Source organism: Nicotiana tomentosiformis, unplaced genomic scaffold (assembly GCF_000390325.3).
Source record: "Nicotiana tomentosiformis unplaced genomic scaffold, ASM39032v3 Un00209, whole genome shotgun sequence".
NCBI classification, from domain to species: Eukaryota; Viridiplantae; Streptophyta; class Magnoliopsida; order Solanales; family Solanaceae; genus Nicotiana; species Nicotiana tomentosiformis.
Window position 1 is genome coordinate 1 of NW_027174768.1, and position 72,089 is coordinate 72,089.

The following is a 72,089-nucleotide window of genomic DNA, read 5'->3' on the forward strand; positions in this document are numbered from 1 at the left end:
AAATCTAGTATCTTTATAGCATGGGTTGAGGATAACCTAAGAGATCAAATGGTACAGATGACTGGGTTCTCACTTGGTACTTTGCCAATCAGATACCTGGGTTTGCCTCTCTTTTAAAAAGAGTGGAGCAAAGTGGAGTGTTATCAGCTGGTAGAGAGAATAACTTCCAAAATAACAAGTGCATACTCTAAATGCAATGCAGTCCTATTCTTAGTGTACAATTTTTGGGGGGTTGTTTTTATATTGCCACAAAGCATTTTGAAAGAAATGGATAGGAAATGTCGGTATTACGTATGGGGAAGCATAGATGAGAAGAGGAAAGTTGCACTAGTCTCCTGGGAAAAGATATGCAAGCCAAAGAAGAATGGGGCGTTGAATATCAAAAGTTGTAAATTGTGGAATATTGCTTCTGTTAGAAAACGGATTTGGCAATTGGCAACCAAAGCAGATTCACTATGGATTAGATGGGTATATGGAGTATATATGAGAGGGAATCAAGATATCTGGATTCACACTCCACCTGTTGACAACATCTGGTACTGGAGGAAGCTTAATTCCATTAAATCAGTTATGACAAATTGGTACAATAATGGCACCTACTGTTTAACAATAAATGGTGCATATTCTGTCAGTAGAAGCTATATTAGCTTACTAGGAAGCATGGAGAAAATGTTAGAAGCTGATTTAGTATGGAACAACATTATGCTACCTAGACATAGGTTTATAGTATGGTTGGCTAATCAAGAGAAGTTGTTAACAAAAGAGAGGTTGATTCGAGTCCATATACCAGTAGATGATGGAATGTGTTGCTTATGTGATGAGAACAAGGTTGAAAGCCAGTTACACCTCTTTATTGAGTGTAGTTGGACAGTGAAATTGCAAGATGAACTAGAAATGTAATCGGGTATCAGAATACAGAGGAAAGGGACAACTCAATGCATGAAATGGATCAAAACCAGACATTAAAAGCAGTTCAAGAAGGAATTAGCAGCAGCAATATGGGGTGCAAAACTCTACCACACATGGAAAGCTCGAAATTAGAAGCGTTTTAGAGGGATAAATGTAAAATACTGAGGTTGTGTTTATGCAGATAAAGAAAGAGATTGTAGAGAGGGTAGAACACTTGAAATACTCTAGGAAAGCAAGTAGATGTAGTTATTTGAGGCAGCAGCTATGTAATTAGTTGAGTGATGTTTTTCTTTGTTCGAGGCTTTGGAAATCTCTCTAAAGTGCTCATTAGGTGTATAAATTTGGTTGTCAATGGTAATACTTCACTGTTTTATCAAAAACTAAAAGTGAAAATATGGGATAAAGCGCTTTTAGCTAAGTGTCAAACGATCGAAACAATCGCCAGAGTTTTAGAGATATATTGGATATCGATGAACCATTTGGTGGAAAAGTAATAGTTTGGGAGGTGATTTGTGTCAAGTACGATCAGTAGTTCCAAAATTGACTAAAGCAGAAATTGTAAAAGCTAGCTTGCCAAAATTATACTTATGACCTCAAATGAAAAATATTCAAATGACAAAAAATATAAAAGTAAGAACAAATCCAACATTCAGTGGCTTCTTGCTTCGTGTCGGAAACGAAGAAGAGCATCCAGTAAACGATGATTTGGTTCTTCTAGAACACTTGGTTATCAACCCCAATAGTAATAGTAGTGTATTTAATAAGGAAAATATTTGTGCAAATTACATGATAGAAATTAAAGAGCTATCTTAGCTAGCATAAATGAATATGTTGATCAACTAAATAAAAGGTTGATTGCTAAGTTTTATGGTAAAAACAAAATATTTTTTAGTTTTGACTCAGCAGAAGATGATACCAACAATTACTACTAAGAAGAATAGTTAAATATTTTAATACCAAATGACTTTCTACCGTAAATGTTTATTGTCAAGTTCATTATTTCTTACATATATTAGTGTCACCATATATATAATAGACTAAGTTAAAATTGATCTTCCATTGCATATAGGTTGATTTTGAAGAAAAATATGCCCTGTCATGCTACTGAAATCTAAGATCCGCTGAATAGCTTATGTAATAGTACACATATGGTATATAGAAGTTTTTACTATAACGTCATACATGCAGAACTTATGATACCGGTCAATGTGCTTCTAAGTATGTGTTAATACCCGAATTCAACTTTCACCTTCCGAAACTAAAGAATATCCTTTCAAATTTGTGTGAAAATAATTTTCAGTATGTTTATGTTTTGTAGTTATAATAAATAAAGCACAAGGACAAACATCATAAATATTGAACTATATTTACCACAATATGTTTTCTTACACGAATAACTATGTGTTGCACTTTCACGAGAGATATCAATATCGACAACAAGAGTTTTAGTTATGGCAGAGTAACCAAAGCATTATAAGGAAATATATACAAAAATAATACTGTCTATAAAGAAGTGTTCCATAAGATACCATCACATTAGATACCTTTAAACTACAATACATAATTATCTACTTAACATGACTGAAATTGATCCTTTATGTAAGTTCTGATGATGTCCTTTCATTCGAATTCATGTATTATGTTAATATAACAATATTTTTCAGCATTTAGATGATTGTTGCAGTATTATATATAAAAGTTTTCTCATTAATTACTCCATCCATTCACTTTTACTTGTCCACTATTGACTTTGTACACCCCTTAAGAAACAATAAATAAAGTGCATAATTTACCATGATACCCATATTAATTGGTGTATAGTCTTAATGAATTTAGAAAATGATTTGAAATGAGTAATTAATGCTAAGGGCAAAGCAGGAAAAATAAATTATTTTTCTCTCGATATGCGAAAAGTGACAAGTAAAAATAAAAATTTATTTTTAGAATACTTGACAACTAAAAGTAAACGGTGGGAGTAAATTTTATTGTTCATTCATATAAATAAATATTTAAACCACCATATGTCATTATTAACGTGCAACACACGTTTATAGATAGCAGTAGTTTACAATTTAGTTATATATATTGACCGTATAAAGATTTTCTTACACTACTTTTACATATTATAGAAGATTGTTTTCCATTTTTCAAAGCTTACCCATTAATGTTTCTATAGAGCACCATATGTAGTTGCATTAAATTTAAGTAAAACTTTCCTTACACTTAGAATATTTCGACCTTCTATAAAAGATTGTTTTCCATTCTTTTTCCTGCAAGCCCTAATGGGGTCTTATAAGACACGAAATTAAATAATTATAAGACACGAAATTAAATAGTTGGACCCAATAGGGTTCTAATTTCGAATGATTAAATAAAAAAGAAGTGCATTCGAAAAAAGAAGAAGGAAACTAGGTAAAAAAGAAGTGTCAACTTAAGGTTAATTGAGCTTCTTCGCTAATTAATGATGTTCCTTGTGATATTATTAATTAAGGAGTTTGACTCGCCCATGCGGGAACTACTAGTATTTTACAATATATTTTGACCTATTATAGAAGATTGTTTTCCATTTTTTAGTATTACCAATTAAAGTTTGTATATAGCATCAATAAGAATTTGTTTATATATAGTATCAGTAGATCAGAAGATTTTGACCTATTAAATTATTTTTCAATTTTATAATATTACCAATTAATGTTTGGTGAGTGCATAGACACTATAAATATTCCCAATGCTCTTACAGTTTCGTACCCTCAAACCTAAGGTTTTTTCTTTCTTCTTATTTACAGTTTTACATTGAAAAATATGTTAGCGAGTGACATCTGAAAATAATATTAACAACAAAACTAAATAGTCGTTGGGCCCGGGCATAGCCCTTAAGAAACAATAAATAAAGTGCATAATTTATCATGATACCCATATTAATTGGTGTATAGTCTTAATGAATTTAGAAAATAATTTGAAATGAGTAATTAATGCTAAGGGCAAAGCAGGAAAAATAAATTATTTTTCTCTCGATATGCGAAAAGTGACAAGTAAAAATAAAAATTTAATTTTAGAATATTTGACAACTAAAAGTAAACGGTGGGAGTAAATTTTATTGTTCATTCATATAAATAAATATTTCAATCACCATGTGTCATTATTAACGTGCAACGCACGTTTATAGATACTAGTGATTTAAAATTTAGTTATGTATGTTTACCGTATAAAGATTTTCTTACACTAGTTTTACATATTATAGAAGATTGTTTTCCATTTTTCAAAGCTTACCCATTAATGTTTCTATAGAGCACCATATGTAGTTGCATTAAAATTTTCCTCACACTAAGAATATTTCGACCTTCTATATATAAAAGATTGTTTTCCATTCTTTTTCCTGCAAGCCCTAATGGGGTCTTACAAGACACGAAACTAAATAGTTGGACCCAATAGGGTTCTAATTTCGAATGATTAAATAAAAAAGAAGTGCATTCGAAAAAAGAAGAAGGAAACTAGGTAAAAAAGAAGTGCCAACTTAAGGTTAATTGAGCTTCTTCGCTAATTAATGATGTTCCTTGTGATATTATTAATTAAGGAGTTTGACTTGCCCATGCGTGAACTACTAGTATTTTACAATATATTTTGACCTTTTATAGAAGATTGTTTTCCATTTTAATATTACCAATTAAAGTTTGTACGCATTAATAAGAATTTGCTTATATATAGTATCAGTAGATTTTGACCTATTAAAATAATTTCCAATTTTATAATGTTACCAATTAATGTTGGTCCGTGCATAGACACTATAAATATCCCCAATGCTCTAATAGTTTCATACCCTCAAACCTAAGGTTTTTTCTTTCTTCTTATTTGCAGTTTCACTTTGAAGAATTCAACTAAATGACAATGAGGAGCATTAATGTTGAACAATGCCTTTTCATGATTTTTTCTTTCTTGCTTGTTTCATTCTCGGGTATATATATCACCTCTCTTCTTTCCCTTCTCCTTTACTTTTTCTTGTTTAATTTATTTTTGTATTATTTGCCAGAAAAAAAAACTGAAGTTGAAAACTCTAAACGTTTATGCATGTACTATATATATTATATACATATACCTCTTCACTATAACAACCAAGTTTTTTTTGAAATTATTTTTAATATTATGTTACTATAATATTAGAACTAACGATACTGTTATAAAACGGTTTGACTGTACGTATATATCCTAGCCTCTAGCATGATCTCTTTTGGTTAACTTTTTATGAATTTTTCCCTTAAAAAAGGATTGACTTGAATGTTCAATGTCAACTTGAATTCCGTCTGTTCAAAGTTCAAACCCCGCCAAAAACCCCATTTGACCAAAAACGAACTTCACTTCACTTCATTACACACAGTTCCTTTCCAAAGCTCTCTTCAATGGCGTCACCCGAATCCGCAAAAAAACTATTCGGCTCCGACCCGTACCCAATGATCAACCTTCTATTACATCTCCATTGCAACGACGATCATCTTTATCAACCAGCAAAAACTCGGTTCAATTACACCAAAAACCATTACCCAACTGCTCTAATTCTCAAACTCTTCGAAATGATTCAACGTAACCCTTTTTCGATCACAGGTATTCGCTGTTATAATCTTCTTCGCGATCTTCTGCCTTCTCTTTGGCTCCGTCTTCCTCCATTTACGCGTAAAGACTTAAAAAATGGCTTAAACTATCGTTTATGGCTTGAAAAGGATTATGAAACGCTTAAAGCTTGTGTTTCTTGCGTATCAAGTTTAGCCGGTTTGTTATTTCCTAAAAATGAATGGGATAATCTGTTTTACTTCATGTTTCGATACTTGGGTTCAAGTTCTTTGTATAGAAAATTGGGTGCTTTGTTATAATGGAATGATTTGATTCCTATTTGTCCTGAGGTTTTTATGCCTTATATTGATTTCTTGATTGAGGGTTTTAAAGATCTTATGCCTACTGTAACAGAAGATCAACGGTGTGGTATTGCTGCTGTTAAGGCATCTGTAAAATTGGTTTTGTATTTGGGAAACACCGCGAATTATAGCAAGTTTTATGATATTATGGGGTATGTAATGATGAGTTTGTTTATGGCATTAGGTGAGGAAGTTCTTGTGTGTAGTCTTCTTGAGGATTTGATAATTTTGGCCGGGGCGGACACTGAGTTTTTTAAGGCTCAGATTGATGTTGTAATAGATTCTATGGTGAAAGTAGTAGAGAATTTGGAGTCAAAAGAGAGGACAAGGCAACTTGCTATAGAGTTTGTTTTAACAGTTGCTGAGGATGTTGTTTCTAAGTTGCTTAGTCAGCTAATTGTGATGTTAGTACATATTGAAGATGATCCTAATTGGGGAAATGCAATTGGTCTGATTTCTGAGGGTTGCTCGAAGGTAATACTCTCTTCGTTCCATTATATGTAGCGCTTTTTCCTTTTTAGCAAGTATGTTCTGAAAAGAATGTTATATTTCTGCATTAGGAAACCCTTTAACTTTCAACTTTCCGTCTTACCCTTAGTAGCATGTTCTTATTGTCGTTGAAATGTTATACTAGCATGTTTAGACTACAAGGTCTAAGGGTACTTTTCGGTATGTGTCAAAACTAAAACACTATCAAATAAGATCTCCTTAACTTTGAAATTTTTATTTTAACCTTAATGACATGTTCATATAGCCATAGTAAATTTGTTGCATGTTTAGATTACAAGTGCTAAATCTGCTAAGGGTACTTTTAGCATGTGTCAGAAGTAAAACGCCGTCAGACAAGATCTCTTTAACTTCGAACTTTTCATTTTACCCGTAATTACATGTTCATATAGCCATAGAAATGTTATAGCGTATTTAGACTACAAGGTCTAAGGATACTTTTCAGTATGTGTCAAAAGTAAAACACTGTCAAATAAGATCTTCTTAACTTTGAACTTTTCATTTTAACCTTAATGACATTGTTCACATATTGCCGTAGTAAATTTGTTGCATGTTTAGATTACAAGTGCTAAGGGTACTTTGAGTATGTGTCAGAAGTAAAACACCGTAAAATAAACTTTCCATTTCACTCTCAATGACATGTTCATATTGCGATAGAGATGTCATAGCATGTTTAGACTACAAGGTCTAAGGGTATTTTTTGGTATGTGTCAAAAGTAAAATACCGTCAAATAAGATAAAGCAGAGGGAGTAGTTCAACGTTAATTTTTAGAAGGCTATTGAGAGGCGAAAAATGGGCTTAATATAGTTTTTGTATGTGATTTATGGTGTGGAAATTCCAGGCATTGTTGCAGGAGATGAGGCAGCTTGTAGAGACTGTTGTGATGCTAATTCATGATATGCATCCCCGAGTGCGCTGGGCAACAATTCATGCAATCGGTCAGCTTTCAAAGTGTTTGATGACTGTGTTGCCACATTCATCTGGCAGCGGTGTACGTGTATGTAAGAGTAATGACATAAGTTTTTAACAGTCATATCTCTGATGTGATTTGGACTAACAAGTGACTTGCTGAATTGCAGAGAGGAATGACGATGATGAAGGAAGCGGCTCTGGCAACTTTAGCTTTTTTAGCTATTTCATCACAGGTACTTTTGTTTTCATAGGTTCAAAAAGAACTTCCCTTTCGATGTTCTGGTGTTCTAAACTTCTTTTGCCTGGGATATTGTAGGAGGACTCTGCGTACATATATGATTCCTTTATATCTGTCCATTCCTTTATAGCAGGCATATTATAAAAGTTGACTGTGTTTCTTGGAACTGTAAAATAAACTAATATAATGAACTTTTTAGACTTAAATTAGAACCACATAGCGGTAAGCGATATTTAAACCATTAGATTCAGGGCAACTTCATTCCTACAGCAACATCTTGTAGATACAGTTCTTATAGAGAAAACTGAAAAAAAAAAAAAAAACTACCAACATCAGTTAAGATCCAAAACTGCATTTACTAATGATGTGTCATTTTAGGTCATTTTTGTGCTCATTTCACTGCAAGAAACTCACATGGAGGTAGAAGATCCAATGAGGAGCCTTTTGTTATTATGGAATGATTTGATTCTTGTTTGTCCTGAGGTTTTTATGCCTTATATTGATTTCTTGATTGAGGGTTTTAAAGATTTTATGCCTACTGTATCACAAGATCATCGGTGTGGTGTTGCTGCTGCTAAGGCATCTGTAAAATTGGTTTTGTATTTGGGAAACACCGCAAATTATAGCAAGTTTTATGATCTTATGGGGTATGTAATGATGACTTTGTTTATGGCATTAGGTGAGGAAGTTCTTGTGTGTAGTCTTCTTGAGGATTTGATAATTTTGGCCGGGGCAGAAACTGAGTTTTTTACGGTTCAGATTGATGTTATAATAGCTTCAATGGTGAAAGTAGTAGAGAATTTGGAGTTAAAAGAGAGGACATGGCAACTTGCTATAGAGTTTGTTTTAATAGTTGCTGAGGATGTTGCTTCTAAGTTGCTTAGTCAGCTAATTGTGATGTTAGTACATATTGAAGATGATCCTAATTGGGGAAATGCAATTAGTGATGATGAAAATGCAGGGGAGTTGAGTATGTGTAGTTATGCTATGGAAAGTTTGGGTAGGTTAGCAATTGCATTGGGAGGAAATGTGATTTTGCCTAGTTGCCTTGAGTATTTGTTCAGCTTCTTGTATGATGAAAACTGGAGAATTCGTCATGCTGGTGTTACTGCAATTGGTCTGATTTCCGAGGGTTGCTCAAAGGTATTACTCTCTCCGTTTCATTTTGTGTAGCACTCTTTCCTTTTTAGTGAGTATGTTCTGAAAAATGGGCTTAATTAGTTTTTGTATGTGATTTATGGTGTGGAAATTCCAGGCATTGTTGCAGGAGATGGGGCAGCTTGTAGAGACTGTTGTGATGCTAATCCATGACACGCATCCCCGAGTGCACTGGGCAACAATTCATGCAATTGGTCAGCTTTCAAAGTATCTGAGCCCACATTTTCAAGAGCAATATCATCAACAGATCCTCCCTGCTTTGCGAGAAGTTTTAGATGATTTTGACAATCCTAGGTTGCAGGTACTTCACATCTTTTTCTCTGTATCCTTTACCTTATGCAGAAAGCTATGCTAGTTGAGAATTTACAAGACTTACCTTAAAACTGCTTCAGGATAAAATGTTTACTGTCATCTGGCCAATGTACTAACTCTTTGTTATCTAATAGAGAAATTATTTAGCTACCACCTTTTCAGGTTGGCCTAATTTTACAGATAGTATAATTTACATTCAGCCTTTTGAGCACCTGAACTCTTAACTTTTCACACTTGTCCATTGCAAATACATACCATTGCATACTAATACTATCTCATTTGTACAGATATTAGTGTACAAATGAGATATATAGTGTTTACGTCTGTAAGAGTAATGATGTAATATTAGTGTCTGATGACTGTGTGTTGCCACATTCATCTGGCAGCGGGATACATGTATTTAAGAGTAACGACATAGGTTTTTAACAGTCATATCTCTGATATGATTTGGACTAACAAGTGACTCGCTGAATTCCAGAGAGGAATGACGATGATGAAGGAAGCCGCTCTGGCAACTTTAGCTTCTTTAGCTATTTCATCACAGGTACTTTTGTTTTCAGGGTTCCAACTGTTGTTTTCTTTCAATGTTCCGGTTTTCTAAACTTAGTTTGCCTGGGATATTTTAGGAGGACGCTGCATGCATATATGATTCTATAATGCCTTATCTGAAAGTTATCTTGCTAACTGCTACTAAAGATACAAGTCGCATGCACCTTACCAAATCCTTGGAATGCTTGACTATGATCGCAATGGCTGTTGGAAATCTAGCAATCCTTGATTATGTTGAAAAGGTGAATATAGTTTATATCTGTCCATTCCTTTGTAGCAGGCATATTTTAAAAGTTGAATGTGTTTCCTGGAACTGTCAAATAAACCAATACAATGAACATTTTAGATTTAAAGTTAGAACCACATAGCGGTAAAGCAATATTTAATCCATTAGATTCAGGGCAATGAAGTCATATTTGATTAGGAAATGTGGAAAGTAGTAATAAGTATTTGAATTTACCAGAGGAATAGGTGTGCGCTGTTGTAAACTCGAGCATGGACCAACTTCATTCCTTCAGCAACATCTTGTAGATTCAGTTCTTATAGAGAAAACTGGAAAAAAAAAACATTTATACTAATTGAAACTATCAACATCAGTTAAGTTCGGAATCTGCTTTACCAACAACGTGTCATTTTAGGTCACTTCTGCGCTCATTTCACTGCAAGAAACTCACATGGAGGTAGAAGATCCAATGAGGAGCCTTTTGTTACAAGTATGTTGATACACTTAGAATTTTCTGCAACTTCTCTTTCCTATTTTTGGCTAATTTACACCATAAACATTATGGTTTTCATATACTTGATTCGGTTACAGGCACGGGGTAGACTATGCAAATGCTTCGGGACAGATTTCCTTCCTTATCTGAGTGTTTCCATGCTCGTTGTACTAAAATCTGCTCAGCTAAAGAATTATTTGAGTGTTTCCAACAATTCAGACACAGAGGATTCTGATGATGAAAGGTTGGATCTTCCTAAAACACTCGGACGAAATTTCACTTATAATGCATGGAAAATGTATTAGTACTAGCTGTGCATGTAGATGGTTGTGCATTTCACTTAAGTTGCTTATTTTAGTGACTGAGACAATGGTCCGAACAATGTGTCACAAAGATAGTTTGAGAAATGTCGATTTCAGCAAGTAATAAAGAGAAACAAAGTCACTAAAATAAGCAACTTATTTGGCATAAATCTATTGAGGATGTCTTCATCTGACATATAAATATGTTCTGTAGCATGATTAAAGTCACTTCTGGGAATAAAAAGATCGGGATAAGAAGCGCACTTCTGGAAGGAAAAGCCTTGGCCTGTCATATACTATGCTGCTTTGCAGCTGAGTTAAAGGAAGGGCAGCATTTATGGGTTAATGAGGTATGTCTTGAATAATTACAATTTACAAGGATTAAACTTGTGGTTTCTATCACATGAAGATGAAGATTTCTATCTAACTTGTGGTTTATACAGGTTGTTAGTGGTTTAGTTCCAAATCTTACCTTTAAATTCAGCCAAGAAGTAAGAATGGGCGCCATTTCTGGTAAGTTTCTACATATTCCTTTCGGGCATTCTGAACTTTATCTGATGTTTTGCTAAATTGGATTTACACCTTTTGTAGTAATGGCATTACTGTTGCATTCAGCTGATTTTGCTGTGAGGAAAGGGCTTCCTGTAACAGGATGCGGCAAGCCCCCAGTTCAAAAGCTATTTGACAGCATAATCCCTGCTTTGCTTGATGCATTACAGAAGGTAATTAACCTAGAGTTGCAGCAAAAGTTTAATCAAATATCATATTGATACGATCTTTTAACGCTACTTTCCCTTTAGGAGTCAAAGGTACAAATTCAAGCAAGACTATTGGACGCATTCAACGAAAGCATTCAGGTCAGCATACTATTTTCTCTTCTGTATACTATTCTTCACATGTTTTGCCCTTGAGCTTTATTTGACTGTGCACTAAAAAGTACTTCAAATCTGACATTCTATATTTTTCAGCTAGTGGCAACTGCAGTTGGTATTTGTGCTAAATTCGGAGGCGATATCCTCAAGCCTCATACTATAGGTAATTTGTGCATTATAATATGCTTAAGATATTTATTTTCTCCACTAGCAGGACTGACTTAAATTTCAAATGTTGTTTCAGTAATATTCAATCATTTAAAATCTGTAATGGAGCATCCTAATGCAAAACGACCAGATAACATCATGGCTTATGAGGCTGCCATTTCTACCTGTGGGAAGTTAAGCCAGTTTGTCTGGGAAGGCATTTACACCTATAAGGTTTCTCTCTTACTACTACTTCCCTATATCATTATTATAAATAACACACATTCAGTTTGTACTAAAAGAAAACTTCATACACTAGAACACACAAACACTCAACACAAATTTACGACTTCTCTTGATAAATTTGTGGTTTATTGGATGACATATTATAAACTTTCTTGATTTATGAAACTATTTTACGTGGCAGTTTATCTTGCTTTGGCTAAGCCACTTACCAATAAGGTGTAACTTGGATGAGGCTAAAGTCAGTCACGAACTGCTTTGTTCGATGATGGAAACGTAAGTTTTTTCAGTTGAGCAACAAGCAATAAATGATTAAAAACCTTCAACATTTCTTATGTGTTTCTGGCGTTGTGCCTTGTTCTTTCAGGTCAGAGAAGAAAATTATTGGCCCTCAAGGATCTTATATACCGAAAATAATAGCAGATTTTGCTGAGGTAGTATTTCCTTTTCCTGTACCCTTTATCCTAAATATTGCCACACTATTAGTTAACATACCCGGTCAATATAGGCTTTATGAAAGGCGGTTACAGTTAACTTAACCTATTACAAAGAATGTACAGTTCCAAATATCTACTAAGGTATCCTCCATTTCATATATTCTCTTTTTTAGGTTTTATGGGCAGGGAAAAATTTAGCAACAGAAGAAACTATCAGGCGAATGATCAATCTATTGAACAAGTTCCAAAGGGAACATCAGCCTTCTGTCCTGTCCAACATATATGCAACATTACCTTTACCACATCAAAGCATGTTGCGCACTGTCTTGTCAACCATATAATTTGTTTGTGTATTCGTTTAGTAGATACATGTATAGAACACAGAAGTAGCTAACAGGAAAAGTAGCAGACTCAAAACTTGTATAGACAGAGGAAGGTTCCTCCTATTACTGTAAAGAGCGCGATTGTATACAACGGATGAAGTAGGAGATTTTTGTATTTGAAAGGAATTTACAATTCTTTCTGCTCTATCTTGTGTTATATTTGAGGTGATTTTCTGTCATGTATTAACTTTGGATTGCAATTTAGATTGACCTCCTTTATTTAATCATTCATGGTAAGAAGCCAAGTTGACCCTATAAGTCCTTTGTTTTTAGTTTCCATTCTTAGTTTCACTATCCATTAATTTTGGCAAAAGCTAGAAAAATTCTAAAGTGAAAAGGAACAAAAGATGTGATCTGTGAAGTGCATAAGAGGTGGATTTCTGTGGATTTGGGGACATTAGACATTGCTATTTATTATCATGTCAAATTTGAAACACACACACACACTAGGTTTTCTTCTCCATGAGACAAAAAAATGGAAAAAGTCGTCCCATGGGAGACTTTCGATAAAATTGGAACGAAAAAAGAAAAAGCAAATGTTAAGACAGAAATGTGAAATTGCATAAATCCAACTTCAATGAGCTTATTTTTCTTCAAATTACCTGTTGATCATGTGGCACTGAGGTCGCGTCCACCGTTGTAGCTTGTGTGTACTTGTTTGGAAAGAGAGCATCTCTTGTTTCAGAAGAACAAGAAACTTCCAGTTTCTGCTTCAGTTCTTTTCCTTTCCGCATAAGGCATTCATCTCCCAATTCTCAATTCATTGTGAGGTACATAGAAAAATCACTCTCATATCAACCAACTAAAGAATAGAAATTCAGTTGCCCAACTGCATCAAATACGGCTGTAACCATAGTAGAAGCATACGATATCAAATCATCTCAAGTATTTTTTGGGTCTTTATTCCTCAACTTTGTTGGCACATATGGAGTATGAACTGTCATACTGAACAAGGTATGAGAAAACACTCCCAAAATTCAATACTGAGGCTATTGTTTCCTCGGATTTGGTTTTTAAGAGAATTGGTCTATAAAATTGGAGTAACCATAATTTGTTCGCATAATATAATACAGCTAAATCACATGAAGCCAACTGAAATAAAACAGGCATTTAGAGGTAGTGAGGCTCCATAACAGACACGAACATTAGTAAGGCAACGTTCAGAGGGAACAAACAAATGGCGTAAGATAGAAATAGCCATCAGATCATCATTATATTGAAATAACAAGAACTAGTTGTCCTAGTACTAGAACCCAAAATTTATGAAGCCACTGACTTGCACGACGTAAATAAGACGAGCTTCAGGATCAAACTTCAAGTTCCGCTTCCAATTCACGAGTCTGCATTTCACTCCAGTATGCAATCTTCTTCAACATCAATATCACTCAGATCAAGATTGTTACCAATTGTTGCGGAAGCCAAATGTATATAGTGTGAATGAGTCACAACTACTATACCAAAAATTATGACAACCACTAAATAATAAACAAGACAATAAGACAACAATAAAAGAACACCAGAATTTACGAGGTTCGGCCAATTTTGCCTACTTCCTCGGACACAATCAATATTTTATTCCACTCCAAAATTACAAGTGAAATAATACTAAAGAGAGAAGATACAAATGCCTTAAGAAGATAAAAGGCAAATGAGAGGTGTATTTAAATCCTAAACATTAGGCCTCCTTTTATAGGGTGAAATTCTCATTCAAAATTGTCATCCACCGATGTGGTACTTTTGCCAATTTCAACAAATCTCCACCTTGGCAAAATTCCACATCTTCAATTTTCTCTCAATAACAAATTTTGGTTGTGTCTTCATCTTCAATCTTTAGTGTTCAACAATGTTGATCAAATCCAAACAATGTTGAAACTTGACCGCAGTCACCACTTTTGTCAGCATATCAGCAGGGTTCTCCGTAGTATGAATTTTCTTCACCGTGACTCCACCTTCTTCTATGATTTCTCGTACGAAATGATACCGAACATCAATGTGCTTCGTCCTTGCATGATAAACTTGGTTCTTCGCTAATTGAATAGCACTTTGACTATCACAAAAAATTGTAATATTTTTTTGTTCAATACCAAGCTCCTTTAGCAACCCCTGAAGCCAAATTGCCTCCTTCACAGCCTCCGTAATAGCCATGTACTCTGCCTCTGTTGTAGACAAAGCAACTGTTGACTGCAAAGTAGACTTCCAACTAACTGGTGCCTTTGCAAAAGTAAACACATAACCAGTAGTTGACCTTCGTTTGTCCAGATCACCCGCAAAATCTGAGTCACAATATCCAACTACAGACCGATTGCCTTCCTGCTCAAAAACTAACCCAACATCTACAGTACTATGAATATACCGTAGAATCCATTTCACAGCTTGCCAATGCTCCTTTCCTGGATTATGCATATATCTGCTAATAACTCCAACGGCTTGTGAAATGTCAGGTCTCGTACAAACCATTGCATACATCAAGCTACCAACAACATTTGCGTATGGTACCCTTGACATATACTCCTGTTCAGTTTCATCCTTTGGCGACATAGTAGTACTTAGCTTAAAATGGGGAGCAAGTGGCGTACTAATTGGCTTAGTCTTCTTATCTATGCCAAAACGCTTTAGTACTCTCTTCAAATATTCTTTCTGAGATAAACAGAGTTTCTTTGTACGTCTATCTCTTATTATCTCCATGCCAAGAATTTTCTTTGCCTCACCCAGATCCTTCATCTCGAACTCCTCCTTCAGTTGAATCTTCAACTTATCAATTTCTTCCGAATTCTTGGAAGTTATCAACATATCATCAACATATAGGAGAAGATATACAAAGGAACCATCATTAAGTTTGCGCAAATACACACAATGATCGTATTTGCTTCTCTTGTACCCTTGCCGCAACATAAACTTGTCAAATCGCTTGTACCATTGTCTAGAAGATTGTTTCAATCCGTACAACGATTTTTCAAGTTTGCATACTATATTTTCTTTTCCAGCAACTTTGAATCCTTCTGGCTGAGTCATGTAGATTTCCTCCTCCAAGTTTCCATGTAAAAACGCAGTTTTTACATCCATCTGAACTAGTTCCAAATCCAACTGTGCTACCAAAGCCAACATAATTCTAATGGAGGAATGTTTTACAACTGGAGAAAATACTTCATTGTAATCAATTCCCTCCTTTTGAGCATATCCTTTGGCCACCAATCTTGCTTTGTAGCGAACATCTTCTTGGTTAGGAAATCCTTCTTTCTTTGCAAATACCCATTTGCACCCAATTGCTTTCTTTCCCTTCGGGAGATTGGCCAATTTCCATGTATGATTCTGATGAAGGGACTGCATTTCTTCATTCATGGCAATCCTCCACTTATCTTCTTCTGAACTTTGGATTGCGTCTTTATAAGTGGTAGGAACACCATCAGCTACAATTGAGGTTGCACAAGCAACCGTCTCTATAAGACGAACAGGTTTCGTTATTGTCCTTTTTGGCCTGCTGGTTGCTATTGATTCAAGTTGTTGTCGAGGTTCCTGAGTTGGAATCTCCCTTTCTACTGGCTCTTCTTCCAGAGGGTAATCTTCATGAGTTTCCTCCTCTGCTTCTTGTGTAGGAAAAATAAATTTTCCCTCAAACTCCACCTGCTTTGATGCACCACCAGTTTGTTTGACATCTTCAACTGTCATCTTATTTGTTATGGTAGATTCATCAAAGGTAACATCTCTGCTGAATATAATATTCCTTGTCTCTGGACACCATAAGCGGTATCCTTTGACTCCAGAAGTAATCCCCATAAATATAGCCTTCTTTGCTCTCGGATCCAATTTTGACTCTTTCACATGATAGTATGCAATTGAGCCAAACACGTGCAAAGAATCATAATCTACAGCAGGTTTTCCATACCATTTTTCAAATGGTGTCTTGCCATCAATAGCAGCAGATGGTAGACGATTAATGAGGTGGCATGCATATGTAATTGCCTCAGCCCAAAATTCTTTGCCCAAGCCAGCATTGGACAACATACACCGTACCTTCTCCAGTAAAGTCCGGTTCATACGTTCTGCCACTCCATTCTGTTGTGGTGTATTTCTGACAGTGAAGTGTCGGACGATGCCATCATTTTCACAGACCTTATTGAAATGATCATTTTTGTATTCACCTCCATTGTCTGTGCGAATACACTTGATCCTCCTGCCTGTTTGATTCTCCACCATCGTTTTCCATTTGAGAAAAATTCCCAACACTTCATCTTTCCTCTTCATTGTATACACCCACACTCTTCGGGAAAAATCATCAACAAAGGTTACAAAATAGTGCTTCCCACCCAATGAAGGTGTTTTGGAAGCACCCCAAACATCAGAGTGTACATAATCCAAAATGCCTTTAGTATTATGGATCGCTATACCAAATTTAACCCTTGTCTGTTTCCCTTTGACACAATGCTCGCAAAACTCCAAGTTGCAAGTCTTTACGCCTTTTAACAATCCTTGATTAGATAAAGCTTTCAAGGATTTTCCTCCAGCATGTCCCAAGCGCATGTGCCATAGCCTGGTTGCTTCTGCCTCTTTGTCATCACTGGATGTCACTGTTGCTGTCCCAATAACTGTGCTACCACGATAGCAGTACATGTTATTGTTCTTCCGATTGGCCTTCATTACCACTAGTGCACCGGAGCATATTCTCATCACTCCATTTTCTGCAATGATTTTGAACCCTTTTGATTCTAGGGCTCCCACAGAGATGAGATTCTTCTTCAAACCCGGTACATATCGAACATCTGTTAATGTTCTGATCATTCCATCATGGCTCCTTAATCTTATTGAACCAATGCCATATGAGGTAAGAGGGCTGTTATCCGCTGTGTGGATGACTCCATATTCTCCTTCTTGAAAATTCACGAACCAGTCCTTGTTGGGACACATATGGTAGCTACAAGCCGAGTCCATCAACCATATGTCTGATGATGTTGATAACTCTGTTGTAACTAATGAGAAGTCTGAATCATCACAATCAGCTACATTTGAATCCATAATGGCCTTTCCATTGTTATGTCTGGCCTTATTCTTCAACTTCGGACAGTCTTTCTTCCAGTGCCCCTTTTCTCGACAAAAGGCACATTCATCTTTGCTGGGTCTAGATCTCGACTTGGATCTTCCCTTCTTAGTCCTCGTTTGATTTTGAGGACGACCCCTCACAATTAGTGCTTCTTCTTCTCCGCCCTTCTGTTTTTCTCCCTTTCTTTGTTCATAGCTGTACAAAGCTGAACAAACTTCTCTGAGAGAAATTTCGTCATTTCCATGGAGTAGAGTAGTTTCAAGGTGCTCGTACTCATTAGGAAGTGACCCCAATAACATCAAGGCCAAGTCACCATCATCAAAAGTTGCATCCATATTTTGCAAATCTGTGACCAACTTATTGAAACTGGTGATATGTTCATTCATTGTGGTACCAGGAACATAGGTAAAGCGAAACAGTCTCTTCTTCATGTACAATTTATTTTGACTGTTTTTCTTCAAAAATTTATCCTCCAGTGCTTTCCATAATTTACTTGCAGAAGTTTCCTTTGTGTATGGATATTTCTGCTCTCTAGCAAGGTAGGATCGAATGGTACCGCAAGCAACACGATTGATAATTTTCCAATCTTCTTCTCCAATAACATCTGGCTTCTTTTCTTCAATGGCAAGATCTAGCCCTTGTTGAAAAAGAACATCTAGAACCTCGCCTTGCCACATCCCAAAATGTCCTGACCCGTCAAAAATTTCTACCGCAAATTTCGCATTTGACACAATTCTTGTCATAAGCGAAGATGCCAACGATGACGTATTATTGACACTTGATGTAGATTCTTCTTGTTTACTGTCTCCCATTTTGACACAAATATTATTTAGTAGCTGACGACACAAATCAAGATTATTTCCTTTCTGGTGTGGAAGATCAGACTAAGCTGCAACCACAGAGCATACTCAGATAGAACCTTGACTCAGTTACCAAGATAGATCTTTTCTGATGTGGAAGATCAGACTATGCTGCAACCACAGAGCATACTTAGACAGTACCTTGGCTCTGATACCAATTGTTACCAATTGTTGCGGAAGCCAAATGTATATAGTGTGAATGAGTCACAACTACTATACCAAAAATTATGACAACCACTAAATAATAAACAAGACAATAAGACAACAATAAAAGAACACCAGAATTTACGAGGTTCGGCCAATTTTGCCTACTTCCTCGGACACAATCAATATTTTATTCCACTCCAAAATTACAAGTGAAATAATACTAAAGAGAGAAGATACAAATGCCTTAAGAAGATAAAAGGCAAATGAGAGGTGTATTTAAATCCTAAACATTAGGCCTCCTTTTATAGGGTGAAATTCTCATTCAAAATTGTCATCCACCGATGTGGTACTTTTGCCAATTTCAACAAATCTCCACCTTGGCAAAATTCCACATCTTCAATATCAACAATAGATGTGACTTCCGACCGTTGATATTCTTTATTACGACACAATGATATGTTGAACCTCAGATCAGGATTCTCCTCTAAATCTCTCAAGAATTGTTCATATTCTGAGTTCAACTTTTGTTCCTGATCTCTTCCCTTGCCAGAGTTATCGACTTCCATATTAAGAGACTTAAGCTTCCAAGATCGAGGCTTCCCACGTTTCTTTTGGCGCTTCTCTTCATAGCTTTTCTTAATTAATATCACCTCCGGAAGGACAAGACCTTTGTATTTGTCTAGCTCAATATCATTACTATTGGCTCCATATAAATCATAACCGAGGGCGTAGTCTCCGGAATTTAGAAGATGGCCTAGATGTGTTCTTACAGAGAACATAGTATCATTTTTCCCAAAATCAGATACACGAGCCACTTGAGTATCAGCTAAAACATACGTCGAGCCCCCAATATTAACTTCTTCAGAAACCACATCGACGTCTAAAACTACATACTCAACAAGCTGTCTACTAGACAACAAAGGCTTAAACGACGCCCTCCAGTACTGATCAGCATCCAAGAAACAATGCCTCAGAGTAAACGGGTCTAATAAAGCGATATTGTTGCTCACTTTGGTGCAGATCACAAGAGGACCGATATTTCCCAAACTAGCTGCTACCTTTGGAGGGAGACATATCAAATCCTCACGACAAATCGGGCTGATTTCTACAGAGAATGTATACTTATAATTGAAGTTATTGCTCTTGTGATCATGAGATACAAGTTGATTGTCATTTCGGCTCCTAACAGGTACCACCCTACTCACAAAGTCCACAAACTTTAAAGCATGACTTCTATGTGCAAAGAAGAAATCAATTCCCTGAACCAACTGTTGAATTTTTATGGCACGATTAGCAGCCTCGTGCTTTAGAATGAGCTGCTCCAAATAGAAGAAAGTTCTTCGATGAGAAACGTGCTGTCTAAGCTGCACAGCCGCCACCCATTGATCAGGGTTAGCTTGCACCTTTGAACAAGATTCACACATTTGGTCTTGAACAACATACTCAACGGCATATGTTTGTTCGAGAACTGCTCCATTTAGTACCTCTTTTTCGACTCTAAGCCTAACTTTGATCCTTTTGGAATGAGGTTCAGTCCAAATAAACTCGGCATTCATCAACTTAACCTTATTTAAATTCTTCAACCTCTTGATACAGAAGGTGAGTTACTCCTTCGATTCGAGCTGTGCTTTGATCCAACTCCTTGGAGGCTGCAAATAGCTATCGCATTCGGGGCAGTGGATAATCACAACATGTTTTTGTAAGCCTTCTGTTATATCAACCTCGGATCGCAAGCATTTAGCACACATATTGGCAGCATTTGGTTGCATCAAGATTCCGCATTTGCAACATAATACACTGCCTATTGTTTGTTGTACTGTAAACATACATGATACTTCTGCCATACTTATTAAAAAAAAAAAGGATTGTTACACAAATAGCTGGCCAGAATCAATGTTTACTTTTTCTAGCCGGTATACATAATATATAATTATATATATTTTATACATCCGCCGGCGGCTATTTTTAGTTTAAGAGATTAGGTGGGCGGCTACTTGGGTTAGTTCTTTTTTTTTTTTTTTAAAAAGAATAAAAATACATTTTGCATACATAAAAAAATCAACCAATTAGACATAGCTTTCCATGGCAGATAACAAGCAGTAAGTTACATATATTTTAATTTTCAATTATCCTTTGTTTGTACTAAACAAGAAACAAACTGAAACTGAATAATTTCTCCAAAATAACAAGCACTCACTCTGTCTAAACAGTTTCTTAAAACAGAAAAAAAGAGCACCCTTTTCTTCCTTGTACCAAATGAACATGGATTGGATGATCGCAAACAAATAAAGGCATGAAATTGATTGAAAAAAAAGAAAATAGAAATAAAGCTTTTCAATTTGAGAAACTGAATTGAGAGATTAATATACCTGGAATTGGAGAAGAGAAAAAACTGAATGATAAAAAATTGAAGTTGGTAATATTAAGGAAGAAATATGTGGAGTTAATGTTTTTTTCTTGGCGTTTGTTATTATTTTGGACCTTAAAAGTAAACGAATATAACCGACTTTAGGAAGAGAGTGGCGTCACTGCTTACTACTTGGTCTTCCCCCGGTATTGAATCATCAATTCAATTATACATGTCAAATAAAGTAGTACATTCACAATTCTATTTAGCTCAACTACATAAATTTGACCCAAAAGTAATAAAATTGGGGCAAGTGCACGGATACTCATTCTTCTTATGAATGTTGTTTAGAGATTAGCAACTACTTATTTGTCCTGAAATTTTAAACTAAATATCTTAACTTCAAGACAATCCTAAAAAATTGAAATTCAGAACGCACTGGCTAATTCCTAAATATCATGCTTATAAAGTGGCTATCTGGTGTCATTTCTACATAAAATTGCAACTATAACTTATTTGGCTCGACCTGTAGATCCATTAACGTTAAGTGAGGAGTTGAGCCTGAACTGTCGAATCGAAGTCACTTTTGGAACAAATATTTCCTACAGCTAAAATGTGTACAATCCAGCGGGATCGTGCACCGCAAACCCGAGTGGTAAGTCCATGATTCGAAAGAGAATAAAATTGACAATGCTAATGTCTACATAATGAGAAAATTTGAGGTCTCAATTGGAAATTATTCTAAATATGCTTAGAATTTAACCATGAGTGCAACAACTTTTGCTTAAATTTACAAGAAGGTAACACGTATCTTGTGGGTGTGTATATTCATTTGCAATATATAGAACCACAGGACCGGGTATGCAAATGGATTTATTTGTAGAAATAACACCATGTAGCTACTCTAAAGGGCTGCTATTTAAGAATTAGCCATTGCGTCCTGAATTTTAGTTTTTGAGTTTAAATTTTTGGGACAAAAATTCCTTGAATTGTCCTTTTTAGTTTAGAATTTTAGGACAAAATAAGTATGGCTAATGTCTAAATAGCATCTTTGAAAATAGCTATATGTGCACTTGCCCCAATGGATTTAACAATTAACTGGATTAGCAGCCCATATTAACTATAAACTTATAATAAACCTAATCTTATTTTATTACACTTATTAGCCATCCGGTAATTTTACTTCTGGTTTATAGCCACCTCCCTAATATGTCAGTTTTCTCCTTTTCTTTCCCAAGATTTCTTTTTTTTTTTTTTGTAAAAAAAAAAAACAAAACAAAAAACTTTAGACCTAACCATTCATCTCTCCCTCTCTCACTGTTTCATAGCGGACAAGCTGGATTTCTGAGCTTCAATGGCTACAATGGCCGGCGACCAACCATCTTTTCTGGGTGGTCAGCCCTCCCCCAGCGTCGCACAACAACATACAACAACTAACTCCAACCCAGCTCCTCTAGATTACTCTAAGATTTTGAAACCCAGCTCAATCAATCCTCCTGCGATGACTGCTGCCCAAGCTTCAGTGCAGCCCATTACGATGCGACGAGCTACGTTCTTGAATGGCCAACCAATTGTAAGATTCACAGAAGCAGAAGTGCAGAGGATGAATGTCATCGAAGGTCTCCAATATGCAGTGGTTGGAAAACTATCTTATGGATCTCCGGAGATTCATGAACTTCGTCGAATTATTCCAACCCAATGTGGTATCAAAGGTGAGTGCAATATCGGCTTTCTTAGAGATCGCCATGTGTTAATTAGATTAACTCTATGGCAAGACTTCCTCCATTTCATATCGAAGAGTACGTACTACATCAAATCCAAAGATGGGTACGAATACCAATTGCATACTCTTATCTAAGATGCAAAATTTAAGGCGGGTGAAGAAACTCTGATGGCGATAGCGTGGATTTCTTTTCCTGGACTGCTGCCTATCTTTTTTTAAAGAAAACTCTGTTTTCTTTGGCTACAACTGTGGGAAGGCCATTGTGTCTTGGCGCGACAACGATAAACAAAACTAGGCCGAGTTGCGCGAGAGTAAAAGTTCTTGTCGATTTGTTGGCCGAACTACCTAAAAAGGTGCGTTTGGATATTGATGATGAAGTTTCTGGTGGTGTTCGAACAGAATGGGTTAAAATTCAGTATGACATGCTACCAAAATATTGTAAGGAGTGTAAACTACAAGGACATGATGAAATTGAATGTTGGCATTTACACCCCGAGCTTATTGAGAATCGAAGCAACCATAAAAGGAATGATCTTGCTGTTTCGAACAACTGGAATGTTGCTGCTGAAGAACAAGGAAAAAACAAAAATCACACTGCTCCTTTAATGATTCTCACGAGTGGAAAAGTAGTCGGGAATGTAAGAGAACAGTGGAAGGAAGTCCGAGATAATCGGGGGACCAACAAAATAACCAAACTCAGGTACAAGGGCAAACTGACAATGCAATCGTGCCAGTGAATGCCTGTGTATAGAAGGTGCATGCTACAAATAAAATTGCACTAATGGAGGTCGAAGAAGATCAGACAAACAAGGTACAAACAATGAATAAATTTGCAGTATTAGAGGTGGAACAAAGTGATATAAACGAGAACAACCAACTAGTTTTGGTGGGGGGAAAATCTGCCCAAAAAAGCATAGATATTCAACTAGAAAAGGAGCCTACTGCTCAATGGGTAAATAGGACCTTTGCAGGTGGTACCTTAGTGGCTACTAATCGATTTTGTCAGGAAATACCATCACAAAATACTGATACAACTAATTCAATCGAAGAACCTATGGAAAAAGAGAGGCTGGAGCTAAGTGGAGGGAAATTATGGACTGATCAAATAGAAGAGGATTCTGAGGAAGGTGAAATATCATATGCAATGGAAGCAGATGATGAATCTACTGATGAGGAGGTGGAGGAAGCAGAACAAAATGTTAATGGGAAGGCCAAGGAGTCTACTGGCACAAAAGCAAATCAGAGTGGTGAAGATACCATCATGTTGCAGAATCCTTTGCATTTTCCTAATTATAACCTTAAGACTGGAATGAAGGACCTAATACAAGAGGCAAACAAAGACCGGAGCACTAACAATTCACTTTTGAAAATTGCTGATGCAGTGGAACAAGATGCAGCAATTCCTATAGCTGGAGAACAGAATGGTAGTGCAATTGATTCTGGAGTAAGAAGTGATAATAAAGGAAATTCATCTGTGCAAGTTACAGTTCAACAATGTGAGACCAATCCCAAGGAGCACATCAGTGGAATTAAAATCAATAAGGAAATGCAGAACACTGAACAGCTACAAGAAAATTTTAGACCCTCAGGTGATGAACACGATGTTGTCTTGTTAAAACAAAATGCTGCTACACCTGAGGACTTTCATGTTGTAAGTCGGGGAAAAAAATAGTCAGCAAAAGGTAGAGTAAACATGCATGCAAAGGAAGTTTCACTCGACAAAATGAATACAATGGTGCTCTCCAAACATACAAAGAATCAGATTGTTGTGCAATACGAGGACCACACTGTATGTGATAGCAACAGGGAAAATAAAAGAAAAGATCTAGATGAGGAGTCAACTGAACAAAACTTTATGAATGTAGCTAAATAAGGTGATTTATAACCAAGGCTAATTGACAAGGGGAAATCTACTGGAAAGGGTAGGAAGAAGTAGCAGAAAGATAGCACAAATATGCAGCAAACTGGTGTTTAAACACGACGGATGTTGTCTAAATCCAATTTCTTGCCATGAATGCACTCATCTGGAACGTAAGATCAGTAAACACAAAGAAGGCATTTCAAAGGACAATCACAATGCATGGACAACATCACTTTGAATTTATTGGATTAATGGAGCCAATGCTGCATGCTAGGAAGCTGGACAAATATAGGAGGAAAATTGGATTCGCACAAGCATTTGGTAATATTACCAACAAGATCTGGGCGTTTGTCGATGAGGTATATGACGTTGTGATATTGATGGATATGGAGCAGTAGTTAACTTTGAAGTTACATCATGTTCACACACAAAAAGCTTTTATCCTTATATTGTTAGCCCAGATACATCTCAGGCCCAATTGTCACAGGCCTACTCGGATAAGGGAAAGAATAAGGCCCTTTTATAACTCTTAGCCACATTTGTTATAGTTTAAAAATATGTAACTATTTTCACAATTATTTTTTCTTTTAATACCTGTATCTACAGAATAAGAAAATCAGTTTTGGTCAATTGAATTTGACTGATTCACTGGCATCTCTCTTCTTCACTCAACCCTTCTAAGATTTTCTTCCACCATTTTTGCCATAGCTAACAAGCTTTCAACCTAACATGGTATCTGAACAGGAATATAGATTCCTCTCGTCACAAGCTTTCTTCCGATGGTAACCCTATTTTAAATCGTCAGGGATTGAATCTGATCGACGACATTCAGAATACGTTCGTGAAATTTGGGGCTTCCTTCAATCTCCGTATATATTCAACTTTTATTGCTTTAATCATCAATGATTTTCAACTTACTCGGTAGTTTCTGCTGGATTTCTCTGCCTAGGGTTCATGACTGAACAAGACCTCACTTCTTCGGGTTTTCAGAAAAATGACGGTATCGTGGTCATCCCTAATCACAAACTTTGTTATTCCTTTGTTGTTGATGTTCATTGCATGTACTTGATTTGGATTTATCTCTGATTACTTTAACATACTACTGCAGTTTCTTAGTGTTAGATTTAGTCACTGCTGAAAATGGGTATTGTAATAGATGATGTTAACTCTCCTTCACCTTCCAACGGCTTTGCTTCGTTTTCCTTGGATCCTTCAAATCCCTTCTATATTCATCCCTCGGATAATCCCGGAAGTCAACTGGTATCTGTACCATTAAGTGGTTGTGGGTTTGTGTTATGGCGTAACAGTATGCTCACTTCCCTCTCTGCAAAGAACAAACTCAGTCTATTAGATGGAATAGTCAACTAACCCACTTATGACTCTCCTTATTATCCATATTGGGAAAGGTGCAATGATATGGTTAAAGCCTGGATAACTAATTCAGTATCTAGAGAAATAGCTGTTAGTGTGATGTGTTTAAAAACTGCTAAGGAAGTTTGAAAAGATATAAATGAAAGGTTTGGTCAGTCAAATGGGTCTAAATACATCCAGATATAGAGGGAGATCAACTCTACTACTCAAGGCTCTTCTGATATAGCTTCTTACTTCACCAAAATGAAGAGTTTGTGGGATAAGCTGAATTCATCATATGTAGGTCCTACTTGTTCATGTGGTGCATTATCTAAGTTCATAGAGGATCAACAGTTGTTTCAATTTCTCAATGGTCTCAATGAGTCTTACACAACTGTTAAGAGTGCCATTATGTTAATGAATCCTCTTCCACCAATCAACAAAGCTTATAGTCTTCTACAGCAAGATGAGAGTCAAAGAGAAGCTCACTCTGCTACTCCTAACTTCTCTGGTGATGCCACCTCTTTCTTGATATCCCCTGGTACTCCTACTACAAATAGGAACTTCAGTCAAAAGGTGAATTTTGAGGCCATGAAAACTGCTCCAAATGTCTCTTGCAAGTACTGCAAGAAGCCTGGCCACACTGTAGACAAGTGCTACAGACTTCATGGGTTCCCTACTGATTTCAAATTCACCAAGAATAAGAAGTATGCTTCTTGTGTCCAGACTGAAAGTCCACCCACCACTGCTGTCACTTCCACTTCTCAACATGCTGATTCTTCAGCCCATGGGTTCACCAAGGAGCAGTATCAACACCTGTTGACCTTCTTCCAACAAGCTCAGATGTCTAATACTTCCACCTCTGATGCCTCCACTGTGAATCAATCTGCTTTTGCACACTTTGTAGGTTTGTTCAGTAAGTATATTGTAGATTCTGAGGCTCCTCATGTGTGTGCATCCTCTCAATTAGGTGTCACTCCTTTTCTTGTAACCCTACCTAATGGATATAAAGCTAAAGTTATATCAACTGGATCTTTGTATCTTAGACATGATATAATTTTACTTCATGTTCTTCTTGTGCCATCCTTTCACTTCAATTTAATATCAGTTCATCAGCTTATCTGTCAGCTAGATTGTTCAGTACTTTTTACCAAAATAATTTATTTTTTACAGGGCCCTTCTCTGAAGAGGCCACTGGAAATTGGTAAAGCTGTAGGCAGGCTGTACTATCTCCATCCAGATGCTGACCTCTTTCCTGTTTCATCTGGTTCTATGAATGTTTCTTCTTCTAGTAGTTTACCTAATTCAGTTTTGCTTGTATATGATAAGTCCAACCATGTTGTCACACAAGTTAATGGTACTCATACTTGTAATCAGTCACATTGCCTTAATAAATTGGACTTGTTTTGGCATCAAAGATTAGGACACATGCCTTATCATAGAATGAAAATTATTCCTTTCTTGTCTGATAAAGTATCTTCCAAGCAAAATTTTATGTGTCCTGTTTGTCCACTAGCAAGACAACAGAGATTACCTTTTCCTGAAAGTGTTATACACTCTTCTGCCCCTTCTCAATTAGTACATATTGACATCTGGGGTCCATATAACACTAGAACTTATAGTGGATTCAGATATTTTCTAACTTTGGTTGATGATTATACTAGAGCCACATGGACTCACCTTCTTTCTTGCAAGAGCAATGCTCTTTCTGTCCTTAAATCTTTTACTGTCATGGTCAAAGTTCATTTTAAATTATTTGTTCAAACTTTTAGGTATGACAATGCCTTTGAACTTGGTGGCAGTTCTGAAGCCACCAAGTTCTTCTCAAGCCAAGGCATTCTCCATCAGACCACTATTCCCCACACCCCTCAGCAAAATGGGGTGGTTGAAAGGAAACACAAACACTTATTGGAAGTATCCAGGGCTCTTCTTTTTCAGTCTAACCTTCCCCTTAAATATTGGGGTGACTGTGTACTAACTGCCACTTACCTCATCAATAGACTTCCTTCTGTTATTCTGAAGAGTCTTTCCCCTTATGAGAAACTCCATGGCCTCCCTCCACTTTATGATCACCTGAAATCCTTTGGATGTTTATGTTTTGCTACTTCACCTAAGTTTGGCAGAGATAAATTCCAGGCAAGAGCTATTCCTTCTATATTCTTGGGGTACCCCTTTGACAAAAAGGGTTACAAACTTCTTAACCTCACTACTCATTCCATTTTCTTTTCTAGGGATGTAGTTTTTCATGAACATATATTTTCCTATAAATCTAATCATCCTTCTACCTTTCCCTCTTTTTCTATATCAGATTTTGTAGATCCTACACCCTCCTTCCCTTCATCTTCTCCTACTCCTGCCGTTTCCATATCCCAAGACTCTCCTGTTCCATTAGCTTCTTCTCCTTCCCCTCCTTCTGCCTCTCCATGAAGAGGTTTATATGAAGGTCCCACCTGGTCTTGATGTGTCTGCTCCCTCTTCTTCTCCTCCCCTGGTTTGCAGACTCAAGAAGTCCCTCTATGGTCTTAGTCAAGCTTCTAGACAATGGTTCTCACTACTGTCTGAAGCCTTGCAATCCAGAGGCTATATTTCTAGAATGAATGATTATTCTTTATTCACCAAGGTCTCATCTGATTCTCTCTTTGTCTTGGATGTCTATGCTGATGACATATTGCTAGCTGGTAATGATGTTGTTGAGATGAACTCTTTAAAGTCCTTCTTGGATGCTCAATTCAAAATCAAAGACTTGGGCTCAGTTCACTATTTTCTGGGGTTGGAAATATCTCTTCTTCCTCAAGGTTATGTGATGAGCCAATACAAGTACACTTCTGACCTCTTGTCTGAATTTAATTGTTAAGATTTCTCTCCTGTTATGACCCCTTTGGATCCTTCTGTGAAGCTGGTGTTAGACATGGATGAGCCTGTTTCTGATCCTAGCTTGTATAGGAGATTGATTGGGAAGCTTAATTTCTTGCAACATACTAGGCCTGATATCTCTTTCTCAGTTCAACATTTAAGTCAGTTTCTGCAAAAGCCTCAAATACCCCACATGTTGGTAGCCTTGCATGTTCTCAGGTATTTACTTAATGACCCAGCTCAAGGGGTGCTCCTCTCCAGTTTATCTGATTTGTCTCTTATAGCATATTCTGACTCTGATTGGGCTGCATGTGCCATTTCTCGCAAATCTGTCACTGGCTATTATATTACTCTCGGTGGCAGCCCAATTTCTTGGAAAAGAAAGAAGCAACCCACTATCTCCTTGTCGTCAGCTGAAGTTGAATACAGAGCACTTTGTAAAGCTTCAGCTGAGGTTTCCTGGTTGCTTCGACTACTACATGATTTTGGTTTGTCCATTTCCAGCCCAGTTCTAATCTATTGTGACAACCAGGCAGCTCTTCATATTGCTAAAAACCTAGTTTTTCACGAGCGCAGCAAACATATTGAGATTGATTGTCATTATGTGCGCACTTGCTTGCAGACTAGTCTGATTTCTTTGCACTTTATTTCCAGCTCCAACCAGTTGGCAGACATCTTGACCAAAGCTCTTCCTGGTCAAGTTCATCATGGTTTACTTTGTAAGCTTGGTGTATTCTCACCCTCAAGCTTGAGGGGGGTGTTAGCCCAGATGCATCTCAGGCCCAATTGTCACAGGCCCACTCGGATAAGGGAAAGAAGAAGGCCCTTTTATAACTCTTAGCCACATTTGTTATAGTTTAAAAACATGTAACTATTTTCACAGTTATTTTTTCTTTTAATACATGTATCTACAGAATAAGAAAATCAGTTTTGGTCAATTGAATTTTGACCGACTCACTGGCATCTCTCTTCTTCTCTCAACCCTTCTAGGGTTTTCTTCTGCCATTTTTGCCATAGCTAACAAGCTTTCAACCTAACATACATTGGTTTATGCAAAATGTGATGCGATAGAAAGGATTGAACTATGGGACTCGATGTATGCACTTGCAAATGATTTGTCGTTACCATGGATGGTTGGAGGAGACTTTAATGTTATATGGGATGAAGAGGAGAAATTTGGAGGATTGCCAGTCCACATGAATGAAGTCCTTGACTTTAGACACTGTGTAAATACATGTAACCTATGCGATATAGGGTTCAAGGAAAGTATCTACACATGGTGGAATGGACGAGCGGAAGGGGACTGCATTTTCAAGCATCTGGACAAACGTTTAACGAATGTTGAATTCCAACTAACATTTCCAGGATTGGAGATTACCCACCTCCCAAAAATTGGCTCTAACCATAGCCCCATTATTATTGGCAGCTTCTACTAACACTGTCCCAGTCAAGAAAGTTTTTAAATTCCTAAATTTTTGGACAAAACATGAATCTTTCACTCATGTGGTCAAGAAAAACTGGACTGCTAACTTCAGCGCAAGTCCATTCTATCTTTTTCAGTACAAAATGAAGAAGTTAAAGAAAGCTCTATCAACTTGGAGTAAGGCAACATATGGGGACATTTTTCAAAAGATTGCAAGCCTTGAAGAAGTCGTCATTATTCATGAAGCTCAATTTGAAATAAGCCCAACTCAACAGAATCGACAAAGGCTTCAAAAGGTTGAAGCAGAACTGATAAGATATTTGGCTTTAGAAGAGGAGTTTTGGAAACAAAAGGCAGGTATGGCTTGGTTCAAAGACGGGGATAGAAATACTAAATTTTTCCACGCTCAAGTGAATCACATGAGGAGACGATTACAATTAAAAAGGATTCAAAATGATGTAGGTGATTGGATCGAAAATATTCCAGAAATTGCAGAAAAAGTTGTCAAATATTTCAGTAACCAATTTCATGAAGGCAGTGTCCCTAATACTTTCGGAATTATTGACAATGTACCTCACATGGTTAGTAATGAACAGAACATGGTCTTACTAACAACACCAATGAGAGAAGAAGTGAAACATGCTGGTTTTGGATTAAACAGTGAGAATGCAGGAGGTCCGGATGGCTTCATTGGGTGTTTCTTTCATACATGCTGGGATACAATTGGTGAAGATGCCTTTCATATGTTTAATGCAATCTTTTGTGGCCATGAACTACCAAGATTTGTGACACACACGAATTTGGTGCTCTTACTAAAAAATAAGGAGGTTAACACATTTTCAGATAAGCGACCAATCAGCCTGAGTAATTTTGTTAACAAAATATTCTCAAGAGTTATCCATGAAAGGTTAGTCGGGATTCTTCCTAATCTTATCTCTGACGAGCAATCGGGTTTTGTTAAGGGAAGAAGCATAATTGAGAATGTGTTACTAACTCAGGAGATCATTACTGATATTAGACTGAGAATTAAAGCAGGACCAAATGTGGTCATTGAATTAGACATGACGAAAGCCTATGATCGATTATCTTGGTTATTTTTGACAAAGGTCTTGAGGAAAATAGGTTTTGATGAAACGTTCATAGCTCTGAGTTTTGTTATAATCTCTAATAATCGGTACTCCGTATTGCTAAATGGACAACCATATGATTTTTTTAAATCGACAAGGGGAGTAAAGCAAGGAGATCCGCTATCGCCTACTTTATTCATCTTAGCGGCAGAAGCAATGTCGAGAGGGTTGAATGCATTACATCATAATCTATACTTTTGTGGATTTGAAATGCCCAAATGGAGCCCAAAAATAAATCACCTTGCATACGCAGATGATACCATAATATTATCCTCCTCATGTGCGATATCTTTACAATTGATTATGGATGTATTGGCTGCCTATGAAGCTGCATCAGGACAAGTTATTAATAAAGAGAAATTGACTGTATACTTGCACCACTCCACTCCTGCTGAAGTGGTAAAACAAAGTTCAGAGGATCACAGGCATAATACGACAAGATTTCCCTTTCACATATCTTGGCTGCCCAGTTTTTTACACGAGGAGGAAAATAGATTATTATGAAGGGTTCATCACCAAGACAATGAACAAAATGCAATCTTCGAAAGGAAAGTTGTTATCCATTGGTGGTAGGGCTACATTGATATCACATGTTCTACAAACCATGCCAATCCATCTCTTATCGGCAGTTAATCCACCGGCTAGTGTCATCAATAAATTGCATAAGATGTTTGCGCAAGTGTTTTGGAGTAATACAGTCGGAAGTAGAAGCAGGCACTAGGCATCATGGGACACCTTGTGTCTTCCATGTGAAGAATGTGGAGTGGGATTTAGATCTCTTCATGATACGGCCAAAGCTCTTTTCTGCAAATTATGGTGGAAGTTCAGAACGATGCCTAGTTTGTGGAGCTCATTCATGAGCCAAAAATACTGCAAAAAGCTTAACCCTGTAATTGTTCCTTGGAGAGAAGGATCTCATGTATGGAGGAGGATGCTAGAATGTCGAGACACTTCTGAACACCAAATAGGATGACACACAAAAATGGGATCATCCCTCTTTTGGTATGAAAATTGGACTGGGCTTGGAGCTTTGTATTTTCTTATAAATCCAGATTTTGCAATAGATGGGTCTATTAATAATGTGTGTGAGGTAGTAGTAGAGGACTCATGGGATGTTGATAAGCTATTACAAATTCTACCAGAAGAATATGTTGTTCACATTGTGGAAAAAATAAAGCCATCAACTACGCAAGATGCATTGGATAAACCTTTTTGGAGGTTGGAAAGTAGAGGTAACTTCACTGTTAGTTCTGCCTGGAACTACTTGAGGAGAAGGCAAGATCAAAGGAATGCTTTCAATAAGATGTGGGTAAAGGGAATGCCTTTTAAGATCTCTTTCTTTTTATGGAAGGTCTGGAAAGGTAAACTACCACTAGATGACTCCATACGAAGGCTAGGCTACCCCTCCAGATATGCAGTTCACAAAGGTGCTTTGGGAATTCCCAGCCTTGGGGTGGATCAAAGTAAATACAGATGGGGCATCGAGGGGTAATCCAGGAAGAAGTTCCATTGGATTTGTATTGAGGAATGAAGAAGGAAATGTAGTATATGCTAGAGGAAAGGAAATACCTGAAACTACTAATAATGAGGCAGAAGCTTGGGCTATACTGGAGGGGTTGTCTTATTGTGTTAATCAACAGTACATACAAATCCTGATACAAACGGATTCAATGCTACTGAAGAATGTGTTAGATGAAGTGTGGATAGCTCCTTGGAATGTGACTGAAATTGTGGAGGAAATAAATAAGTTAAGGCATAGATGCACTGTTACATTCACCCACATACTGAGGGAAGGTAATCGTCTAGTAGATTATTTAGCTAATTATGCATTGGATTTTGGAAATATTGAAGCTGCTGGATTCACAGATCTGGACACGCATGGTAAGAAGATCGTAAACAATGAAAAAATGCAATGCCCATACCTGAGAGTGAAGCCAAAAAGAAACTAGAAATATGATAAAGAAAGTGTATGAAAAGAAAAGAAAAATAGCAGAGTACTCTGTTAGCAATAAGGAGGAGTTCATATTTCAATGGGTCATAAACAAGTATAGGAGGCTGTGCAGAACTACTGGAAACGCCCAGTTTCTATCGACGACTACTTTTTGGACTATTATAATGGACAGTGCACTTGTGGAGTACACTGATTTTCAGTGGTTATGCAACAACTACTGGAAGAAAGTATTTTTTGGTGTAAACAGCGGACAACAAATATGGAACACAATAGATACTATACAGCATGAGGAAGAAATGAATTGGGCTAGCAGAGGAATGGCAGTGAAGGCCATTGATTTGATTACCACGAATGAGTGCAGCAACATTACACTTTTGTGTTTCTTAATACGCACAAACAGGAAATCGAAGATCAAGAAGAAGATTAAGACAACCAGCTTCAGCGTGTTGAAACTACAAATGCTGCTGAGGAAACAATATTGCAACAGAAGAAAAGGGCCCAAAACTACAAGAGATGCCCAGTTCTTCCATGCACGATGTAGGATCTTTTTAACTGCAACATGTAGGATCTTTTTAACTAAAAGTGCTTCTTTTTTTTTTTTTGTCAAATGTGCTTTTATTTTTCTAAAGTTAAAGTGTTTGGCCACACTTTTAGAATGAAAAACGTATTTTTGAGTAGAAGCATGAGGAATTTTTGAGAAACAGAAAAATGTAGCTTCTTCCCAAAAGTGCTCTTTTGAAATCACTTTTGAGAAAAATACACCTAAAATTAAAATACTTTTTAAAAGCTTGACCAAATAATAGTTGCTGCTCAAAATAGTCTTTTAAATTAATTAGGCAGACATAAAGTGCTTCTCATCAAAAGCATTTTATAAGCACTTTTTAAAATAAGCTTATTTTAAAAGCTTAGTTGAATATGCTATAATTTTGGATTAAAATTAATAATCGTGCATACACATGTGCCAGTTATTAAAAAAAAAAAAACAAGACCTCCAAAAAAAAGCAAATAGAAAGACTTCCCAGGTATGGTCTCCAAGCCTCAACTTTGTACAGTATTAATTGTTGAGAATTGGATTTATATTTCGGTACCACACATGAATAATTTTTAAAAATTGGAAATTTATAGGGGATAATATATTTTCTATCCAACATTTTAATTGAACCTTGTTACTGATAATTTTTCATGTTACATCATTAGACTTTAAAATAATATGTTGTATAGAAGAGTTGATTATTAGCTAGCTCTTTAATACCAAAGTAAAAATAATAACGATAAGTCGGGCAAATTTTTTCTCTTCTTGTGTTTTATGTATCCAAATATTATTTTTTCAAGTACTCTGCTCCACCACTCAGCCTACGCTTAACATCTCTAGTCTCTACCTCAGGTTTCTAGCTTCTCCTCTCTAATATGACTTAAGGAAATAATCCAAACTATTAACATCCTTAATGCAAGTAAAAATACTCACAAAAATTAAAATTTTGGATATTTTCTGATGACTTTGTCTTCAGCATGTGTCTTGCTTATATCGTAGAGGTCTAATCCAGCTTATGTTAAGTAGAATGGTTTTGTTTTTGAATTTAAATCATTATAGAAAAATTAACCTTTAATCCATTTATAAAATGTATATAATTAGTATACAATTTATATACGAGCTAGAAAAAATAAATAGTAAAATCTAGTGGCTCTTATGTAAAGATGTTATATTTTAAAGTACATCGCATAAATTGTATATGCAAGGTACTGTTTAATAAAAGTGTTTAGGGTTTTACTAAATTTAAAAATCAAACTCGGAGGAATGCTTCATTAGTTATAACTAACCATTCAATTAAACAATTAGAATTTGAGATGGATGTGCGGGCACACCAGGTTAGATAGGGTCAGAAATGAGGTTATTCGCGACAAGGTGGGTGTGGCCCCTATTGAGAACAAAACGCGGGAAGCGCGGCTTATGTGGTTTGGTCATGTGAGGAGGAGGAGCACAGACGCACCGGTGAGGAGGTGTGAGAGGTTGACATTAGAGGGCCTACGGAGAGGTGAAAGTAGGCCAAAGAAGAGGTGGGGAGAGGTGATTAAGCAAGACATGGCACAGCTTCACCTGACCGAGGACATGACCCTTGATAGAAAGATATGGAGGCCGAGGATTAGGGTAGTAGAATAAGTAGTCTAGAGTGTTCATAACAATAGTATTGGCACGCAGTCTAACTTTTTGTTGGTAGTAGGTTTTTATGACTAACCGTTGTTTTCTTTCATTGTTAATCACATTACTGTTTTGTTGTTTTTATTCTGCTTTTATATGGCTTTTTGGTACAATCCCTTCTTGTCTATATTTTCATTAATATGTTGCTTATGCTTTCCTGAGCCGAGGGTCTATTGGAAACAACTTCTTTATCCTCACAAGGTAGGGGTAAAGTCTGCGTACACACTATCTTCCCCAAACCTCACAGTCAGGGGCAGATCTACTCATTGAATTTGGGTGCTCGAGCACCCATTAATCTCGGCTCCGAGTATATATAATTTTATAGAAAATATGAGGAAACGAATATAAAAGAGCAGAAAGCACCCAATAGACAAAACGTTTAATGGGTGCTTTGGTTAAGGGAGGGTGCTGGAAGTTTACAAAAATTAAGTGGGTGAGGATTCCAATCCTTCCCCCAACAAGCCTTTTTTAAAACAGACAAATTATTCCCTTTTTTTCTCCTCATATTATCAAGCTACTTTCTCTTTTTTCATTCTTTCCAGTTTTTACCCGCCGCTATTTTTACCCAATACTATTTTTTAGAATTTCTTTTTGCTGACTTTGTTTTATCTCTTCTTATTTTACAAAATATAATTCACTATAAAGAAAGAAAAAAGACTCCAAATTTTGGCCCTTCTGAAGATGAGCAATTCCTCCCGAAGGGACAAAACCATCAATCTCTTTTCTTGTCAGCAACGTTATCCATCACAATTTTACGACGTCCATAATATTAATACTATGAGTTTTCTCGTTAACTCTTTTCATCACCGTGTTCAAATTAGTTATGCATTTATGCAATATGATTGCTAATAAATTTACGTTAAAAAAAGCTAAGCACCCACGAACTTAAATTCCTAGATCCGCCATTGCCCACAGTATGGGTATTACTGTATATATATATATATATATCGTGATGACCCAAAAGGTCATCTTTAAATTTAATAATTAATTCTGTGTTCTAAGACCTCGAAAAGCACTATTTATCATTCCTCGACTTGGTGCGCGGTCCGTATAATTTTTCGAAAAATTTTTATGTGAAAAATTGATTAAAATGTGAAATATAGCCTTAAAACTCAACTAAGTTAACCTTGGTCAACATTTTTAGCAAACGGACCCGGATCAATATTTTGACAGTTCCGATAGGTCCGTCTCGTGATTTGGGATTTGGGCGTATGCCCAAAATTTAATTTGGAGGTCCCTAACTCAAGTTATGGCCATTTCACGGAAATTAGAAATTTAAAGGCTAAAGATTTTCAAAGTTTGACCACGGATTTGACTTTTTGATATTGGGATCGAAATCCGATTCTGAAAATTGGAATAGCTTCATTATGTCATTTATGACTTGTGTGCCAAATTTGAAGTCATTCCGGATTCATTTAACATGTTTCGGCACAAGATTTGTAAATTTAAAAGTTTGAAACTCAAAAGTTCGAATCGAGGTGTGAATTGTAATTTTAGCGATGTTTGATGTGATTTGAGGTCTCTACTAAATTCGTATGATGTTTTAGAACTTGTTGGTATATTTGGTTGAGGTCCCGAATTTCGGACACGAATTTGACTAGATTGACGATTTCGGACACGAATTCACGAGGCAAAGGTTTATTGGATTCTTGAACTTGGTTGCAAAACGAGGTAAGTGTCGTGGTTAACCTTGACTTGAGGGAATTGAACCTCTGAATTATTTGCTATGTGTATTTCATGTGCAACGATGTATAGGCAAGGTGACGAGTGCCTATACTTTGTCAATTTAATTGTTTGCTTAATTATTTAAACATCTTAAATTATTTTAAGACACGAATTAATTATTATAATAATTATTTCTCTCCTATTCCTTGTCAAATATTAATTCTTGAATTCCTGTAATAATTGTCACATGCTTATTTGATTTATATGTCATAATTGCTACTTGTCATTGTTTGTTTCATAAATGAATTATAATTATTGTATGCCTTGATGCTTAATAGTTTCTCATTGAATGCGGTATTTATTGGAGTATTTTTATTATATTTAAGAGTTGTTAAATATATTGGGGGATCGGGTTGCACGACGCAACAAAGTTGTTTAAAGTTTATATTGAGGGATCGGTTTGCATGCGGCAACAGATTTATTTAAAGTTTATATTGCTGGAGCGAGTTGCACGCCGCAACGAAAATTTATTGAGGAATTATATTGTTGGGGCGGGTTGCACGCCGCAACAGAATTAATTGAAATGAATATATTGGAGGATCGGGTTGCACGCCGCAACAGAGTTGAATGTAAATATATTGTGGTATCGGGTTGCACGCCGCAACGGAAACTGATTGAAATAATAATTGCTTATGACTGCCGAGTGTTGGCTTCAATTGTTGAAAAGAGATACCTGTTTTATTTCTATTATTGTTGTTATTATTATTATTGCGTACAGGTTAATGTAAGTGACCTGCCTTAGCCTCGTCACTATTTTGTCGAGGTTAGGCTTGGCACTTATCAGTACATGGGGTCGGTTGTACTGATACTACACTCTGCAACATTAAGTCTTGCATTCTTATTTAATTTATTTATCATTTTGGGATCAAATCGATTCGTTTGTCTATCCACGTATAAATTCAACTGTATCATTTTTACGGGCAAACAAAGAGGACAAAAACTAAAGTGATAATATAAATTAATTAAAGCAATAAAAGTTTATCCAAATACACATGAAGAAATATTATTCCTATTGTTGAACTAATAAGACTTCAATTAGGTATGCTTTGGTTAAGTGCTAGCTCAATGATTTGCACAACCATATGTCATTGTTATGTAGCCAAAGAAGAGGGTACAACACTGAACAAGTGAGGAAAAAGGTGGAACGGTCAACTTGTTTATCTGTCACATGTAGGTTATGGTTCGAGTGAAATTAGTCATTGACACTTATATCAGGATATGCTGTCTATATCACACTCTTTTAGGGTGCGACACTTCCCACACTCCTTTTTTTTACTACTTCATTTGTTAATCTAGAGTCTTTATTCAAGAGTATTATTTTAAAATGATATCAATCATCAAAGGAGTTGTTTGGTATAGAGCAGGGATATTCAGTATGGGATAGCTAATATCAAGATTTGATATAAAATTTATTTTGGTATTAGCTAATACCCACAACCTTATAAGTTATAAATACCACTTCTCAAACTAATTAACAATGTCTAAAAAGTAACAAAAAGTCTATCCAAACAAAACAAAGTAATTAAAAAAACAAGAAACAATATTAGAGACCAAGAGCAAAAGGAAAACCAGTGGAGCTCAACCAACTATTTCCAGTAATAAACTTGTTAGGAGTATAATCTTGAGCCTCAGTTGTACTAGTAATAACTTTAAAACCTTTCCATTTCACTCTCCGCGATCGAACATTGCATGATCACAGTCCTAGAATATTCCTTCCACGGCCGTCCTAAATACGTAGGAAAATTTTTCTGAGCTGATTTCAAGTCTGAAGTAGCGCCAATTCTAGATTTATGAATCACGATCCCAGTGTTTTGGTTGGGATCCTTTCGCCCTTGGGCCATGACCATGTTCTTCTGGCCCGGCCCTGGACGTCTGGCGTGGATGTCGCAGTCCTGGAGTACGGTTGCGGCATTGCCAAAGATGAAATCAACTGTGCCTGAAATGAAACATTGAACGAAGAATTGACGATTGAAGTGGACGTAGAGAGTGTCTTGGTAGCCTAACATGTCACATTTGCAGAAGGCGGATAAATCGGCACCTACGCGAAGTGCAATTGCTTGGTGCTTTTCGTGCCCTGCTGTGTTTTCGAATGTTATGTCTCTGGCTAAGAACCCTTCTCCCACTGCGGCTGCAAAGTTAGAACAACAAATTAATATTAATACGTAGTGAAAGGTATACGTAGTGACGTGAACGGCTGGTTTTTCCCTTTTTGGGCAATTTTAGAGTAGATTTACCTTCAAACTTTAGATTTTCATCTTGTACTTTAATATTATGGCTTATATTTCATCTTTATCTTTGATTTCTGCTGTTATTATGAGTAGCTAGACCCCATAGCTAGGGTTGTGATCCTACCCTAGTGTGGGTATTTAATGGGTCTTGAATTTTAGGGTTTAATTGTTTATGGGTTAGTGATATTTAGCCTAATTCATGCTAAAATTATAGAATTAGTGGTTGCAAACACTAATTCATGCCTTTATGACTTAGGATCTTTTTGAGAAAGAGGGACTAAGCCTAGGAAAATTAGGCTAACAAGGAATTGGGGTGAACTCAAGAGATTAATAGCCACAATTAAAGGGTTAAACCTAGAGATAGTAATACCCGACTTGGGCCAATTTCACTTGTATTGTATGAACACCCATTTGGGCTTGAGAAAGCCAAATCAGGCAAAGTCACTCAAACTACCGAGAGGTATAGAGTGAGCGCTTTTGTGTGATGGTTATATCACGACCCCAATCACAACAAACTTGCCCTAGATTCTTGATACCCATTAGATACTCACCTAGGCGGAAGTCACTTCCCTAGTGCCTTTTAACACTTGAAAACTTTCACCAAAAATATTGTACTTAGCTTACACTCAGCGTACAATAGTATAAAATTAGAATAGAATCAATCGCAACAAATGTTTGGAAGTGCAATTAGGAACAACATGCATATCTAGATTAGTTAGATACCCAACTCCAAACCAAATTAACTCCCTGTGGAAATCGATCCCGACCTCGTTGGGTAAAACTGCATTGACCGTCCTCGCTACTCTATAGTGGTGTAGGTTTGGACCCGATCAATGATCATGTGGATAATATGTTGTGGCTCTTCTTGTTCGTTTTGTCTATTGAACTCTCTGTTTTTGAAATGATTCTTGGCCCGGTCACATAAAAACTCTCGAAGGTGCCCTTCATTGAATAACCGGGCTACTTCTTCTCTCAACTGCCTACAATCTTCCGTTCTGTGGCCACGGGTTCCATGATACTTGCACATTTGATTGGGATTTCTCTAGGCTGGATCGGTCTGGAGAGGTCGAGGACATTTACTATCTTTGATGCGTCCGATATCCGATACGATGGCCGATGCATCGATGTTGAAGTTATACTCTAACAATCGTGGTGCTTCCTTAGGTCTGGTATGTATGTCGAAACCATTCTTGCTCATCAGTCCTCGAGACCCTTGGCCTCGATCACTTCTCCTTTCGCCTAGTACGGAGTTGTGCCCTGGTCTGCTGCCCCTATGATCTCTATTATATGGATAATATCGGTCCCTGTTCAACCTCGGTTCTCGGTCGATGTCCCTTTTGGAAACGGATCCCAACTGGTCGTCTTCGACTCTAATCTTCGATTGATATCGATTATGTACATCGGCCCAGGTAATAGCCGGGTACTCAATCAAGTTCTGCTTCAACTAATGTGAAGCCACTGAGCTTCGTTCGTTTAGTCCTTGGGTGAAAGCTTGAATGGCCCAATCGTCCGTGACCGGTGGTAGATCCATTCGTTCCATTTGGAAATGAGATACAAACTCTCCTACCATCTCGTTATCTTTTTGCCTTACCTTGAAAAGGTCCGACTTCCTGGTCTCGACCTTATGGCTCCGGCGTGTGCTTTTACAAAAGAATCTGCAAGCATGGCAAAAGAATCGATAGAGTTAGGTGGTAAATTGTGATACCATATCATTGCTCCCTTTGACAGGGTTTCCCCGAATTTTTTTAATAATACGGATTCGATCTCGTCATCTTCTAGATAGTTTCCTTTACTGGCATACGTGTAAGAGGTGACATGTTCATTGGGGTCGGTCGTTCCATTATGTTTAGGAATCTCGGGCATGCGGAACTTCTTGGGGATCGGTCTGGGAGCTGCGCTCGGGGGGAAAGTCTTTTGTACGTACGTTTTAGAATCCAAACCTTTCAATATTGGTGGTTCCCCCGGGATATGATCAACCCTGGAGTTATAAGTTTCTACTTTCTTGTCATTTGCTTCAATCCTCTTTTCTCCTGACTCTATCCGTTTTGTCAGTTCCTCGAGCATCTTTATAATTTTGGGGTTAGTCCTCGATTCTTATTCATTTGACCTTACTACAACTGGCCCCGTTCTGTGGGTGACTTCTTGGGGTGGACCGGGCTCAGGCCTGCTCAGTGCATGGGTTTGGCTCTGCAACCGAGCTATCACTGCATGTTGACCTTGAAACATTTCAAAAATCATACGCAGGTTGATCCCGTCCTCTCCAATATTTTGGGTATTTCGAACTGCAAATCGAGTTCCACCGTGAATGCCATTTTCTGGGCCAGAATGTTGGTCTGCTTTGCTGGCCACATGCGAATTAATGCCAATTGGATCCACGGCCCGATTCCCAACGGGGTCAATGGGTGGCCTTTCATCCCCGGGCGTCACGTTGTTATTCTCATCTTGATGGCCAGATTCGTTATCGATAGGTAGGGCCATTAACTGAGAGTTCGTCATTTTCAGCCTGAAATAAAAGACACTTCCAAGAGCAAGTGTAAAATAATGTGTATTTTACAGAGATTTGTATCAAATAACCACTATTATCCTTAGCCCCACGGTGGGCGCCAGACTGTTTACCCGAAATACGGATAGCAATTGAATTAATATGTAATTCTAAGGATACGTGGTATGACTTGGTACAAATTGAATAAATAAGTAAATGTATATCGAAATTAACTGTAAAAGAAATGAATGCAAACCCAAATTGAATGGAGAGTGTTTGATAAGAGAACAATATGAATCAATATCAAAGCCCTAAAAAGGATAGTATTTGCTTGATGTTCTATAAATTTTAGTGAATCTGATTCCTTCTACAAATGATCACAACCCTTAATATAGTGGGAAAATTCCTATTTTGGATATAATTAAAAATACATAGTGGGGATCCCATGATAGATTAATTAATTAGTTTCTCTTTGATTTGTGCCGTGATTTTCGCCGAGATTCTCCCCCTAATAGCGGCTATAACAGCCTTTTTGTTTCTTGGCTCGATCTAGATCTTGGCCGATCTCGATCTTGATCGGTCTCTGGGTCTCGACCTCGATTTTGGTCGATCTCGATCTTGATCGGTCTCTTGGTTCGATCTCGATCTTGGCTGATCTCGATCTTGATCGGTCTATGGGGCTGGAGCTCGACAACCTAACTTCGCACCATGGCTCGATATTACAATGATGGGCCTCTGACTATCATGTTATAATCTCGATTAATCATACGAAGGGCAAACTCGGTTTTGACCGTATACAAACTTGTACAACAAAACTAATATTCGGCCTAGTGATGGTGAGATACAGTAATTTCCCAATGAGCTTCTGATAGGAAGTAATATCTGTAAGAATAAGATCTGTGATTTTGTTTAACGGAAATTATTTAAAAGGAGAAAAATGGAAAGTTTCGATTGGCACGATGTGCATATTACTTGTGATTCAAAATTGAGGACGAGATCCTCGCATTTTAATATAAATTGATATGTGTTAAACCGGGCTACGAGCTGCGGTGAAAGATATATAAGGACGAGATCCTTGAGATAAAAATTCTTGTGTTTAAGTTCTCCCCAACAGCATTTATGGATTTGATGAATCGGGTGTTCAAGCCCTATTTGGATTCTTTTGTGGTTCTATTCATTGATGATATCATGATTTACTCCAGCAGTCGAGAGGAGCATGAGTAGCATCTTCGGAGTGTGCTTCAGACTTTGAAGAATAATCAGTTATATGCTAAATTGATGATATCATGATTTACTCCAGCAGTCAATAGGAGCATGAGCAGCATCTTTGGAGTGTGCTTCAGACTTTGAAGAATAATAAGTTATATGCTAAATTTTCAAAATGCGAGTTTTGGTTAAACTCAGTTTCCTTTTTGGGGCATGTTATATTGGCAGAAGGCATAAAAGTGGATCTTAAGAAGATTGAGGTTGTTCAGAATTGGCCTAGACCTACTTCAGTTACAGAGATCCGGAGTTTCCTGGGTTTGGCAGGTTATTATCGTCGGTTCGTGGAGGGGTTTTCATCTATAGCAAGCCCATTGACTAGACTGACCCAGAAAGGTGTTCCATTCGGATGGTCAGACGAGTGTGAGTTGAGCTTTCAGAAGCTCAAGATTACTTTGACTATGGCGCCAGTGTTGGTATTACCCACAGGTTCAGGATCTTATACGGCGTATTGTGATGCATCTGGCATTGGGCTTGGTGAAGTATTGATGCAAGATGGCAGGGTGATTGCATATGCGTCGCGGCAGTTGAAAGTTCACGAGAAGAATTATCTTGTTCATGACTTAGAATTGGCAGCCATTGTTCATGCGCTGAAGATTTGGAGGCACTATCTTTACGACATATCGTGTGAGGTATTCACAGATCATAGGAGCTTGCAGTACTTGTTCAAATAGAAGGAGCTCAATTTGCGGCAGAGGAGGTGGTTGGAGCTATTGAAAGATTATGATATCACTATTTTGTATCACCCCGGAAAGGCCAAAGTGGTGGCTGATGCTTTGAGTAGAAAGGCTGTGAGTATGGGCAATCTTGCGTATATTCCGGTTGGTGAGAGGCCATTAGCTACAAATGTTTAGATTTTGGCTAATCAGTTTTTGAGGTTAGATATTTCAGAACCCAGGCGGGTTCTAGCTTGCACAGTCGCTCAGTCTTCTTTATATTAGTGCATCAGAGAGCGGCAGTATGATGATCCTCATTTACTTGTCTTTAAGGACACGGTGCTGCACGGTGATGCCAAACAGGTTGTTGTGGGGGAAGATGGAGTTCTGCGAATGCAGGGTCATATTTGTGTGCCTAATATGGATGGGCTTCGTGAATTAATTCTGGAAGAGGCCCACAGTTCAAGGTATTCTATTCATCCAGGTGCCGCCAAAATGTATCAAGATTTGCGGCAACATTATTAGTATAGGAGAATGAAGAAGGATATAGTTGCATATGTAGCTCGGTGTCTGAATTGTCAGCAAGTTAAGTACGAGCATTAGAGGCCTCGTGGTTTGCTTCAGAAGTTAGAAATTCCTGAGTGGAAGTGGGAGCGTTTTACTATGGATTTTGTTGTTGGGCTTCCACGGACTCAGAGAAAATTCGACGCAGTCTGGGTCATTATGGACAGGTTGACCAAGTCAACACATTTCATTCCAGTGGTAGTTACCTATTCTTCATAGCGGTTAGCTGAAATTTACATTCATGAGATTGTCCGCCTTCACGGTGTGCCCGTGTCTATTATTTCAGATCGAGGTAGCGGTTTACCTCACACTTCTGGAGGGCTATACAGCTTGAGTTAGGTACGCGGGTTGAGTTGAGTACAACATTTCATCCACAGACAGACAAACAGTCATAGCGCACTATTCAGATATTGGAAGATATGCTTCGCGCTTGTGTTATAGACTTTGGAGGTTCTTGGGATCAGTTCTTGCCACTTGCGGAGTTTACCTATAATAATAACTACCACTCGAGAATTCAGATGGCTCCATATGAAGCATTGTACGGGAGGCGATGTCGTTCGCCAATAGACTGGTTTTAACCAGGAGAGGCTCGGTTGTTGGGTACTGATTTGGTACAGGATGCCTTAGATAAGGTCAAGGTTATTCAGGATCGACTTCGCACAGCTCAGTCTAGACAAAAGAGTTATGCCGACCGTAAGTTCGTGATATTGCATTCATGGTTGGAGAAAGAGTATTGCTCCGAGTTTCACCTATGAAAGGTGTAATCAGGTTTGGAAAGAAGGGCAAGTTGATCCCTAGTTATATAGGACCCTTCGAAATTCTTGAAAGGGTGGGCGGAGTAGCCTACAGGCTTGCATTACCACCTAGTTTATCAGCAGTTCATTCGGTGTTCCATGTGTCTATGCTCCAAAAATATCATGGTGATCCATACCATGTATTAGATTGCAGCTCGGTCCAATTGGACAAAGATTTGACTTATGAAGAGGAATCGGTAGCTATTCTAGCCCGGCAGGTCCGACAGTTGAGGTCTAAGAGTTATCCATCAGTTTGAGTGCAATGGAGAGGTCAATCAATTGAGACGGCTACCTAGGAGCCCGAGTCGGACATGCGGAGTAAATATCCACACCTTTTTACCAGCTCAGGTACTTTTCTAATTCCGTTCGAGGACAAACGTTTATTTTAGAGGTGGAGAATGTGACGACCCAAAAGGTCATCTTTAAATTTAATAATTAATTCTATGTTCTAAGACCTCAAAAAGAACTATTTATCATCCTCGACTTACGTGCACAGTCCGTATAATTTTTTGAAAGTTGTTATGTGAAAAAGTAATTAAAATGTGAAATATAGCCTTAAAACTCAATTAAGTTGACTTTGGTCAATATTTTTAGCAAACGGACCCGGATCAGTATTTTTGATAGTTCCGATAGGTTTGTCTCGTGATTTGGGACTTGGGCGTATGCCCGGAATTTAATTTGGAGGTCTCTAGCTCAAGTTACGGCCATTTAACGGAAACTAGAAATTTAAAGACTAAAGATTTCCAAAATTTGACCACGGATTTGACTTTTTGATATCGGGGCCGGAGTCCGATTCTGGAAATTGGAATAGCTTCATTATATCATTTATGACTTGTGTGCCAAATTTAAAGTCATTCCGGATTCATTTAACATGTTTCGGCACAAGATTTGTAAATTTACTAATTTGAAACTCAAAAGTTCGAATCGAGGTGTGAATTGTAATTTTAGCGATGTTTGATGTGATTTGAGATCTCGACTAAGTTGGTATGATGTTTTAGAACTTGTTGGTATATTTGGTTGAGGTCCCGGGGTCCTCGGGTGGATTCTGGATGGTTAACAGATCAAAATTTGGACATAAGAAAAAATCTGAAATTTTGGCCTTCTGGTGTAATCGCACCTGCGAATTTTAGACCGCAAATGCGGTCAAGTTTCTGCAGAAGGGGAAACCGCAAATGCAGTCAAATTTCCGCAGAAGCGGAAATGCTGGACGTAACACATAAAAATCGGGAGTTAGCCATCTTTACTCATTTTTGAGTTTTGAGTCTCGGATTTAGGCGATTCCAAAGCGATTTTTCACGACTTTGAATTGGGTAAGTGTTCTATAACTAAAAATGATTATATTTCATAAATCCATATCTATATTCATCATTTATTTCGGATTTAGATGGAAGAAATTGAAATTTTTGTAAAACTTTCCAAAAATAAAAATTTAAGATTTGAAGGTCCATTTGACATCGGAATTGGATAATTTTTGTATGGTTGGACTCGTATCGGAATGAGTGTTCGGATTTCGTAAGTTTTTTTCGAGATTCGATGTCACGACCTAAAATTTCACCACAGGCATCGTGATGGCACTTAGTCTCTAAGACTAGGTAAGCCGATTTTAATTACAATTCAAGCCTTTTTTTTAAACATATAATTTTATACAACTGTCGAAACCAAAAGCGGAAACAAATATAAAAACCTCCCAAGACTGGTAATACTGAGTCACGAACTCTAACTGAATATATGAAATTATCTCAGGGATCGAATACTCAATATTGTTTGAATAATGATTAACAATACAATAAAATAGAAAGACTCCAAGGGACTGTGGCGACTAAGCAGCTCTACCTTGAATCCTTGCAATCCCACTCTAACTCTGTCCGAATCCGATATCTCAAATACATGGCTCTGCACAAAAATGTACAGAAGTGTAGTATGAGTACACCACAGTCGGTACCCAGTAAGTATCAAGACTAACCTCGGTGGAGTAGTGACGAGGTACACTCAAGACACTCACTAGTCTAATAACCTGTGCAATATAGTATACAAAATAATAGAAAAATAAATAGTAGTGATAGCAACAATAATCAACTAGTGATGTAAACAACAAGGCAACAAAAACTCCATAAATATTGCTCAAACACGTAATGAACACAAGTACAACCAATAATCAAGTCCTTCAAAATATACATCTTTCACCTATAAGTTTTTCAAATAAAATTTTTAGAATACAATTCTTTCCAATAAATATATTTCGAATATACTTCCTTCAAATAAATATCTTTCCAATATAATTCTTTCGAATAAATATCTTTCTAATATAATTCTTCCAAATAAATATCTTTCGAATATAATTTTTTCAAATAAATATCTTTCGAATATAATTCTATTAAATAAAAGTCACCCTGTGACACCTCATTTCATAATTATAAAATACGGGTCTCAACCCACTTTTATATTTTCACGGCACCTCGTGCCAATATCTCTATCACAATCGCACGGACAACTCACGTGCTAATATCATCATCATATTTTCCCCGGCACCTCGTGCCCACATTTCATATCTTTTGTGGCGTGCAACCCGATCCCATATAACATTAATCATATCTGTTGCGGCGTGCAACCCGATCCCATATAATATAATTCGCCCGGCAATAGCCACAGGCTCCCAATTTCAACATAGATCAGACTATTATCAAGTTTACCGAAACAACAAGACAAGTTGCATAAGATATAAAAATAAACACAAGAAAAATCACAATATCACATGAAAATTACCAACACAATAACCCCACATCATCACATAAAAATTACTAACACAATAACTCCACATAATCACATATCATCCCTAACAATAGCCACCATAATCTCTCTTATAGCCACCCTTATCACTCCTATAATAGCCTCCCTTATCCCTCTGCCCCGACAATATCAATAGCCACCCTTATCGCTCCGTATAATAGCCACCCTTATCACTCCGCCCAGACAATATCCCAACACACATAACCACGGTGAAATGCCGCCCTTATACCCACATAATATCAATAGTGAAATGCCACCCTTATATCCTCACAATAATAACTCAAATCACACAACAATTTACACGGAATATTATCACAACAACACAACACAATCAATTCCTATCACAATTTGCCCAACAACCACAACCAATTCCAATGATATAGTAAAATTAATAAATTTCTCAAAAATAGTCCAAGGCTCCACACGATGTATATAAAACCTCAAAACAACAACAAGGACGGAAAATTAACTCAGCGTGACACAACACCTTCTTTAGTCCAAATTTTTGAAAAATATATTAGTACCTCAATTTAAACTTATTTAATAAATTATTTGCATACGAAAAAATCCATAATATAATTATTTCCAGGAAATATCAAATCAACAAACACACGAAATTCTCATAAAATTCCAAGTCGCAATCACACTAAATTATCATAAAAATACAAACTCAACAAACAAAGAATGAGGTATGACAAATCAAGGATTTACTAAATTTTGACTATTTTCCAATTTAATACATAAGGGTGTCTACAAATCTTTAACCGATATAGTTTGCACATATAAACCAAGTACGTACTCGTCACCTCACGTACATGATTTTTCAATCACACAATTTCCACATAAGACTCAATGCCTAGGAAAAATTCCCTCACACAAGGTTAGGCAAGATACTTACCTTTCTGAAGTTAGGCCGATATTCCAAAATTGCCTTCTTGCTTGAATTGACCTCTGGACAGCTCAAATCTATCCAAATTAATTCAATTCAGTCAATACTAATTATAGGAATTAATTCCATATGAAAATATTAATTTTCCAAAAAAATCTGAAATTTAACTCAAAAATTGCCTGGGGGCCCACATATCGGAATCCGACGAAACTCACAAAATCCGATAACCCATTCAATTACGAGTGCACCCATAACAATTTTATCAAATTTCGATAAAAACTCGGCCTCCAAATCTAAAATTTTCGTTCTTGAAAAGTTTTGCAAAACTCTTGATTTCTTCCATTTAAATCCGAAATAAATGATGAATATAACCATGGATTTATGAAATATAATCACTTTTGGATATAGGACACTTACCCAAGTCGAAGTCGTGAAGAAATCCTCAAAATCGCCCAAGAACCGCGCTCCAAAAATCCAAAACAAAATGAAGGAAATGACCATTTTTGGTCCTTAAGTTTCTGCTCATCCCTTACTAAAAGTCCATTTTTCGTCATTAAAAGTCCACATCAGAACCTGCCTGCACCAGCAGTTATTGTTTTTCACTAAAAAGGCTCTAACTCCATCATACGAACTCGGAATTCAACGATTCTTATTCCTATGAGTGACAAATAATAATACGAACCTAGTCTTTAAATCGAAACTCAATTTGGAGCTCATTTGCTCAATGTGATATCAATTTCTCTCGTTAAACAATTAACTCATGTTTCGCGCTAAAAACCCAACCGGACTTGATGAAATTAGACCAAACTTTCCAGATCACTCCTATAATTCATTATCAAAATCTAGGAAGTCTCGAAATTGAATTTCGATCTCTAGAACTAAAAATGGACCATTGGATCATTACATGCTTGTGTTAAAAACATCTAACTCTTCCAAAACTCTTCCCCGATAGTCTGTAGTGTATCAACCATAACTTCTTGTACTCAACCCCAACTGCCAAACGGTTTACATTTCTGCAAACCCAATACAAAGGGCTACAACTTTTATGTTTCATTCATCGCCCAACTCCTTATAAATTGCGAGATATAAGCTCCCAAAGTCATCCCTGTGCAACAGAAATTTCTGGCTATGCACACTGCTGTAGCCAAAATCTGCAGTACCAACTTCAGCCAATCGACCATAACTTTTTTACAAATGTCCTAATAATGAATGGCTTATCATTATAGAAACTAAAAATCAAAGGACTACAACTTTGATGTTTTGATAATTTCCAAATTCCTTATAGGTTTCGAGATATAAGCTTCCAAAATCAGCTCTGCGCATCAGAAATTTCGCACATTGCTGTTCAAAAACCAGCAGTTAAAAATGATCCGAAACCACTCCAAAACTCACCCGAGGCCCTCGGGACCTCAACCCAATACACCAACAAGTCCTAAAATATCATACGAACTTAGTTGAAACCTCAAATCATATAAAACAACGCTAAAACTATGAATCATACCCCAATTCAAAGTTAAGGAACTTAAGAATTTTCAACTTCTACATTCGATGCCGAAACCTATCAAATCAATTCCGATTGACTTCAAATTTTGCACATAAGTCATAAATGATATAACAGATCGACAAAAAATTTCAAAACTAGATTCCGACTCTGATATCAAAATGTCAACTCCTTGGTCAAACTTCCCAAAAATTTAACTTTCGCCATTTCAAGCAAAATTTATTTCACTACGGACTTCCAAAAATTTTTCCGGACACGCTCCTAAGTCCAAAATCAGCATACGGAGCTATTGGAATCATCAAAACTCCATGTTAGGGTCGTTTATACATAATTCATCATCCGGTCAATTATTTCAACTTAAGCTTCCAAAACAAGAATTGTTCTTTCAATTAAATCCTAAATCATCCGAAAACAAAACTTGACCACCCTCGCAAGTCATAATATACATTTCAAAGCTTCTCGAGACCTTAATCCACCGAACGGAACGTAAATTCTTAAAACGACAAGTCGGGTCGTTACATTCGAAACGTGGGCCCCACTGTCGATTTTTGAGATGAATTTCGGATTTTAATCCGGAAAATTAGTAAATTCTTATGGAATTAATTCCTACGATTTGTATTGAGTATATCAAATTGTTTATGACTAGATTTAAGGATTTCGGACACGAATTCGCGAGGCAAAGGTTTATTGGATTCTTGAACTTGGTTGCAAAACGAGGTAAGTATCGTGGTTGACCTTGACTTGAGGGAATAGAACCTCTGAATTATTTGCTATGTGTATTTCATGTGCAACGATGTATAGGCAAGGTGACGAGCGCCTATACTTTGTCAATGTAATTGTTTGCTTAATTATTTAAACATCTTATATTATTTTAAGAGGCGAATTAATTGTTATAATAATTGTTTCTCTCTTATTCCTTGTCAAATATTAATTCTTGAATTCCTGTAATAATTATCACATGCTTATTTGATTTATGTATCTTAATTGCTACTTGTCATTGTTTGTTTCATAAATGAATTATAATTATTGTATGCCTTGATGCTTAATAGTTTCTTATTGAGCGTGGTATTTATAGGAGTATTTTTATTATATTTAAGAGTTGTTAAATATATTGGGGGATCGAGTTGCACGCCGCAACAAAGTTGTTTAAAATTTATATTGAAGGATCGGGTTGCACGCGGCAACAGATTTATTTAAAGTTTATATTGTTGGAGCGGGTTGCACGCCGTAACGGAAATTTATTGAGGAATTATATTGTTGGGGCGGGTTGCACGCCGCAACAGAATTAATTGAAATGAATATATTGGAGGATCGGGTTGCACGCCGCAACAGAGTTGAATGTGAATATATTATGGGATCGGGTTGCACGCCGCAACGGAAACTGATTGAAATAATAATTGGTTATGACTGCCGAGTTGGCTTCAATTATTGAAAAGAGATACTTGTTTTATTTCTATTATTATTCATATTATTATTATTGCGTACAGGTTAATGTAAGTGACCTGCCTTAGCCTCGTTACTACTTCGTCGAGGTTAGGCTCGGCACTTATCAGTACATGGGATAGGTTGTACTGATACTACACTCTGCACTTCTTGTGCAGATTTCGGAGTTGGTCCCAGCGGCGTACTGTAGATCTGCCCTGATACAGCTACCAGTGGAGACTTGAGGTATAACCGCACAGCATTCGCAGTTCTGAACCACTTCTATCTTATCTCGGCTGTGTATTATATTTCAAACAACGTGAATTTTATTCAGACATTTATTTGTATATAAAACCTCATAACAACAACAAGGAAGGATAATTAACTCAGCATGACACAACACCTTCTTTAGTCCAAATTTTTGAAAAATATATTAGTACCTCAATTTAAACTTATTTAATAAATTATTTGCATACGAAAAAATTCGTAATATAATTATTTCCATGAAATATCAAATCAACAAACACACGAAATTCTCATAAAATTCCAAGTAGCAATCACACTAAATTATCGTAAAAATACAAACTCAACAAACAAAGAATGAGGTATGACAAATCAAGGATTTACTAAATTTTCACAATTTTCCAATTTAATACATAAGTGTGTCTACAAATTTTTAACCGATATAGTTTGCACATATAAACCAAGTACGTACTCGTCACCTCGCGTACATAGTTCTCCAATCACACAATTTCCACATAAGACTCAATGCCTAGGGAAAATTCCCTCACACAAGGTTAGGCAAGACACTTACCTTTTTGAAGTTAGGCCGATATTCCAAAATTGCCTTCTTGCTTGAATTGACCTCCGGACAGCTCAAATCTATCCAAATTAATTCAATTCAGTCAATACTAATTATAGGAATTAATTCTATATGAAAATACTAATTTTCCAACAAAATCCAAAATTTAACTCAAAAATCGCCTGGGGGCCCACATATCGGAATCTGACGAAACTCACAAAATCCGATAACCCATTCAATTACGAGTCCACCCATAAAATATTTATCAAATTTCGATAACAACTCGGCCTCCAAATCTAAAAATTTTCGTTCTTGTAAAGTTTTGCAAAAAACTTGATTTCTTCCAATTAAATCCGAAATAAATGGTGAATATAACCATGGATTTATGAAATATAATCACTTTTGGATATAGGACACTTACCCAAGTCGAAGTCGTGAAGCTATCCTCAAAATCGCCCAAGAACCGTGCTCCAAAAATCCAAAACGAAATGAAGGAAATGACCTTTTTGGTCCTTAAGTTTCTGCTCATCCCTTACTAAAAGTCTATTTTTCGTCACTAAAAGTCCACACCAGAACTTGCTTGCACCAACAGTTATTGTTTTTCACTAAAAAGGCTCTAACTCCATCATACGAACTCGGAATTCGACGATTCTTATTCCTATGAGTGACAATTAATAATACGAACCTAGTCTTTCAATCGAAACTCAATTCGGAGCTCATTTGCTCAATGTGATATCAATTTCGCTCGTTAAATAATTAACTCATGTTTTGCGCTAAAAACCCAAACGCGACTTGATGAAATTAGACCAAACTTTCCAGATCACTCCTATAATTAATTATCAAAATCTATGAAGTCTCGAAATTGAATTTCGATCTCTAGAACTAAAAATGGACCTTTGGATCATTACATGCTTATGTTGAAAATATCAAACTCTTCCAAAACTCTTCCCCGACAGTCTGTAGTGTATCAACCATAACTTCGTGTACTCAACCTCAACTTCCAAACTGTTTACATTTCTGCAAACCTGATACAAAGGGCTACAACTTTTATGTTTCACTCATTGCCCAACTCCTTATAGATTGCGAGATATAAGCTCCCAAAGTCAGCCTTGTGCAGCAGAAATTTCTAGCTATGCACACTGCTGTAGCCAAAATCTGCAGTACCAACTTCAGTCAATCGATCATAACTTTTTTTACAAATGTCCTAATAATGAATGATTTATCATTATAGAAATTAGTATCAAAGGGCTACAACTTTGGTGTTTTGGTAATTTCCAGATTCCTTATAGGTTTCGAGATATAAGCTTCCAATTCAGCTGTGCGCATCAAAAATTTCACACATTGCTGTAAAGAAACCAGCAGTTAAAAATAATCCGAAACCACTCCGAAACTCACCCGAGGCCCTCGGGACCTCAACCCAATACACCAACAAGTCCTAAAACATTATACGAACTTAGTTGAAATCTCAAATCACATAAAACAACGCTAAAATTACGAATCATACCCCAATTCAAAGTTAAGGAACTTAAGAATTTTCAACTTCTACATTCGATGCCGAAACCTATCAAATCAATTCCGATTGACTTCAAATTTTGCCAACAAGTCATAAATGATATAACGGATCGATGAAAATTTTCAAAATTAGATTCCGACTCCGATATCAAAATGTCAACTCCCGGGTCAAACTTCCCAAAAATTTAACTTTCGCCATTTCAAGCAAAATTTCACTACGGACTTCCAAAACATTTTCCGGACACGCTCCTAAGTCCAAAATCAGCATACGGAGCTATTGGAATCATCAAAACTCCATGTTAGGGTCGTTTATACATAATTCATCATCCGGTCAATTATTTCAACTTAAGCTTCCAAAACTAGAATTGTTCTTTCAATTAAATCCTAAATCATCCGAAAACAAAACTTGACCACCCTCGCAAGTCATAATATACATTTCAAAACTTCTCGAGACCTTAAGCCACCGAATGGAATGTAAATTCTTAAAACGATAAGTCGGGTCGTTACATTCAAAACGTGGGCCCCACTGTCGATTTTTGAGATGAATTTCGGATTTTAATCCGGAAAATTAGTAAATTCTTATGAAATTAATTCCTACGATTTGTATTGAGTATATCAAATTGTTTATGACTAGATTTGAGAATTTCGGACACAAATTTGCGAGGCAAAGGTTTATTGGATTCTTCAACTTGGTTGCAAAACGAGGTAAGTGTCGTGGTTAACCTTGACTTGAGGGAATAGAACCTCTGAATTATTTGCTATGTGTATTTCATGTGCAACGATGTATAGGCAAGGTGACGAGTGCCTATACTTTGTCAATTTAATTGTTTGCTTAATTATTTAAACATCTTATATTATATTAAGAGGCGAATTAATTGTTATAATAATTATTTCTCTCATATTCCTTGTCAAATATTAATTCTTGAATTCCTGTAATAATTGTCACATGCTTATTTGATTTATGTGTCTTAATTGCTACTTGTCATTGTTTGTTTCATAAATGAATTATAATTATTGTATTGCTTGTTGCTTAATAGTTTCTTATTGAACGTGGTATTTATTGGAGTATTTTTATTATATTTAAGAGTTGTTATATATATTGGGGGATCGGGTTGCACGCCGCAACAAAGTTGTTTAAAGTTTATATTGAAGGATCGGGTTGCACGCCGCAACAGATTTATTTAAAGTTTATATTGTTGGAGCGGGTTACACGCCGCAACGGAAATTTATTGAGGAATTATATTGTTGGGGCGGGTTGCACGCCGCAACAGAATTAATTAAAATGAATATATTGGAGGATCGGGTTGCACGCCGCAACAAAGTTGAATGTAAATATATTATGGGATCGGGTTGCACGCCGCAACGGAAACTGATTGAAATAACAATTGGTTATGAATGCCGAGTTGGCTTCAATTATTGAAAAGAGATACCTGTTTTATTTCTATTATTGTTGTTATTATTATTATTATTGCGTAAAGGCTAATGTAAGTGACTTGCCTTAGCCTCGTCACAACTTCGTCGAGGTTAGGCTCGGCACTTATTAGTACATGGGGTCGGTTGTACTGATACTACACTCTGCACTTCTTGTGCAGATTTAGGAGTTGGTCCCAGCGGCGTACTGTAGATCTTCCCTGATACAGCTACCAGTGAAAACTTGAGGTATAACCGCACAGCATTCGCAGTTCTGAACCACTTCTATCTTATCTCGGCTGTGTATTATATTTCAAACAACGTGAATTTTATTCAGACTTTTATTTGTATATAAAACCTCAAAACAACAACAAGGAAGGACAATTAACTCAGAATGACACAACACCTTCTTTAGTCCAAATTTTTGAAAAATATATTAGTACCTCAATTTAAACTTATTTAATAAATTATTTGCATACGAAAAAATTCATAATATAATTATTTTCATGAAATATCAAATCAACCAACACACGAAATTCTCATAAAATTACAAGTCGCAATCACACTAAATTATCATAAAAATACAAATTCAACAAACAAAGAATAAGGTATGACAAATCAAGGATTTACTAAATTTCCACAATTTTCCAATTTAATACATAAGGGTGTCTACAAATCTTTAACCGATATAGTTTGCACATATAAACCAAGTACGTACTCGTCATCTCCCGTACATGATTTTCCAATCACACAATTTCCACATAAGACTCAATGCCTAGGGGAAATTCCCTCACATAAGGTTAGGCAAGACACTTACCTTTTTGAAGTTAGCCCGATATTCTAAAATTGTCTTCTTGCTTGAATTGACCTCCGGACAGCTCAAATCTATCCAAATTAATTCAATTCAGTCAATACTAATTATAGGAATTAATTCCATATGAAAATACTAATTTTTCAACAAAATCTGAAATTTAACTCAAAAATCGCATGGGGGCTCACATATCGGAATCCGACGAAACTCACAAAATCCGATAACCCATTCAATTACGAGTCCACCCATAATAATTTTATCAAATTTCGATAACAACTCGGCCTCCAAATCTAAAATTTTCGTTCTTAAAAAGTTTTGCAAAAATCTTGATTTCTTCCATTTAAATCCGAAATAAATGATGAATATAACCATGAATTTATGAAATATAATCACTTTTGGATATAGGACACTTACCCAAGTCGAAGTCGTGAAGAAATCCTCAAAATCGCCTAAGAACCGTGCTCCAAAAATCCAAAACGAGATGAAGGAAATGACCGTTTTTGGTCCTTAAGTTTCTGCTCATCCCTTACTAAAAGTCCATTTTTCGTCACTAAAAGTCCACACCAGAACTTACTTGCACCAGCATTTATTGTTTTTACTAAAAAGGCTCTAACTCTGTCATACAAAACTCGGAATTCGACGATTCTTATTCCTATGAGTGACAAATAATAATACGAACCTAGTCTTTCAATCGAAACTCAATTCGGAGCTCATTTGCTCAATGTGATATCAATTTCGCTCGTTAAACAATTAACTCATGTTTCGCGGTAAAAATTCAATCGCGACTTGATGAAATTAGACAAAACTTTTCAGATCACTCCTATAATTCATTATCAAAATCTAGGAAGTCCTGAAATTGAATTTCGATCTCTAGAACTAAAAATGGACCTTTGGATCATTACATGCTTATGTTGAAAACGTCAAACTCTTCCAAAACTCTTCCCCGATAGTCTGTAGTGTATCAACCATAACTTCTTGTACTCAACCCCAACTGCCAAACAGTTTACATTTCTGCAAACCCAATACAAAGGGCTACAACTTTTATGTTTCATTCATCGCCCAACTCCTTATAAATTGCGAGATATAAGCTCCCAAAGTCAGCCCTGTGCAGCAGAAATTTCTGGCGATGCACACTGCTGTAGCCAAAATCTGCAGTACCAACTTCAGTCAATCGATCATAACGTTTTTTACAAGTGTCCTAATAATGAATGGTTTATCATTATAGAAACTAGTATCAAAGGGCTACAACTTTGATGTTTTGATAATTTCCAGATTCCTTATAAGTTTCGAGATATAAGCTTCCAAAATCAGCTATGCGCATTAGAAATTTCGCACATTGCTGTCAAAAAACCAACAGTTAAAAATGATCCGAAACCACTCTGAAACTCACCCGAGGCCCTCGGGACCTCAACCCAATACACCAACAAGTCCTAAAACATCATAGGAACATAGTTGAAACCTCAAATCACATAAAACAATGCTAAAACTACGAATCATACCCCAATTCAAAGTTGAGGAACTTAAGGATTTCCAACTTCTACATTCGATACCGAAACCTATCAAATCAATTCCGATTGACTTCAAATTTTGCACAAAAGTCATAAATAATATAAAGGATCGATAAAAAATTTCAGAACTGGATTCCGACTCCGATATCAAAATGTCAACTCCCTGGTCAAACTCCATTTGCAAAATTTCACTACGGACTTTCAAAAACTTTTTCGGATACGCTCCTAATTCCAAAATCAGCATACGGAGCTACTGGAATCATCAAAACTCCATGGTAGGGTCGTTTATACATAATTCATCATCCGGTCAATTATTTCAACTTAAGCTTCCAAAACAAGAATTGTTCTTTCAATTAAATACTAAATCATCCGAAAACAAAACTTGACCACCCTCGCAAGTCATAATATACATTTCAAAGCTTCTCGAGACCTTAAGCCACCGAACGGAACGTAAATTCTTAAAACGACAAATCGGGTCGTTACATTCGAAACGTGGGCCCCACTGTCGATTTTTTAGATGAATTTCAGATTTTAAACCGGAAAATTAGTAAATTCTTATGGAATTAATTCCTACGATTTGTATTGAGTATATCAAATTGTTTATGACTAGATTTGAAGATTTCGGATACGAATTCGCGAGGCAAAGGTTTATTGGATTCTTGAACTTGGTTGCAAAACGAGGTAAGTGTCGTGGTTAACCTTGACTTGAGGGAATAGAACCTCTGAATTATTTGCTATGTGTATTTCATGTGCAACGATGTATAGGCAAGGTGACGAGTGCCTATACTTTGTCAATTATTTAAACATCTTATATTATTTTAAGAGGCGAATTAATTGTTATAATAATTGTTTCTCTTATATTCCTTGTCAAATATTAATTCTTGAATTCCTGTAATAATTGACACATGCTTATTTGATTTATGTGTCTTAATTGCTAATTTTCATTGTTTGTTTCATAAATGAATTATAATTATTGTATTGCTTGTTTCTTAATAGTTTCTTATTGAACGTGGTATTTATTGGAGTATTTTTATTATATTTAAGAGTTGTTAAATATATTGGGGGATCGGGTTGCACGCCGCAACAGATTTATTTAAAGTTTATATTGTTGGAGCGGGTTGCACGCCGCAACGGAAATTTATTGAGGAATTATATTGTTGGGGCGGGTTGCACGCCGCAACAGAATTAATTGAAATGAATATATTGGAGGATCGGGTTGCACGCCGCAACAAAGTTGAATGTGAATATATTATGGGATCGGGTTGCACGCCGCAACGGAAACTGATTGAAATAATAATTGGTTATGAATGCCGAGTTGGCTTCAATTATTGAAAAGAGATACCTGTTTTATTTCTATTATTGTTGTTATTATTATTATTGCGTACAGGCTAATGTAAGTGACCTGCCTTAACCTCGTCACTACTTCGTCGAGGTTAGGCTCGGCACTTATCAGCACATGGGGTCGGTTGTACTAATACTACACTCTGCACTTCTTGTGCAGATTTAGGAGTTGGTCCCAACGGTGTACTGTAGATCTGTTTTGATACAGCTATCAGTGGAGACTTGAGGTATAACCGCACAGCGTTCGCAGTTCTGAACCCCTTCTATCTTATCTCAGCTGTGTATTATATTTCAAACAGCGTGAATTTTATTCAGACCTTTATTTGTATTATTCTAGAAGCTCGTGCACTTGTGATTCCAGTTCTGGGATGGTATTTAGATATCGCGATTATTATCGAATACTTACTTTATTTCAGACTTTATATCCGCATTGTTTCCTTGATATTAAATAAATTTAAAATTTTGTTAAAATGGTTAGTTATATTCTAACGTTGGCTTGCCTAGCAAGTGAAATATTAGGCGCCATCTCGGTCCCGAAGGTGGGAATTTCGGGTCGTGACATATATATACATACATACATACATACATACATACATATACTATATATATATATATATATATATATATATATATATATATATATATATATATATATATATATATAAATCAAATATAGAACTATAATAAAAAATAAAAAGGATTTCAAATGCCCAAAAAAGGAACGAAGAAAAACATTTACCATTCAAATGAAAATAAAAGAATATTAACAATATTTACAATTACTATTTAATAATATTAGTATTAAAATTGTTAGATAGACCCGAACTTATTTGGAACTGACGCGTTGTTGTTGATGCTTCGATATATTCAAGGAAAGAACCACTGATTCCAATGGCCACTTACTTTCGCTTCTTTGCGCTGCTTGCCTTCTAAAATATTTGCAGAGGAGAGCAGGTAGATGTTGCTATTTTGGAAGTTGGATTAGGAGGCGAATATGATGCAACAAATGTGGTCCTTTTTTTTTTTTGGTTTCCCTCTCGGTGTCCGGTTCCCGCATTGGAACCCGGCTATATACGGATTCGCATCGGGTAGGGCCCCATTCGGGAGGAAGCGCTCCCTGCCAAGAATTTTTCCATACCCAAGGCTCGAACCCCAGCTTTCATGCACTAAGATAGAAGTTCAAGATTAATTTTTCATGTACATTAACTGCATTTTCAAGTGTATTTTTGCTAACGTCACCAAAGCATATAGTATGCTTTTCTGAAAATTGTTCAATTACAATTGTCATATTTCTACCAAGTACTCCTTTTTTGCATGAGAAACCTTTTCAAGGACTAGGAGTACGTAACTTTTTTTCATATGATGTGAACAGAACTACATATTTCTGTTTCACAAAAACAATAATGTTGATTTTTCTCTTTTTTGGCTCGCCCATGCATGAACTTACTCATCAATAAATGATTGAAACTTCAAGTCTCTATATCTATATCTATATCTATATCTATATCTATCTATCTATCTATCTATCTATATTATTATAAAAGCATGAATATAATGGTAGATAAAATTATAATTACGGTTAAATATTCAAACAATAGATGAACTAATATTAAGAATCTAAATCAACAGAAAATAAATTATATTTTATGTTAACACCAAATAATCAAATCTTTCAATTAATTATTTAGTAAGAGAGTCCAATTAAATTATTTTTTAAATTTATCATATGAGTAAAATTATTTTCAAGTTCAAAACAAATCTTAGGATACATTAATTTATTCCATAAAAAGAGTGTTAGAGATTAAAAAAATAGATCACAGAGTAAAAAGGATTAATATAATATTAAGAAGGCCATATACGTGTTTGAGTAAGTACAATCAAAGCTAAATCCTGAACAAGAATAAGCTTTCAAAACTATATTATAAAAAGTCAACTCTGATATAACGAGATTATCCTTTGTAGATGCCTCCGGCGAAATCGAAATAATATTCATATGTCATGCATTACTTGAAAATGTCAGATCAAGAGCCATGATATTGTTAGTAATAAGAACAACTAGTGTACCGGTAACGATTTTATTATGAGGTCGTATAACTCACTTTAGATTTGATATACCTCTTCAAATAATTGAAGTAACCATCACAAATATATCAAAGCAGAGTAATAGTGAGAAATTTATAAACAAAGAAAAAGTTATAATAAAAATTACAAATGGCGCATAAATAACATATCACACCTAACTTGAAAAGTTAAACGGGACTAGGGCACGATTCTCTCTCGGTGCACGTTAACTAATGTGCACCAGCAATGGCAGGGAAACGAGTTCGTGTACCATCCCAGAAGGCATTGATGGCTCAGGCAACGGAATCGAGAGGTAATAATCAACAGATGGAGGTAAATACAACCAATGTTTCGCCTATGACTGAGGTAGTGATACCTACAACTAGCCAAGTAACGTGGAGTAAAGTAGCTCAAAAAGGAAGCAGTAGCTCAAAATTATCATGGGCAGAGGAAGTGGAATTGATGGAGGAAGAGCAGAGTAAGCCATCGGTTTGGGATAATTGCGATATCGGAAAACTAACTAATGCAGGATTTAAGCTCGAATTTGTGTCTCCAGTGAAGCAAGGAGAAGCGACTATATATGAGATAGAGATGGATGATATAAGTATAGAAATAGACTACTGGAAGAATGCACTTGTTTGCTATGTACTAGGTGCTCCCCCCCCCCCCTCCCTCTTCTCAGTAAGCATGGTATCAATAAAATCTCCATGTTGAAGAATGGGATAGTCTTAGTAAGGTTTGATTCAGAACAGGGGAAGAATGAAGTAATCCAAGGGAGAATTTACCACTTTGACAATAAAGCATTTATAGTCAATATGGGTGAAGTTTCCAGGATTAGAATTCAAATACTAGAGCCAAAAAGGGCTTAGCAAGATTGGAAGTTTGGTGGGAAAGCCTCTCATGGTGGATCAACTCACAGAAAAGAAGATAGGTTTGAGTTTTGCACGTCTATTGATTGAAGTTGAGATGGATGCAGAACTTCCGAAGAAAATATGGTTCAGAAATGAGAAAGGGATGTTAATTGAGCAAAAAGTATTATATGACTAGAAACGTTCATTGTGCAAATATTATAACAAATATGAGCATTATGAAGGTGACTGTAGAAAGAAGAAAGGGAATACACAAGGTAGAAAACAGACACAATAAGCAACAGTACACAATGCGCAACAGGAAGGGGATAAGAAGGAACAGTCAGGAAAGAATTTTGTCACGGCCCAAAATTTCCACCTTCGGACCGTGATGGCGCCTAATATTTCACTTGCTAGGCAAGCCAACGTTAGAATAATATTATCCATTTTTAAAATAATTTTAAATTTATTAATAACAAGAAAACAAATGCAGAAGCAAAGTTTGAAATATATTGAAATAATCCATCAAACAACGGTGTCTAAATACCATCCCAGCATTGGTGTTACAAGTGCACAAGCTTTTAGAATAAATACAAATAAAGGTCTGAATAATATAAAGCTGTCTGAAAATAAACACACAACTAAAGTACAATAGACGGGGACTTCAGAACTGTGGACGCCATGCAGTTATACCTCAAGTCTCCTCTGATAGCTGAAATCCGAGCAAGTCTATGGTACGCCACTGGGACCAACTCCAAAATCTGCACAAGAAGTGCAGAGTGTAGTATCAGTACAACCAACCCCATGTACTGGTAAGTGCTGAGCCTAACCTCGACGAAGTTGTGACGAGTCTAAGGCGGTTCACTTACATTAACTTGTACGCAATATTAGTAACAACAACAATAATAGGAATAAATCAGGTAATTCATTTATAATAATTGAAGGCAACTCAGCAGTCATAACCAATTATCATTTTCATTATTTCTGTTACAGCGTGCAACCCGCTCTCACAATATATCCACATTCAGTTCTGTTGTGGCGTGCAACCCGCTCCTTCAACATATTCAATTTAATCTAGTCTGTTGCGGCATGCAACCCGATCCTCCAATATTAACTTTTAATAAGTTTGTTGCGGCGTGCAACCCGATCCTCCAATATTAACTTTTAATAAGTTTGTTGCGACGTGCAACCCGATCTTCCAATATATTCATTATAATCAATCATGTTGCGGCGTGCAACCTGCTCCTCCAACATTTTCATTTACCAATTCTTATAGAAGATATTTTTCCCAATTAATGTAACAATTAATATAAAATTACGAGACAACAAGTATACAATAATTATGGTTTAATTATGAAGCAAACAATGACAAATAGCAAATTACTATGGAAATCAGGGAGCAAATAGGCAGTTTAATATTTATTATGCTAAATGTCAAATAACAATTAAGGAACATAATTCAAATGGCATGTAACAATTAATGCAGGAATTCAAGAATATATATTTGCAAAGAATAAGAGAGAAACAATTATTATAATAATTAATTTATGATTAAAAATAATTTATGATTTTTCAAGTAAGCATGCAAACAATTAATTTGATGACGTATAGACACTCATCACCTCGCCTATACGTCGTTTACATGCAATTCACATAACAAACAATTTAAGGGTTCTATTCCCTCAAGTCAAGGTTAACCCCGACACTTACCTCGCTTTGCAAATTCCAATCAATTATTCAACCACAGCTTTTCCTTTTAAATTTGCCTCCGAAAGCTTCAAATATATTCACAAACAATTCAATATATTCAATACTAATCATAGGAATTAATTCCATATGAATTTATAATTTTTCCGGATAATAATCCAAAATTCATTAAAATATTCGGCAGTGGGACCCACATCTCAAATCCCGAAAAAACTCATGAAATCCGAACACCCGTTCCGATACGAGTTCAACCATACCAAATTTGTCCAATTCCGATATCAAATGGACCTTCAAATCTAAATTTTTTGTTTTTGGAAAGTTTTACAAAAATTTCAATTTCTTCCATCTAAATCCGAAATAAATGATGAATATAGATATGGATTTGTGAAATATAATCACTTTATGATAAAGAACACTTACCCAGTTCAAAGTCGTGAAAATCCCCCTTGAAATCGCCCAAATTCGAGACTTAAAATTCAAAAATGAGTAAAAATGGCTAATACCCGATTTTATGTATTCTGCCCAGCATTTTCGCATTTGCGGGCTATAATTTCGCACCTGTGGTCTCGCATTTGCGAGACAAAGCTCGCATTTGCGAAGTGGGGCTGCCAGGCGAGGTTCCGCACCTACGGACAAAATGTCGCACCTGCGACGTCCGCTTCTGCGTAAAAGGGCCGCACCTGCAAAGACCGCATCTGCGATAGAAGTCTCGCTTCTGCGAGCTCGCACCTGCGGTCAAAATTCCGCAGGTGCGATTACACCAGAACTCAAAATTTTAGATTTTTCTTAAGTCCAATTCTTGTTCCGATTTTAATCCGTTTTACTCTCGGGGTACACGGGACCCTGCTCGAATATACCAACAAGTCCCGTAACATAATATGAACTGACTCGGGGTCTAAAATCACGTCAAACAATACTGAAATTACAATTCACACCCCATTTCGAACTTTGAGTTTTAAGCTTTTAAATTTGCAAATCTGGTTCCAAAACATATTAAATGAATCCGGAATGACTTCAAATTTGGCACATAAGTCATAAATGACATAACGGAGCAGTTCAAATTTTCAGAATCGGATTCCGGCTCCGATATCAAAAAGTCAACCCCGTGGTCAAACTTGGAACATTTAGCCTTTAAATTGCTAGTTCCGTTAAATGGTCATAACTTGAGTTAGGGACCTCCAAATTAAATTTCGGGCGTACCCCCAAGTCCCAAATCACGATACGGAGTTACCGGAACTGTCAAAATACCGATCCGGTCCGTTTGCTAAAAATGTTGACTAAAGTCAACTCACTTGAATTTTAAAGCTCTATTTCCCATTTTAATCTATTTCACATAAAAACTTTTCGGAAAATTTTTCGGACTGCGCACGCAAGTCGAGGAATGATAAATGGTGCTTTTCGAGGTCTTAGAACACAGAATTACTTATTAAATTTAAAGATAATATTTTGGGTCATCATATTCTCCACCTCTAAAACAAACGTTCGTCCTCGAACGGAGTTAGAAAAAGTACCTGAGCTGAGAAAAGGTGTGGATATTTACACCGCATGTCCGACTCGGACTCCCACGTAGATGCCTCTACCGGCTGACCTCTCCATTGCACCCGACCTGAAGGATAAATCTTTGATCTCAACTGTCGGACCTGCCGAGCTAGAATAGCCACCGGTTCCTCCTCGTAAGTCAAATCCTTGTCCAATTGGACTGAGTTAAAATCTAACACATGGGATGGATCACCATGATATTTCCGGAGCATAGACACATGGAACACCGGATGAACCGCTGATAAACTAGGTGGTAATGCAAGCATGTAGGCTACTTCACCCACCCTTTCAAGAATTTCAAAGGGTTCGATATACCTAGGGCTCAATTTGCCCTTCTTTCCGAACCTCATTACACCTTTCACAGGTGAAACCCAGAGCAATATTCGTTCTCTAACCATGAATGCAATATCACGAACTTTACGGTCGGCATAACTCTTTTGCCTAGACTGAGCTGTGCGAAGTCGATCCTGAATAATCTTGACCTTATCCAAGGCATCCTGTACCAAATCGGTACCCAACAACCGAGCCTCTCCCGGTTCAAACCAACCAACTGGCGATCGGCATTGCCTTACGTATAATGCCTCATATGGAGCCATCTGAATGCTCGACTGGTAGCTATTATTATAAGCAAACTCCGCAAGTGTTAAGAAATGATCCCAAGAACCTCCAAAGTCTATAACACAAACGCGAAGCATATCTTCCAATATCTGAATAGTGCGCTCGGACTATCTGTCTGTCTGTGGATGAAATGTTATACTCAACTCCACCCACGTGCCTAACTCACGCTGTACAGCCCTCCAAAAATGTGAGGTAAACTGCGTACCTCGATCTGAAATAATAGACACGGGCACACCGTAAAGGCGGACAATCTCACGAATGTAAATTTCAGCTAACCTCTCTGAAGAATAGGTAACTGCCATTGGAATGAAATGGGCTGACTTGGTCAACCTGTCCACAATGACCCAAACTGCATCAAATTTTCGATGAGTCCGTGGGAGCCCAACAACAAAATCTATTGTGATACGCTCCCACTTCCACTCAGGAATTTCTAACTTTTGAAACAAACCACCAGGTCTCTGATGCTCGTACTTAACTTGCTGACAATTCAGACACCGAGCTACATGTGCAACTATATCCTTTTTCATTCTCCTCCACCAATAATGTTTCCGCAAATCTTGATACATTTTTGTGGTACCTGAATGAATAGAATACCTGGAACTGTGTGCCTCTTCAAGAATTAATTCACGAAGCCCATCCACATTAGGCACACAAATACGGCCTTGCATTCGCAGAACACCATCTTCCCCTACAGCAACCTGTTTGGCATCACCGTGCCGCACCGTGTCCTTAAGGACAAGTAAATGAGGATCATCATACTGCCTCTCTCTGATGCGCTCATATAAAGAAGACCGAGCGACTATGCAAGCTAGAACCTGGCTGGGTTCTGAAACATCCAACCTCACGAACTGATTAGCCAAAGTCTGAACATCTGCAGCTAATGGTCTCTCACCAACCGGAATATACGCAAGATTACCCATACTCGCAACCTTTCTACTCAAAGAATCGGCCACCACATTGGCCTTTCCGGGGTGATACAAAATGGTGATATCATAGTCTTTCAACAACTCCAACCATCTTCTCTGCCTCAAATTAAGATCTTTTTGTTTGAACAGATACTGAAGGCTACGATGATCAGTAAATACCTCACACGAGACATCATAGAGGTAATGCCTCCAAATCTTCAGTGCATGAACAATGGCTGCCAATTCTAAGTCATGAACAGGATAATTCTTCTCGTGAACTTTAACTGTCGCGACGCATATGCAGTTACCTTGCCATCTTGCATTAATACTGCACCAAGCCCAATGTGAGATGCGTCACAATATACCGTATACAATCCTGAACCTGTGGGTAATACCAATACTAGCGCCGTAGTCAAAGCGGTCTTGAGCTTCTGAAAGCTCAACTCATACTCGCCTGACCATCTGAATGGAACACCCTTCTGGGTTAGTCTGGTCAAGGTGCTTGCTATAGATGAAAACCCTTCCACGAACCGACGATAATAACCTGCCAAACCCAGGAAACTCCGGATCTCTGTAATCGAAGTAGGTCTAGGCCAATTCTGAATAGCCTCAATCTTCTTAGGATCCACCTTTATGCCTTATGCCGATACAACATGTCCCAAAAAGGCAACTGAGTCTAACCAAAACTCACATTTTGAAAATTTGGCATATAACTGATTATTCTTCAAAGTGTGAAGCACACTTCGAAGATGCTGCTCATGCTCCTCCCGACTGCTGGAGTAAATCAAGATATCATCAATGAATACAACCACAAAAGAATCCAAATAAGGCTTGAACACCTGATTCATCAAATTCATAAATGCTGCTGGAGCATTTGTCAACCCAAATGACATCACTAGGATCTCGTAATGCCCATACCGAGTCTGAAAAGCTGTCTTAGGGACATCAGACGCTCTAATCTTCAACTGATGGTAACCAGATCTTAAATCAATCTTCGAAAATACCTTGGCACCCTGAAGCTGATCAAATAAGTCATCAATTCTTGGCAGCGGATATTTGTTTTTGATAGTGGCCTTGTTCAACTGCCGATAATCTATACACATCCGCATCGAGCCATCTTTCTTCTTTACAAATAATACTGGTGCACCCCAGGGCGAGACACTTGGTCTAATGAATCCCTGATCAAGCAAGGCTTGCAACTGCTCTTTCAATTCTTTCAACTCTGGCGGGGCCATACGGTATGGTGGAATAGAAATGGGCTGAGTGCCCGGAGCCAAATCAATACAGAAGTCAATATCTCTATCGGGTGGCATCCTTGGCAGATCTGCAGGAAATACTTCTGAAAATTCACGAACAATTGGTACTGAGTCCATAGAAGGGACATCTGCACTGGGATCACAAATATAATCCAAATAGGCTAGACACCCTTTCTCTACCATACGCCGAGCTTTCATATAGGAAATAACCTTGCTGGCAGAATGGCTAGAAGTTCCTTTCCACTCTAATCGAGGTAACCCCGGCATAGCTAGGGTCACTGTCTTGGCATGACAGTCCAATATAGCATGATAAGGAGACAACCAATCCATACCCAAGATGACATCAAAATCTACCATATCAAGAAGTAGAAGATCCACACTAGTTTCAAGATTACCAATAGTAACCACACACAAACGGTAGACATGATCTACCACCACAGAGTCTCCCACCGGTGTAGATACACACACAGAAGCACTCAGAGAATCACAAGGCACAACCAAATATGAAGCAAAATAGGAGGACATATAGGAATAAGTAGATCCTGGATCAAATAGCACTGAAGCATCTCTATGGCAAACTGGAATAATACTTGTGATCACAACATCAGATGACTCGGCCTCAGGCCTAGCTGGAAAAGCATAAAATCGGGGCTGGGCCCCACCACTTTGAACTGCATCTCTGGGACAGCCTCTAACTGGCTGGCCTCCACCTCTAACGGCCTGACCTCCATCTCTAATGGCCTGACCTCCACCTCTAACTGCCTGACCCCTACCTCTAGCTGGCTGAGCATGCGGTGAAGCAACCGGTGCCGATATGATGGCATGAGAATCTTGCCGAGATCTGTTACTCGCCAATCTAGCGCAATACCTCCTGATGTGAACAATGTTCCCACACTCATAACACCCATCCTGATATCGTGGTTGCTGAAGTTGAAGCTGACCCAGATAGGCCGGATAACCACTGTAGTAACTATGGAGTGGTGGTGCACTGATAGGAGCTGAATGTGCACTGAATAATGGCTGCCCAGAGTAAGGCATAATAGGACCGTGACTCCCTGAAGCACCGGGAGATACATGAAGTGCTGAATGAAACGGTCTGGGAGGATGACCCCTACCAAAATTACCCCTGCCTCCAGACGAGGCACCACTGTAACCACCAAATTGACGAGGCCTCTTATCGGACCTCTGCCCTCTTTCCTGTTAAGAACCATCTCGATCCTCCTTGCGACATTAGCAGCCGCCTGAAAATAAATCTCACCTCCGGTCTCCTTGGCTATCTGAAGTCTGATAGGGTGTGTGAGTCCCTCAATGAACCTCCTCACTCTCTCTCCCTCCGTAGGTAGTAAAAGGAGAGCATGGCGGCCAAATCCACAAAACGTGACTCATATTGAGTAACAGTCATACTGCCCCGCTGTAGATGCTCAAATTGCTTGCGGAATTCCTCTCTCAGTGTGATAGGGAGGAACTTCTCCAGAAATAGCTGAGAGAACTGCTCCCAGGTAAGTGCAAGTGATCCGACTGGTTGGGTCAATGTGTAATCTCTCCATCACCTCTTGGCGGAACCCGTCATCTGGAATACAGCAAAATCAACCCCATTGGTCTCAACTTACCCATGTTCCGCAGCACCTCATGGCAGCGTTCAAGATAATCCTGTGGGTCCTCAGAAGGTGTACCACTGAAATGAACTGGAAAGAGCTTGGTAAATTTATCCAGTCTCAATAAGGCCTCAAAAGACATGGCGGGCCTATCATCGGTCTGTGCCGCAACAACTGGCTGAACTACCCCAACTGGCGGGGCAGCTGGAGCCTAATTTTGGGGAGCCATCTGCTCCGAGGCGGGAGTAGTGGGAGTTTGTGCTCCTCCCACAGCCTGTGAGACAGTTGGTGCCACTGGAAATGTACCATTCTGGGCCATACCCTCCATAAGACTCACCAATCGGACTAGAGCGTCCTGAAGCACTGGAGTGGCTATGAATCCTTCCGGGACTTGAACTGGTCCAACTGGTACATTCTGAACTGGGACCTCCTCCTGAAGGTCTATCTGAGGTTATTCAATAGGTGCAGCTGCTCGAGCTCTGGACTAAGCTCTACCTCGGCCTCTAGCACGACCTCGGCCTCGACCTCTACCCCTGGCCATAGTTGTCACCGGGGTTCTGGTTCCTGTCCATCGGTAGAGGTATTACGTGTTCTCACCATCTGCGAGAGAATAAGAGTAGAATGGTTCAATCATCAATGATAGAATAAAATCGCATGACAGAATAAGAAAGAAGTGATATTGTTCCTAAAGTTCGTAGCCTCTGAGAGATAAGTACAGACGTCTCCGTACTGATCTTTCAGACTCTACTAAGCTTGCTCGTGACTCGTGAGACCTATGTAACCTAGTGCTCTGATACCAACTGTCACGACCCGAAATTCCCACCTTCGGACCGTGATGGCGCCTAATATTTCACTTGCTAGGAAAGCCAACGTTAGAATAATATTATCCATTTTTAAAACAATTTTAAATTTATTAATAACAAGAAAACAAATGCGGAAGCAAAGATTTAAATATAGTGAAATAATCCATCAAACAAAGGTGTCTAAATACCATCCCAGAATTAGTGTCACAAGTGCACGAGCTTCTAGAATAAATACAAATAAAAGTCTGAATAATATAAAGCTGTCTGGAAATAAACACACAACTAAAGTACAATAGACGGGGACTTCAGAACTACGGACGCTATGCAGTTATACCTCAAGTCTCCTCTGATAGCTGAAATCCGAGCAAGTCTATGGTACGCCACTGGGACCAACTCCAAAAGCTGTACAAGAAGTGCAGAGTGTAGTATCAGTACAACCGACCCCATGTACTGGTAAGTGCTGAGCCTAACCTCGACGAAGTAGTGACGAGGCTAAGGCGGTTCACTTACATTAACCTGTACGCAATAATAGTAACAACAACAATAATAGGAATAAATCAGGTAATTCATTTATAATAATTGAAGGCAACTCAGCAGTCATAACCAATTATCATTTCCATTATTTCTGTTGCAGCGTGCAACCCGCTCTCACAATATATCCACATTCAGTTCTGTTATGGCGCGCAACCCGCTCCTCCAACATATTTATTTTAAACTAGTCTGTTGCGGCATACAACCCGATCCTCCAATATTAACTTTTTAACAAGTCTGTTGCGGCGTAGAACCTGATCCTCCAATATTAACTTTTAATAAGTCTGTTGCGGCGTGCAATCCGATCCTCCAATATTAACTTTTAATAAGTCTGTTGTGGCGTGCAACCCGATCCTCCAATATATTCATTATAATCAATCATGTTGCGGCGTACAACCCGCTCCTCCAACATTTTCATTTACCAATTTTTATAGAAGAAATTTTTCCCAATGATTGTAACAATTAATATAAAATTACGAGACAACAAGCATACAATAATTATGGTTTAACTATGAAGCAAACAATGACAAATAGCAAATTATTATAAAAATCAGGGAGCAAATAGGCAGTTTAATATTTATTATGCTAAATGTCAAATAACAATTAAGGCACATAATTCAAATAGCATGTAACAATTAATGCAGGAATTCAAGAATTTATATTTGCAAAGAATAAGAGAGAAATAATTATTATAATAATTAATTTATGATTAAAAACAATTTATGATTTTTCAAGTAAGCAGGCAAACAATTAATTTGATGACGTATAGACACTCGTCATCTCGCCTATACATCGTTTACATGCAATTCACATAACAAACAATTTAAGGGTTCTATTCCCTCAAGTCAAGGTTAACCCCGACACTTACCTCGCTTTGCAAATTCCAATCAATTATTCAACCACAACTTTTTCTTTTAAATTTGCCTCCGAAAGCTTCAAATATATTCACAAACAATTCAATATATTCAAAACTAATCATAGGAATTAATTCCATATGAATTTATAATTTTTCCGGATAATAATCTAAAATTCATTAAAATATTCGGCAGTGGGACCCACATCTCAAA

At 37.2% G+C, this 72,089-nt stretch overlaps 4 protein-coding genes and 2 pseudogenes across 4 annotated transcripts; 4 read left to right on the forward strand and 2 right to left on the reverse strand.

Moving 5' to 3' along the window:
* Positions 1 to 267: 267 nt before the first annotated feature.
* Positions 268 to 900, forward strand: LOC138903950 (uncharacterized). Its single transcript, XM_070192513.1, has one exon. The coding sequence runs from the start codon at positions 268 to 270 to the stop codon at positions 898 to 900; it is 633 nt and encodes a 210-aa protein (XP_070048614.1).
* A 4,907-nt stretch (positions 901 to 5,807) lies between these two features.
* LOC138903946 (uncharacterized) lies at positions 5,808 to 11,605 on the forward strand. The gene is made up of 15 exons (XM_070192510.1): positions 5,808 to 6,287; positions 7,163 to 7,318; positions 7,401 to 7,466; positions 7,850 to 8,614; positions 8,727 to 8,930; positions 9,420 to 9,485; positions 9,568 to 9,732; positions 10,129 to 10,203; positions 10,305 to 10,450; positions 10,723 to 10,858; positions 10,952 to 11,021; positions 11,100 to 11,230; positions 11,309 to 11,365; positions 11,477 to 11,543; positions 11,595 to 11,605. The coding sequence occupies exons 1-15, from the start codon at positions 5,808 to 5,810 to the stop codon at positions 11,603 to 11,605; spliced, it is 2,595 nt and encodes an 864-aa protein (XP_070048611.1).
* A 23-nt stretch (positions 11,606 to 11,628) lies between these two features.
* LOC138903949 (uncharacterized) lies at positions 11,629 to 12,735 on the forward strand. Its single transcript, XM_070192512.1, has 4 exons — positions 11,629 to 11,761; positions 11,955 to 12,046; positions 12,138 to 12,204; positions 12,381 to 12,735. Exons 1-4 carry the CDS (start codon positions 11,651 to 11,653, stop codon positions 12,546 to 12,548), a joined length of 438 nt encoding a protein of 145 aa, XP_070048613.1. The 5' UTR covers positions 11,629 to 11,650; the 3' UTR covers positions 12,549 to 12,735.
* A 1,162-nt stretch (positions 12,736 to 13,897) lies between these two features.
* LOC138891444 (uncharacterized) lies at positions 13,898 to 21,138 on the reverse strand (annotated as a pseudogene).
* An 11,160-nt stretch (positions 21,139 to 32,298) lies between these two features.
* On the forward strand, positions 32,299 to 33,265 carry LOC138903947 (uncharacterized). The gene is made up of 2 exons (XM_070192511.1): positions 32,299 to 32,677; positions 32,763 to 33,265. Exons 1-2 carry the CDS (start codon positions 32,299 to 32,301, stop codon positions 33,263 to 33,265), a joined length of 882 nt encoding a protein of 293 aa, XP_070048612.1.
* A 5,414-nt stretch (positions 33,266 to 38,679) lies between these two features.
* On the reverse strand, positions 38,680 to 41,481 carry LOC138903948 (pectinesterase-like; annotated as a pseudogene).
* Positions 41,482 to 72,089: the final 30,608 nt, after the last annotated feature.

Excerpts from the sequence above, each read along its gene's own strand:
- LOC138903950 (XM_070192513.1), top strand. The coding sequence starts at position 268 with ATGGATAGGAAATGTCGGTATTACGTATGGGGAAGCATAGATGAGAAG.
- LOC138903946 (XM_070192510.1), top strand. The coding sequence starts at position 5,808 with ATGCCTTATATTGATTTCTTGATTGAGGGTTTTAAAGATCTTATGCCT. Across the intron at positions 9,486-9,567 it reads CTTTAGCTATTTCATCACAG|GAGGACGCTGCATGCATATA; the intron begins GTACTTTTGTTT and ends GGGATATTTTAG. Across the intron at positions 11,231-11,308 it reads TGCTTGATGCATTACAGAAG|GAGTCAAAGGTACAAATTCA; the intron begins GTAATTAACCTA and ends CTTTCCCTTTAG.
- LOC138903949 (XM_070192512.1), top strand. The coding sequence starts at position 11,651 with ATGGAGCATCCTAATGCAAAACGACCAGATAACATCATGGCTTATGAG. Across the intron at positions 11,762-11,954 it reads AAGGCATTTACACCTATAAG|TTTATCTTGCTTTGGCTAAG; the intron begins GTTTCTCTCTTA and ends TTTACGTGGCAG. Across the intron at positions 12,047-12,137 it reads CTTTGTTCGATGATGGAAAC|GTCAGAGAAGAAAATTATTG; the intron begins GTAAGTTTTTTC and ends TTGTTCTTTCAG.
- LOC138903947 (XM_070192511.1), top strand. The coding sequence starts at position 32,299 with ATGGGATCATCCCTCTTTTGGTATGAAAATTGGACTGGGCTTGGAGCT. Across the intron at positions 32,678-32,762 it reads TTTATGGAAGGTCTGGAAAG|CCTTGGGGTGGATCAAAGTA; the intron begins GTAAACTACCAC and ends GGGAATTCCCAG.